This window comes from Vicugna pacos, unplaced genomic scaffold, assembly GCF_048564905.1.
Source record: "Vicugna pacos unplaced genomic scaffold, VicPac4 scaffold_127, whole genome shotgun sequence".
NCBI lineage: Eukaryota > Metazoa > Chordata > Mammalia > Artiodactyla > Camelidae > Vicugna > Vicugna pacos.
The window spans coordinates 297,547-369,635 of NW_027328807.1; the positions used below are offsets into that span (position 1 = coordinate 297,547).

General features: G+C 40.8%; 1 long non-coding RNA gene across 1 annotated transcript; it reads left to right on the plus strand.

Moving 5' to 3' along the window:
* The first annotated feature begins 12,948 nt into the window (after window positions 1-12,948).
* On the plus strand, window positions 12,949-16,324 carry LOC140695044 (uncharacterized). The gene is made up of 4 exons (XR_012070735.1): window positions 12,949-13,074; window positions 14,328-14,386; window positions 15,108-15,302; window positions 16,049-16,324. It is a non-coding gene; the product is annotated as an uncharacterized lncRNA (long non-coding RNA).
* The last annotated feature ends 55,765 nt before the right edge of the window (window positions 16,325-72,089 follow it).

Genomic DNA, 72,089 nt, shown 5'->3' on the forward strand with positions numbered 1-72,089 from the left:
TTTTGCCTTCTGTTCCCACACCCTTGTGGGATCCCCACACCCTCCCCTGGAGGGTGGATCGACTTTGGGACCAGGTTCTGACACATAGACTGACTTGTGAAAATGTATGTGAGTTCCACTCATTACCAGCTCCAGTGTTCTTTCTCTCGGTCTCTGTCTCTCAGTGCCTCTCTGAGTTGTCTCTCTCTCTGTTTCTCTGTCTCCCCGTGCTTCTCTGTGTTTCAGTCTGTCTGTCTCTTTTCCTGTATGTATGTGTGTATATATTTATGTGTATATGTGTGTATTTATGTGTGTGTATTGTACGGGTCCAGGGCAGGTCACTTCTGAAAATCCCTTGATGACATATTGATTATTTTGAATTCATGTTACTGAAGAAACATTATCTTTGAAAATTGTGCAAGCACTTTGGTGGGATCTTCTCTAAGGCTCAGCACTGCTAGGGAAGGGATGCACCTGTGGCACTTTGATGTATCCTACACCTTGTTCTGCTGGAGAGGAGCGTCCATTTGCTCTTCCTTCCAGGGTACCTCCTGGGGCCTCTGCCTGCTCACATTGTCACCAGGGCTGGTTGTCACCGGGCTAAAGACCTGCCAGGGTGATGGTGGCCAATGCTGTCTCTGCAGTCTGTCTGTCTGCCTGTGTCCTCACCTGAGAGGTCGAGCATCTCCAGCACAAACCGGCCACCTGCACTGCCTCTCGTTGGAACTGACTCTGTGTGTTTTGTTTCTTTTCAGAACACTGGGCTTCAAGAGCTTTTTGGACCACAGGGATGTGAAGCTTTTTTCCGACCTTGGGTCATGAGGAAAGGTTTTTCCAGGCTGTGGTTTGTCTTTCCAGCTGTCTTTCTTGGCCTTTGTTTTCTGCTTTTGTTTGGTTTGATTTTGCCACAAGAAGAGCTAAGCATCTCCCTTCTGGCTCTGATTTCACACTTAGAACAGCAGTGCCTACCCCGAGATTATACACAGAGTTACTAAAAGGGCTTCATATGGTACGTCTCATCTTTAATCCATCTGGACTTTCCTCTCAAAATACAAAAATGCTAATTCACGTGAAAAAAAAATAATTCACCCGTCCCTACTTAAGATATGTGGGCAGACAAACCAAAAAAAAGCCACCTTTTATACGATTTCATTGATAGGGAACCTCCAGGATAGGTAAAGACATAGAGAGAGAAAGGGGATTAGGGCTTGTCATGGGCTGGGGGAGGTAAGACGTGGGGTGCTCTTTGTATACAAGCTTTTACTTTGAGGAAGGAAATAGTCTGAAACAAGTGGTGCTGGTCTCACAGCACTGTGAATGCAATTAATGCTCCTTAAAATTGCACAATTTAAAATGGAAAAAGGCTAAACTTTATTCTTATATACTTAAAACAAAAATAGAATATAGTATAATAGAAAAGAAAAAATCTGACTCCATAGAAGATCTGTCCTTTTGGCTTTAACCCTTTGCCCTCTTTTCTAGGCTTAGTTTTACTAGCTCTGCACCTTTGTAAAACAATGTTGCCTTTAGCCTTAAATATACAGGAGAGCCTACTTTCAAGGCTCTGATTTTTAAGGATATTAACACTTTTGCACTTATATAAAGACAACAGGTTGTAGAATAGAAAACTACTTTTGTTTTGTTAGAGGACTTACAGAGGCCTGGTCTACATAAACAGCTGTAAACCAAGATAATGGCGGACTAATATCTTGGAGAACCATCTTCCACATGTCAACTTCAGGCTCTTATTCTGCTAAAAAGTGGAGGGGCTGTGGTTGGTTGTTGCAAACTTGTTGGTGTAGAAATTCCTTGTTCTTGGAATCCTTTGCAGCTGTCCACGTGGGTCAGATCATGGTGTTTCTGCAAAACCTGCAACAAAACTAACTTTTTCTATTCTGCAACTTGTTATCTTTATAGGAGTGCAAAGTGTTAATATCCTTAAAGCTCAGACTTTTGAGAATAGGCTCTCCTGTTTATTTCAGGCTAAAGGCAACCCTGTTTTACAAAAAGTGCAGAGCTAGCAAGTCTAAGCCTAGAAAACACTACAGAGGGTTAAAGAAAAGGAACAGATCCAATATGGAGTCAGATTTGTTCTTCTCTATTACAGTGACTTTTGGTGAGAGCTAAGTGGATGATTCCTGGGTGGGTCCTCCACTGTCCCAGGCTGGATTTCAGGCAGGATCCTTGCCAGATTCACCATGATTTTGGACCTAATCTACCGCAGAGAAACTGACAATTATTGGATTAAAATTACCTTTCAAAATCCCTTCAATTGCCTGTAAACTATACCACAGCAGGGGATGTCTCATTGGCCAGTCAACTGCCAGTCTCCCCTGATGCAAGGGACAAGCGTCGCGGTGAGATCCATGGTGGCCTGGCCAGTGCACCTTCCTACTTTGCTCTAAAGCTTTGGATTCCTCACTTTGACACTTTAAAAACTCCCTTTCCTCTTCCCTCTGGCCTGGTGTGAATGAACAAGGTCCCTGCACCCACCTGTGCTGAGTCCATGCCATGCACACAGCCCCATGCACACAGCCCACCATCTGCTGTGTAACCCTGGGATCAAGTGCAAACTCTGAACTCCCCCACACCAAAGGTCCGCGTGCCCAGTGCCTCCGCCCTAGGGGTCCAGATCACCATCAGTACCATCAACCACCCAAAGCCCAAGGCCAGTGGCTGGCAGCCTGGGATCAACCTGACCCATCGGGTCAGTTGAGGCACAGGCTGCGGGGATCAGGGTGCCAAGGCGGGAATTGGAACCACCTTCAGCCCAGCCTGCCTCACCCTGTAGTCTCAGACATTAACTATGAAGGTGCACACTAGGCTCGATCCCCCACTGGTGGCAGTAGTCATCATTACTGGAGCACGGATTTCCCCACCCCAACCACAGGGTGAGGGGTGAGTGAGTGAGCTCAGAGTAGGGGTGCACTCAGATTGAAGGGGATCCCATGGTGTGGGGGTACAGGTTGAGAGGTGTGGGGCCCGATCAGAGTGGAAATGACCTGGCTGAGAGGTGAGGGGGATAATTTCAGGTTGTTGGGTGTCCTGTGTTGAGGCATGAGGGGTAAGCTTGTGGGTGTAGGGGCCATAGGTTAGGACCTAGCAGGATGGAGTGTCAGGGCAGGGACAATGGTGTGAGGAGAAGGAGCCCTGTCTTCAAGGTCTGGTGGGAGACTGGGCCTGGCCAGTGGTGGGAGGGTAGTAACAGGGAGGGGAAGTTGATCAGGGGAAGTGGGGCTGGGTGGGTGAGGCCTAGCCTAGGGCAGTCGTGGTTCTAGTTCTGTGCCAGGACCCAGTCGGTGGCTGGGTGAAGGCTCTGGGGATGGAGACCCAGCGGGACAAGCAGGAGGGGCCCCACCTGGCTCCTCCCGGCCCCAGCGGCCAGGGCCGGTAAAGCAGGAGACCCACCCGAGCAGTTTGCGCTGCGGGCGGGAGGAGGAGGGGCGCGCACGCGCAGACGGACAGACGCGCGGACGCCGGAACCCACCCAGAACGCGTGGAAGCTGGCGGCAGCCGGTTGCTCCTGGACCAGCTCCTGGAAGAGGAACACGGCCTGGGGCCTGGGCCGCCGCTTGCCCGCGGCTCGGCTGCCGCTGCCGGGCAGTTAAGAGGGCGCTGGTAGGGGCGCGCTTCTCGGGGACCCGGCGGGTGACGCCTGTGCTGTGCAGCTGAGGATGCGCCCAGGGAGGGGTGCGGAGGTGAGGTCCCGGCCGCGCGTCCCGTTAGGACCCAGAGGCGGGTCCCAGCCGCCGCTGTGGTTCGTGGTAACCCCGGTATTAGTAGTTCCTGAACACCGCGTTTTTGCCGCCGCTTCTACCCGGGTTTAGGAGAGCAGGTACAGCCCCGGGAGTTGGGAGGGCGCGTGGACGGTTCCAGAGCATCTCCGACTGGCCCTCAGACGATGGCCTGCTCCTGGCAGGCGGGTGCGGTGCGGTCGCGGGGCCTCGGATGGAATGGGGACTGCCCCATGAGAGCCCCTGGATTTGCTCCCATCTTACCCGCGGCCTGACCTTGGGGGCGGCCTCTAAAGACCCAGGTTAGTGGGACTCAGGTTACAGGTCAGTCTGCTCCTGGGAGATGGGCTCGGTGCGATCAGTGTGCTGGGATGGCTGCAGCAGCAGCGGGAAATTGTTGCAACCCCCGCTCTCACAGGGCAGCCCCAATCCCGCCATAGCAGCCGCCACCTTTCCCTGACAGCACAGCACCCGCCTTCCAGGAGCAGGCTGACCTGTAACCTGAGTTCCACGAACCTGAGGCAGCAGAGGCCAAGCTCAGGCCATGCGCTGGGGAGTTTGAAGCAAATCCAAGGGCTCCCATGGGCAGACCCCATAACCCGCCACTGCCTTTGACCACAACGTGCCCTCCTCCCGAGAGCAGGCTGACCTGCGGACCGTGCCTGGAGCAGCAGAGGCCGAGCCCTTGACAGGCCGTGGGGGAGATGGGGGCAAATCTACCAGCTTGCCAGGTCGCTGCCCATCTCCCTGCCGCTGCCCCATGTTCGTGGACCACTTGTTTTCAAGTCAGTGGTTTCCTGAGAGGCAGGCGTGGTGCAGTCAGGTGGCGGGGGCTGCAGGGAGGGGTGCTGCCCCAAGGGGAGCAGGTGGACTTGCTCCCATCTCCCCTAGGGCCAGACCTGGGGACGGCCTCTGCTGCCCCAGGTTTGCAGGACGCATGTCATGTCCGCCTGTCCCTGGAAGGAAAGCTCAGTGTACTCGGGGCAGCCTCAGTGGCTGACAAGGATTTTAGAAGTCGGCTCTAGCCCAGCATAACTAACTCTCCTTTCTTCTCTTGCTTCCTCAGTTGGTGGCTGTATCGGCTTTTTCATTACAGGTTATTGCTAGATAATGAACATAGGTTTCTGTGCTATATAGAAGAAACTTAACTTAAAATCTCTTTTTATATATAGTGGCTGACATTTGTAAATCTCGAACTCCCAAATTTATCCCTTCCTATCCCCTTTCCCTGGTAACCTTGACTGTTTACTAAGTCTGCAAGTCTGTTTCTGTTCTGTAGATGAGTTCACAGTGTCTTTTTCTCTCTTTTTTTACATTGCACATATGAGTGGTATCATTTGGTATTTTTCTGTTTCTGGCTGCTTTCACTTAGAATGATGATCTCTAGCTCCATCCATGTTGCTGCAAATGGTTTTATTTTGTCCTATTCATGGTAGAGTAGTATTCCAGTGTATAAATATGCCACAACTTCTTTATCCAGTCATCTGTTGCTACATTTAGCTTTCCTCCATGTCTCGGCTATTGTATACAGTGGTGCTGTGAATACTGGTGTGCAGGTATCTTTTCACATTGGAGTTCTTTCCAGTTATATACCCAGATGTGGGATTGCTGGGTCATAGGGTAAGTCTACTTTTAGTTTTTTCAGGGATTTCCATGCTTTCCATAATGACTACACCAAACTAGATTCCCACCAGCAGTGTAAGAGGGTACCCTTCACTCTACAGCCTCTCTAGCATTTATCATTCATGAACTTCTGAGCGATGGCCATTCTGACTGATGGGAGCTGATACTTCATTATAGTTTTGATTTGAATTTCTCAGTTTATTAGTGATATCGAGCATTCTTTCATGTGCCTATTGGCCATTTGTGTCTTCATTGGAGAAATGCTTCTTTAGGTCTTCTGCCTATTTTAAGATTGAGTTGCTTGTTTTTTTGTTATTAAGTTCTATGAGCTGCTTATATATTCTGAAAATTAAGCCTCTGTTAGTCGTATCATTTGCAAATATTTTCTCCCATTCGTAGTTTGTTGTTTCCTTTTGTTTTACTTATGGTTGTCTTTGCTGTGAAGAAATTTATGAGTTTAATTACGTCCCTTTTGTTTATTTTTTTCTCTTATTTCCATTGCCTGGGTAGATTACCCTAGGAGAATGTTGCTAAGATTTATGTCAGATAATGTTTTGCCTATGTTTTCTTTTAGGAGATTTATCATGTCTTGTCCATCTGCATCTTAAGTCTGTACTCAACATCTGTGCTTCAGTTTTGAATTTTGAGCTTCTTAGAGAAAACCTACTCTTAGCTCATACGTCAGATTCAACATGTCTAAAGCTGATTTCATAATCTTTTTTCTTGCAGCGTCTCCACTTATTCAGTGGGATAATCATTCTTCCGGTCTTGAATACACAAAGGCTTGGAGTGGTCTTTGATTTGTCTTTCTCTCACCACCCTCCAAATTTTGTCAGCTTCTTGAACTGTATGTTGTTGGTTTCAAGTGTCTATTCTGATTGCTGATACTCTGATGAAGAGCTTTCATCCCTGATACATGAATTTTTCCTTCTGCTGAATTCTTGGATATTCTCTCCCCCCCTTTCAGTCAACCTAGAGTTTTGGTGCTCCAACATCTACAGTCAAGTCAAAGACTTAACACAACCAGATCTCAGCCAGGGAGTCTCGACCCTTCATCATTTTGGACTTACATTATTTTTTCCAATCATTATGTAACTTAGCCTCCTAGGGTAACCTGTGCCTTATTAAAAACCAGGAGTCACCAGCCTTTTCCTATCCAGTCCTCAGTTAAAACAGATTAGAATTGCCCTGAGAACTAGTTGGAGCCCCATCCCCTTCATAGAGTCTTCCCTATTTATTCCAAATACTTCTAGCTCTTCTTTGTATTCCTGTACTGTTTATGATCAGTAGCCTGTAATCTTGGATTTGAGTACTGACTTGGTACCATTCCTGGGTGATTTCCAATGTGTCTCCTCACTTAGCTGGTAACTGGAGAAGACTCACTTGTTCAGCCTCCTTTATACCCCTCACCCTGCTTAGCATCGGGCAATAACAGGCATCCAGGCAGTGCTTGCCTTCTTTATTTATTCGCAGTGGTGGTGGTGTGGATTATAGCTAATAACTATTAATTCAGTGTTGCAGTTAAAAAAGAAAGCCAAGAAAATCCAAAAAACTTTATCTCCATGTTCAGTTTAGCGCTTTATCTCAATAGTTTTCTTAAGACTGTGTTTACATTCACATAGTGTTCAGTGCTTGTACAGTTCCCTGAGGCAAGCAGGTGAGATGTCATTATGTTTGACTTTCACGTTACATTTCATATTGGATATATTTGTGTAATGACAAAACCTTATTTTATAAGTAAACAGCCGGAAGCCCAGAGAGACTAAGAGCCTAACCCAGGATCACCTGGTTAGTGTTTGGCACAGGCCAGGACCGCAGTGCACATCTTCCAGCTGATCCTCTTCCAGTGCCTTTTCATTCCACTGCTGGGAAATGTAGCCCCATCAGCCAAACGGCCAAGTCACATTGCTGCCCCTTTACCTGCCAGTGATGGCAGTGCTACAAAAAGTGGCAAAGGAAAGGTCAGAAATAGGAGTGATAAAAGACATGGAAGTGCTGGAAATGGATCCTCAACCTCCTCCTCCCTACTTGAGCGCCACACAAGTGTCCCACTCTGAGAGTGCTGTTCATTGTTTATAACATAGCCTTAAAATCAGACTGATCTTTTATAGGACATGCTTTTATCCTGGTCCCTTTCCTGCTAGTAGTCACCGTCATGGGCAGAAAGTGCCTGGCTGTGCTCTGTTTGTCACGTAGGTGGGAGGGAAAGTGGGAGAGGGAGTTGGTTGAACTGAAGCCGAGCTTTTTACAGCTCTGTTGTTCTAGGACCAGAGCAGTTCCACTCTTGCTTTCATCACCTCTCCACCTCCGAGTCCCAGCCACCCATTCCTGCCTGCTTCCCCACATGCCACGTCCTGGGGGAGGACAGAGTGGTGGGCAATGCCCCCTCCGCCCTCTGTTCTGGGAGGTGCAGGAGTCTGCTTTAACTTTTGAGCTGTTTTGGTAATTGGGCTTTTCCAGCTTTTCTAGACATCTCCTTTCCAGCTCTGAGAAATTGGAGATGTAACTTAACCATACATGGACTATACTAAAGTATTCAGTGACATTAGTGTCATGTTGTCTGTAATTGTGTTCTGTGACTGGATAGGAGGTTTTTTATCTCACAGGATGCTTCACATCCAATTCTAAAGGCCTAGAGGCTGCAGGTGTAATCCAAGTCCTTACATGTCTGTAAGGTAGACATGAACATTATTTGATAATATGACCATATGTTCATAGATTGCGGTTAGTCCACCGGCTCTGTATCTAATGAAAGTTTAAATATCAAACGCTTGAAGAAAATTTGCGGGCCATGTCTTTTTGCCTGTAAGTAGTTGCAAAAACTGAAATCACAACTCTACCACAAGCCACAGTGTTTCCCAGTAGAGAAAGCCCTCTAATTTTACAACCTCTAAGTAATGCAGTGGTTCTTTGAGTGAGATGAGGGATGCCAGAGTATTTTTTGGGACACTAGAGTGGGATGACAAGTATTCTGGGACTGGTTACAGTTGAATCTCTACTTCCTATATCCTGGACTGATTACAGAGGCAATGTTAGTGCGGTAACCATCTTGTGGATGCAAGTGTAGCTAGGAAGACAACAGAGAAAATAGAAGGGATATAAAGTAATGGAGGGACTTCATAGCAGTACAAATGGCGACTTTGACACCACCAGCTGCTGATGTGAACTTTGCAAGAATTTGTGAGAAGTGGTGGGTGTCATTGCAAGCAGGAGAGTCCTGCAGCTTTTGGGGTGAACAGGCAAAGGGGAGAGCAGATATGGTGGCTATCCAGGGGCTACTTTTGTCCTGAATGTGAAAATGTCCAGTCCCCTGTTCAATTTTGCAGCCACAACTTCACATGACTCAGGGCGTTATTTCCACCAGAATACCATAAAAATATAAACAACCTGTTTCCCAAAGTGTTTGTTCTCGATCTGAGATGACTGTCCTGTGCTGGTAGGTAAGTGGGCGATGGGGCCTATTACATCACCCCCTTTCACTAGAAGTCTACCTCGCTGCTTTTCAACCTACTCCTAGAGGTGCTGTCATTCTGTTACACCTAGGCCTGTAAGACCGTCTTGCCTGAATCCTCACGTGAAGAGGGATGGTTATGTGCAGTTTTAAAAAATTGCTTGGGTCATGTGGTCCTTTGTTCCTTCCAATGGAAATCACTATTCCAGAGCAAATAGTATGCCTCCATAGAAAGTATATTGTTTGTAAGTTGTCTTCAGAGGTTTTGCAGTTGGTTTAAATATTTGCTTGGTGATGGCATCTTGATTGATTGAAGGAGGCAACCCTCACTAGGGGCATTGTGTGCTTTCTGTCTGAGAGTTCCTTTACTGGCAGCAGAGTGTTCGTAGGCAGAGTTAGAAAGTTACCTGGTCTGAGAAGCCGAATTTGCCCGCAGCTGGGAATTGGCAGAAGAGTCTGTTATGGAAGGAAAGCTTTAGGATTATCTGGTAGCAGAGTTCTGGGATCCAAACCCTGGGAAACCTCAGCTTTTGTAGAGTATGTTCTGTAACAATAGGCTATAGGATAATTTTTACACTTGTTATAGGATGTAGAGTTGGGGAAAGGCTTAAAAGTGAAAGAACCTTAAAAGAGAATCTCCGAATATTTTAAAGAAGACAGTTCTCAGAATGAGAGCTTTTCTGGAAAAGACTAGCTCTTCACTTCACAGGGGAAGCAGGGAGCAGGTGTAACTGCACTTACGGTAACTTCAAAGGTAAACCTTACCCTCCCACTTAGCTGTTTCCTGGTGTAGGTTCATCTCCCACATCTGTAGTTTTAGACCTGATGTGTCATTTTCTGGTACTCCATTCTGCTTCTTAGTGAGAGACTGACCCAAAGTCACATAGCAATTGAAAAATTGCGCAAAGGTCTTTATTGTTAAAAATGTAGACCTGTGGCAGGGTGCTGCATTTGCAATTGACTTTCAGTACAGAGAACACTGAAAAGAATGCAGTGTTATTTCTTGTTTTATTCCTTTAAGCCTTTGAATAGAAGGTTTTCTTTGCAGAGTTTCTGGAGTACATCAGAACAAGCAGGAACTAAAATAGCTTTAAGAAATCTCCAGTATAGACGTTGCTTATAGTGTGGTATCTGTCTTATGTTAATTCTTTAAAGCAGGAAGTTGTAACTCTCAATTTCTTAAGCAAATATAAACATTCTTGACTCTTATTGACATTCTTTGTGGGGTGAAGCTGCTTTTGCTTCCATTCTGAGCATTGAAAGGCCTTCTATGATACTTCTACCAGTCCTCAGTATTTTATTTTCCCTCTGTTGTGAACTTGTTTTTAAATTTGAAGCAGATATAAATATCATTAACTTGCTACATATGTAGATATTCAGTGTTACATAGTCAGAAAGTTTGTGTACATCACACGTATCTACATAATTCCCCCCTTTCCAACTGTGTTCCTGATGAAAGGATGGTGGGAAATGGCATTATGGGCATATGTCTTACAGTACACAGTGTTTCCCCTGTTCCCTCTACCATATCTGGATGTTCTTTCATCTTTCAGCTTCTAGACTTACTTGCTCTTTTTCTTAAGCCAGGTGTATCTCATCCCCCTGCGCACACACACATGTGTACACACACACACATTCTACCGTAGGGAGTAGCGTGCACCATCCAATTCTCCCACTCCAGCTCTGGACCCACCCACTGGAGGCAGTGTCTTGCACGAATTCATTTGTAAGTTGCTTTTTAAAACTCGAGTGGTCAGGAATTAGGACTGATATCCACACCTACTAGGCAGGCCCTCAAGGACAACTTCTATGGTTAATGCCAGGTTATCTTAATGTTTGACTACCTGGGTTTCATGTCTTCCTGTGCCACCTGTGTGACCCATGATTCCCACATTTCTGTCTCCTGCTAGAATTTTTCTCTCCAACTCTGGACTCTTACAATCTTCTACTGATTTGACACCTTCAATTGAAACTCTGATATCTTAAAAGCAACATGTGTAAAAACTGAGCCCTTTGTTCTCCTACCCCCCAAACTGGTTCTTCCTGCAACCTCCCCCATTCAGTTAGTGGAAACTTAATCCATCCAGCTGCTTGGGTTAAAAAGCTTAGAGTTACTCTGACTTTCACTGACATACCACATGAATTCTGTCAATAGATCTGGTTTAACACTGCCTTTAAACCATATCCAGAACCCAGCCACTTCTCACCATGGCTCCTGCCTCGACTGCTGCTTCCCTGCCCTGAGCCACTGTCCTCTCCTCCTGCACAGCCCTTTTCAGAGGCTTCCCACCTTTCATCTCTGACCCGTTTTGACTATTCTCACCCGGCAGTCAAGTGAGCCTCGAAAACCTAAGTTAGATAGTGTCGTCCTTCTGCAGTGCCTCCCCATTTCACTCTGGGTAAAAGCCACAGTCCTTACAACGTCCTCCAAGGCCATGAAGGACCTGCACTGACCCTTCTCCGCAGCTCCAGCCGTGTCCCCATTCTGGAACATGTGAGGTGTGCGCTGCCCTTGGTGATGGTTATTCCGTCCACCTGGGACTTCTTACCTCCAAGTCTTAGTTCTAACCTCAGTCCTCAGTGTGGCCTGCTCTGGTATTTAATACAACATCACCCTCATCCCATACCCTCAACTCTCTTTACCTTGCCCTTTTTTGATTTTTCCATGGTTCCTCTTTCCTAACATGCCACCTCCTCTGCTGCTCTGTTGTGTGAATTGTCATCTCCACCCCCATCCCAGCTAGACTCCAACCAAGCTCCGTGAGGACAGGAATTTTGTTTTGTTTATTGATCTATTCCAAGTGCCTAGACTAGTCCTGGGTACATAGTAGGCAGTCAAAAATTATTTGCTGAATTAATTTAAAGACTATTTTAAAAATGAATCATCCTTTCAGGAACGGGTGAGGATCGGAAGCTGCATGAAGGAAAATGGTGCAGTAAATATTGATATTTGCCTGTTGTTCTTTGTGTGATATATATATGTGTTTTAGTCTTAATTTGGTATCCCAGTTTCTTAATTTAATAGCTGTATTAAGGTGTAATTTACAGGCCATAAAATTCACACATTATAATTGTACAAGTCAGCCATTTTATCTATTTCTAGATTTGTGCAACTTTGTCCTCATAAAGTCCCCTTGTGTCCGTCCATATGCAGTTTGCCCTCCCCTCAGTGGCACCCTGATTTTATTTCTTTTTTTTTTTTGGCAATCACATCTCAAACGGATAATTTACACAGCAGTACTAATATAGCTTTGCACTTTTTGAAATGACACACTTAAATATGAAATTAGCAGTCATTGCTGAATGTAGGTAGCAGTATCCGACATTGGTGAAAAGAATGGACTTGAGTGTCAGACTGGCTGCAGTCTTACCCAGCTCCACCATTTACCAAGTTACCCAAATTATTTTCTGCCTCAAGCTCTTTATCTGTTATATGGGGGTAATAATAGCAGCTTACAGAGTTGTTGTGAGGATTAAGCAAACAGGGAAAAAAAATTTAGTATAGTGGCCTGCTTATGTTATTACCTAAGAAATGGGCTTATGTTATTACCTAAGAAATAGCCTTGCAGGTAAAGGGCAAAATTCAAATCAGTTTCTAAAGTATATGTAAAATATAATCCAGTTCCTGCCTGGTTTGTAAACACGTATGCCTACTGAAGAATTTAAAAGCAGGCTAATTTCCAACAGAAAAGATCATTTCTCAGCATTTCTTTCAAAGATAGCTGCAAAATCACTTTTACTAAATGTTCCATGCCCAACTCTTACAGAAATTTGACACCACGGACGTAATTATCTACATTTTTGTTAAAATGATTCTGACCATCAGGAAGTGTTCTCAATTATATTTTAGCCTTTATGTTGAGAAATACTGTGAGACTTCTTCTAAATTAATGGGTGGGGGCATTCATTGTAGCTCTTGTAGCCTGATAAGCCTGCACTAAATTATCTTTTTTTAACTTTTAATTAAAGTAATAAATTAATTTTTTGCTGGGGGGTGGTAATTAGGTTTTTATTTATTTATTTTATTTTTAGAAGAAGTACTGGGAATTGAACCCAGGCCCTTGGGCATGCTAAGAACATGATCGTCCACTTGAGCTATACCCTCCCCCCTAAATTATCTTAAATAAGGTCTTTTTCTCTGTTTTGTTAATTTATGTACAGATGCGCAAAGCAGGGTCATCAGAAGCCTCTCAATCACGAAGATGATAATAGTGAAAAACATTGCGCAGTGACAGTGAATCCTTGGCATATGAAGAAAGATTGTAAAGTCCTGAATGAATTAAGAAGGTATTGTTACATTAACATACGTGTAAGCATGGCTCTCTTACCTTTATTTTTCACTTTATAATGAAGATAATCCCCAACCGTCACGGTTGCTTTGTTTGATAGAGGCCATATCTAAACCCTTTTCTGCAAGTTTTTTAAATAAGAAAGAGCAGCTAATTTATCAGAAGTGTGAATGGTGTAATCTGGTCTGTCTAGTATGGTAGCCACGAGCCACATGTGGCTATTGTGAATTGAGATGTTCTATAAGTGGAAAATACATAATAGATTTTCAAGACTTCGTACAACAAAAATAATGTAAAATATTATTAATAAGTTTTAAAAGTGTCAATCACACTTTTGAAATGATAGTGTATTGGATATTTTGGGATAAATGTAATTATTACTGGAATTAATTTCACTTATTGCTTTTTATTTTCTAAATGGAATTACTGGAAAATTGTGACTTGCACTATGTTTCTATTGAGAGTGCTGGCTTCTAACTTATTGCAAATAATATGAAAAGAAAACTTTGATTAAAAATTTTGTAATTGAGTCGTTGATTTACATCATATTAGTTTCAGGTGTACAAAATAGAGGCTCAACATTTTCATAGATTATATTCCATTTAAAGTCACCATAAAATAATGGCTATATTTCCCTGTGCTGTATGATACAGCCCTGTAACCTATCCATTTTATATGTAGTACTTTTTACCTCTCAATCCCCTAACCCCTTCCTGCCTCCCCTCTTCTCCTTCTCCCCATTGGTAACCACAAGTCTGTTCTGTGTACCTGTGAGTCTATTTCTGTTTTATTATAGTCATTAATTTGTTTTATTTTTTAGATATACATATAAGTTAATACATAGAATATTTGTTTATCTTTCTCTGACTTATTTCACTTAGCATAATACCCTGTAGGTCCATCCATGTTATTGAAAATGGCATTATTTTATTTTTTAATGGCTGAACAGTATTCCATTTGTGTGTGTGTTCATGGTATGTATATATGTGTGTGTATATATATGTATACATGTATATATACATATATATATATATATAATATACCACAACTTCTTTATCCAGTCATCTGTCAGTGAACATTTGGGTTGTTTCAGTGTCTTGGCTATTTTAAATAGTGCTGCTGTGAATATTGGGGTGCATGTGTCTTTTTGAATTAAATTTTTCTCCAAACATATACCCATGAATGGGATTGCTGGATCACACGGAAGTCTATTTTCATTTTTTTATGGAACCTCTCTTCTGTCCTCCATAGAGGCTGCACCAATTTACATTCCCACCAATCGAGTAGGAGGGTTCCTTTTTCCTTAAAAGGTAAAAAATTCTCTACATTTACCTACCTTCCTTTCAGTTTAGGACACAGTTTGGCAAAAACCAGATAGAATTTAAAAGGAGTAAATACAGTATTTATTTTGAATGTCCATGCATTATGGATAGATATGTTATTGATGAGTTGGTTCCCTATTTTTGTAGGTGCAGATGTTTTTATAGCTTCACAGACATTTCAGTCTTGCAGAGAGGAAAATTTCTTTTTATTTTGCTGAACTTGTCCGGGTGTCTTTATCGGACTTGGTCCAGGCCTGCAGAGGTGAATACACATCCAAACCTGAACCATTTGAATGTCTGCAAGATATTAAGAGTCTAGAATATCAGATCTGGACTGTAACTCTGGTAAATGACATCAGTGACTGGACTCAAGAAAACTCCATTTGAGGACAAAACCTTTCATAAGCCAAAAAGGCTTTGAAATTGTGGCAAAGCCAGAGACTTTTGTGCACCACTTATGGCCACAAACCCATGAGGACAACCACAGGCCTTCTGGAGTGCCAAGGAAATTCCATGTGAGGAGTCCAGCACTCACAGGAATCCAACAAGTCCCTGTCTGCCAGAACACTTTCATTGCTACTGTGCTGTTTTGAGTAAATGTCTTTTCATCAGGTTCAAATTGGTTTGTTGTTATTTTTTTGCATAAAAAAACAACTTCTTGTTCCCTGGTGAAAGTAAAAGCCTAACATTTTCTGATTTCTTTTGACAGAGAAAACATGAGCCTGTGGATCTAACCTCATCTGTGATGGTCTGCAGCTGGGAGCAACCAGATCAGTGTCAGTCCCCTTGCAGCCATTGGCTGGGAGCCTGCATGTTCCTTGGAATGGTATTTGAAACATGTCACACTAGCCGTGCCTTCGCTGTGGGCTGGGAGGCGAGTCACTCAGAATCTGCATTATGGAATGTATGTTTCAGATCTACAGTTAGGAGATCTTTTTTAATAGCCAGAGAATATAGTCATAAATATATCTATTAATGTATTTATGCAAGAAAATTTTTAAAGATTTTTTTATTATAAAAAGTTTCCCCCCAAAATTGAAAATGAAAGAACAATGGAATTAAAAATCATCTGTACCTTAATTATACATAAAGAATCATAAAATCCTTCTAAACTTTTTTTGTTCAAATGAAGATATTTTTCCCTTCCAAAAAGGAAAATTATCATTTCACATTTTTTTACTTTCTCCTTTTATTATATATTCCATATCAATAAATATAAATCTTTTAAATCCCTTTTAATGGCTGTTTAACACTATATTGAACAGATATGTAAATAGTCCTAGGTTTCAGAAATTTAAAAAATTGTCATTACAATACCACTGCAAAGAATATTTTGGTGTTTCTATTTTTAGTTACTAATTTGGACTAAAAATTAACAAGTTTGCTTTTCTTCATCTAAAACATTGGTTATTTTACGAAGGAACTGTAAGGATTTTAAATAACTTTTCAGTAATTTCAACAAAGAAATTATCTTTAAGGCAAAAATGTATGATGGATTGCAAATCTATTTTTATTATATCTTCACTTTTACCAGTGTGACATATGTGTGTGTTTACACAAGTGCTTTAACTACCAGCAACGTAAGAAAAATCTGTGTACTAAAAATGTGAAAATACTTTCCCGGTTTGTGTTTTCATTCTCCCAATGTAGGTTTTGGATGACAAGCTTGTATTTGCAAAAGTACACCCCCTGTGGGAGGTGTTCTGTACATACGCTGAGATACTGCACATAATATTGCCTCTGAAGCCCAATGATCTGAAAACCCGGTCCTCAGCCTTTGATAACTTGAGATGTTTTATGAAAGTCCTCCAAGTGGATGAAAGTATCAACAACCGGAACAAGAGCTTTTCTTTGCCCTATTTGAGAAGAGCTCCGTGAATGACTTTTATATTCAGCATAGAGATACATTCTCCAATCCAACCACCAGAAACCGCATTGTAAGTCTAAACCGAGTTTAGCTGCTGTCTTGGGGGTGATTTAGAACCTGCTGTTGAATTATCAGTGATTTGGTTTGGTTGGTTTGATTTGGTTTTTAAAAGCTGCCCATAAAAAGGAAAAAAGAGAAAGAAAAGAAATATGCCTACAGATTCCTGTTAGGATAGTAAACAGTGGCTGGTTAGTTACCTTGTATAAGCCACAAGCTCTCTTAGAACATTTTTAGGTTTACTTCATCCTTTCTCAGATCAAGTATCAAGTAAGGGACAGTGTTAAAAAAAATTCAGGATTAACAGGTTTGTGAGCTCCAGGATTTGCAAGGCAGCTTTCCCTCCCCATGGTGTAAGTCAAATGGCAGAATTGAAATAAAGCACCTCATGTATCCTCCGGTGTTAACAGGAAAAGGCTAATCTTCTTGACCTTGTTTCTTCCTGGGTAAAATGAAGATAATATATCAGGAGGCGACAAGCTCATTTAAGGCAGGAAGCATGTTGTCTTGTTCACTGCTGAATCTCAGGCACTGGGAAGGCTGAGTTTAACGAGCGAATGAATGAACGAACTGTACTTCCCCCACAGTTACCATGTGGGACAGTGAGGATTAGAAGCTAAGAGCATAGACTCTAGAGGGGAGGGCACAGCTCAAGTGATGGGGCGCATGCTTAGCAAGCATAAGGTCCTGGGTTCAGCCCCCATCACGTCCTCTAAAATAGACATATAACCCTAATTACCTCCCCTCCCCCACCAGAAATACCTTATTATCTCCCCACCACCAAAAAAAAAAAAAAGAGAAGTGGCCAAGAGCGTAGACTCAAGCTGGAACACCTGTGTTGGTTTCTCGCTGTCGACCTTGTAAATGTCATTTACCCTCTGTGTCTATCAAGTTCCTCACCAATAAAATGGGGATAATTGTAGTACCCACCTCGTAGAGATGCTATGGGGATTAATGAATCTGTGTCAGTGATACAACAGCCCTGGCTTATATTAAGTACTATGCATCTGTCAGCTCTTTTCATAATTACTGACAGATGTTATTATCGACAAAAGACGTATTAGTTCTTTGAAAGAGAAATGCATGTTAGACCATTTCATTTATCACTTTCTGTAATTCAGGCTTTTCCCTCTGAAATAACATTTTATGTCTGTGCACTAGAAAGCCACAGGGCTTTCCAAATTTCATCTGTCTGGGTTCTTGTCATGATGGCAATACTGCAGATTGCTGACATTTTTTAGGGACTCCGTCTGAGATGACAGCAACCCCTCAAATTTACGAGCGCTTCTCTAACTGATAACATCTCGCTAGAAATGAAGTTTTTATAATGTAACAGCTTCAGATGCTTAATGATGCCATAAATGCAAGGATGTTATATCTAAGCTCTTTAAATAAATCTTGTCATTGAAATAAAGGAAATACTATATTATAGCCCTCTATGACTTTGTTATCTTTGCTATCTGTTTATCTGACTCTCTAAGACCAAAGAAAGCAAATACTAAGATTGATCATTACTACTGTGTGGTACACGTATTTGTGGATGAAGACAATATTGAAATGCACTGTTTAAGATATTAAAATGGACATTAAACAGCTTCTTGATGCACATGCATGAACAGAACAGGGAGCTGGGTGCAGGGAGCAGACACTGAGCTTCCTGGATTAGAGACCCAGCTTAGCAGTCCAGCCCAGCAGTCCACATGTTTCATATTTATGTCCCAGCAAAATTAGCAGTGAGAGTCTTAAATGAACTTTGGGGACACTTGCAAACAGCTGTCATGATTACTAATGTGGGACACCAGGATTCTACAGTGTTTAGTTGGCATCTGTGCATAACCAGTTCTTTTCCACTAAAGCTTCTTGTAATTGCTGGTCCCACATCCAGGTTGAGGAATCATCTCATGTGGTGTTTGGGAGGGAGGTAAGTGGAGTCAGGACCCATGTTAAGGCTGGGTGGGTAATAATCTGGTGCTAGTACAAGAGAAAGGAAAGTAGGTCAGGTGGGAAGGAGAATGACTGGATTTAAACTTTGTTTCTTGAGTAAGCTAAATATATGACATCATGTCAAGTTACTTTGTTGTTTATATTCCATTTGCTGTCACCAAATAACTACTGAATTGTGGGGACAAAAATGCCTGGGTTTTAGAATTGACCCTGCCCCTAACCTGCCAGAGTCCAGGTTCCTCTGGGTGCCCAAAGAGGGGGCTGGACCATCAGGTGTCCCTCCACTGCAGCAGTTTGGGCACTTGGGTGGCCTAGATTTTTGCTGTGGAAGACTGGCCCGGTTGTAGGACATTAAGCATCTGCAAGGTGGTCCCAGGACTGTGACATCTAAGCGTTCCTTTCCACCCACGTTTGCAAATGACCCTCAAGGGGTTAATATTAATCCTGGGTGAGAATTATGAAAAATTATATGGTACCTCCATCCCTCCTGGCAAGTGAGGGCCCCTTATTTACAAATGACCATGAAGTATTAGCACCAGATTTTATCAACAGAACATGTGAACATTTTGTGACAGTGACACTCACCTGTTTGCTTCTGATTCCCAGTGCCACTTCAACCTCCATCAGAGGACTTCAGCTGCCCCAGCGATCAGGGCCTTCTGTACAGGGAATGGGCTCCTCCTCGAAGCACAGACAAGCAGCAGCCCTTAGGTCTCATCAGGTGAGCTGTTGTGGAGAGCACTCCAGTGGGAAGGGCTCAGGGTTGTCCTCATGGCATCTGAGTGTGACAGTCCTCCAAGAGTGTTAACAACCAGGAAGCTCACAGGAGCTCTGAACTTCGTTGCCCCAAGTTTTTACTGCAGGCTTTATTACAAAGCCATGATTTATTGGGTCACTACCGACATGGCTAACCCAAACCCTAACTGTAAGTCAAACCTTTCCTTAGCCCTAAACTTTGAGCCCCTTCCTCTCCTGGTGGCCACTCACTTGTCACAAAGCTTAAAGCCCCACTCCTCTAACCACATGGTTGGTGTCTCTGGCTGGCCAGTCCCCATCCTGAGTCATCTCATGAACACAAGCCATCCAAGGTTCCACCATGAATAGCATAGACACTCCTATCTTGGGAAATTTGGAAGCTTTAGCGGTTGCTGCCTAGGAACTGGGAAAAAAGACCTACCAAATTCTTCATTAAATAGGAGTAAATGTTATATTTCATTTAAATTATAAAATAAGAGAGAAATTCTCACTGCTTTTCTGTATCTGCTGTTCGACACCATTTCACTACACCACGTGATTGTAATGTCGTGCTCAGCATGTGTCTTCTCAGAGCACCAGTGCCGGCTGCTCCCCGGGAGCTTATGCTGTTTGGGCAAGGCTGCTGGGGGGATACAGGCCAAGGACAACCGAGAAAACAAAAATAATCGGGCAAATAAGGAAACAATGTCAGATTGAAATGAAGAAATAACACAGTGTTGTGATTGGAGTCTTGGGGGGAAGTGAGTTAAGAAAGTTATCTTTGAGTAGGTTACATGTGAGCTGAGATGGTGAAAAGGAGGCTGGAATTTGAAGATCTGGGAAAAGTCACCCATGGAATAGAGGCAGCTTGTCTATTGGCCCTGAGGCACAAATGTGCTCAGCAGGTTTGAGGAGATACTGGAGCCAGCGCTGGTGAGAGTGATGAGACGCGAGGTTTAGAAGGGCATCAGGAGCACGGAAAGGAGTGTAGACTCTAAGCGCAGTGAGAAGCAGTCATGATAGCTTAAGCACTAAAGTAATTTTCTCTCACTCACATTTTGCAAAGATAATGTGGAGAATGTATAGCAGGGACTCAGGAAGCAGGGAGGCCAGGTAGGAAGCTCTTGGATTGGGCCAGATGAGAGATGGTGGGAGCCAATGAGGAATGCGTTTGGGGAGTGGGGCTGACAGGATGCAGTTATGGGCTGGCTGTGGATGGTTAGGAGAAGAGGAGGGTCAAGGTAGCCCCAGGTCGGTCTGGAGCCAGGTGTCTGTTCTTTCTTTTCTCAGTGCCCCATGCAGTTGCCCATCTACTTGGGCAAACCTCTTAACCTTCAAAGTGAGGGTTTTAAAACACTGAAGTCTATTTGTTGTTTCACATTTTATGGAAAGATTCAAACATGTACAGAAATAGAGAGAACAGTACAGCCAGCCTGCCTGTATCAGTCACCCAGCTCCAGAATTATAAACTCAGAGTCACTGTTGTTGCATCTTTCATCTCCATCTCCTCCCCTCCCCCACTATGGGGTCATTTTGAAGACAATCCTACATAGCTTAACCTTTCATTAGTGAAATGACAAGGTCTCTTTCAAATAAAATTGGAATATTCTTTTTTTTAGGGTTACAAAATAATTCCCTGCTTGTCACAAAAATACACTTTTAAGTAGTTTTGGGGTTGAAATCAAGATCCAGACAAGATTCAGACATTGCAGCTAGCATATCTCTCAAGTGTGTTCTAATCTATAATTTTCCTGTTTCTCATTTTCCTTGAAATTGCTGAGGGGTTTCTCTATTTCCTGTTTGGCTGATTTCATTCTCCCCTATGGTGTTAGACTTGTTTCTCCATCCTATGTATTGGCTTTAGCTAAGTGATTTAATCCTCCCCTAAAAGCTTGGTCTGATTGAGGTTCAACTTTGTGCAAAAATATTTTGTATGTGAAGTTTTGTACTCCTGTCATAAGGTACATAATATTACAGTTGACTCTCTTTTTTGTGATGACAGCAGCCAAAAATGATTGTCACCCGGGATCATTATTTCATAAGGAATTTTATTTCATGTGGTCATACTCTAATTTCCTCCCTCAATTATCAGCAGGATCAGTCACGAAGAGGCACTTTCTCCTTAACCCGGGTTATCCTTTAGAACACAGTTTTAAAGGAGGATATTTGTTAATATGTAAATATTTAAAATTGATAATTTTTTTTTCTTTTTAATTTTTTTTTCTAATGGAGGTACTGAAGATTGAATCTAGGACCTTATGCATGCTGAGCACACACTCTGCCACTGAGTGTACCCAATCCCAGTTGAGATTCATATTTATTTGATATCTTCCTTCTGTTATTTTTGTTTTGTGTTATACAGAATTTGAAGGCAGGGCAATGGGTTTGACCGCTTTTTAATCATTCTTTATGGGCTTTTGGGGTTTGTGTGTGTGTGTTTGTGTTTGTAAAGAAAACAATTTTCCCACTATTTTAAGTATGTATTGCTAAGGCAATTATGTTGATCTTTTCCCTGCTCCTGGTCCATGTATTCCCTTGTTACTTCCCACTAGTGGCCCCTTGAGCTCTGTGACAAGACTAGCATGTCGTTAATCCATGTGGAAGGAGATCTGAAGAGATTTATTCAAGGAGATGAAATTTGTAGACAATGTATTGGAAAGTATTGTGAAAGTTGTTCGTTAAGAGAAGGTCTGAGGTTGAATTGTTAAGTGCACAGAAATCTAAGCTATGAACTACCAAGACAATTATTAACTCCAGGAAAACAAAGTAGGGAAGAAAAGGTAAGACTAGCACAAATTGCTACAGCTTTGAATAGTCTGTACAGAGTAATAATAATGTAAAGCAAGGATACTGAGCTGATGAAAATTATAATGTAACTGTATTAAAAGGTTGGAAGAAAGAAGGTTTGGGTATGTAGATGAGATGGGGTTTGAAAGAGATCTGAACCCTCATTTTCCAAAATAGAAAGTTAAATAGGTGATACATAAAGCTGAAAAAGTTATTAGGCTGTGTTACAAGGATATTAGTCAGAGAAAGGGAGTAAGTATTCCAAGAGTCAGCAGTAGGAGCTGAACGTGGTTGTTTCTGGCCAGGAAATGGGGCAGTTGTTGGGAACTGCTCCTTTTTACAATCGGTGTTCGAGAACTGTTTGACTCTTTATTGAATGTATGGCATTAGTTTGATAAAAAGAAATCAAAGCTGAATTTTGAAAAATTTATGTTAAGAATTGGGGTGCTTTTGCAGAGAGAGATAACAATCAGCAAAACTACATTTGAAGGGATCCTCATTATTCCTTGCATTTCAGCAAGGACTAGGAGGCAGACATCTGTTTAAGGTTCAAAAATTCTGTCTGACCTTCCTGCCGACTTGTAACCTTTGGAAGTAATGAACTCCCCGTCACTGTAAATATCCAGGCAGAGGCTGCCTGACCAGCTCTCTAACTGTAGCAGGGTGTGTTTACCATTGGGCAGTTAGAGCAGGCAACTTCTAACATTCTTTCAGTTTTGAATTTGGCATTTTCAGGATGGATAGTTGATAAGAATGTATTACAAAAAGCTTAACAAGAAAGTCCAAGACATCTCAAACCCATTGCCAGGGTTTTCTCTGCCAGACACCATCCTAAGCCTGCCACCAGTGAGGCAGGCCACAAAGCCCAGTCACATAAGAATGAACACACTTTGTCGCTCCTATCTGATTTGGCATCAGTCTCAGCCCTTTTCCCCATGGAATGGTCCACGCCCATGTCTCTGACGATGGAGCTGGTCTCACAGCAGCTCTATGAGCACTGGTCCAGCCCAAGGGATTCCTGCGTGAAGTTTTCCAGGATTCCAGGCTATTCTCAGAGCTGAGTCCCCCTTAGGCTAAGCCCACGGAACTCATCTTAGCTCCAGACTGAGCCGGAAGCCTCAGAGAGAACTCAGAGCTGAGGAAATCCACAGGTTTTACCCAGCACTGCCGAATCATCAGTGAGCCAGTTGAGGGAAGGATCAGCAACAGCAAGACACACCTGAGCTGCCGTCTCATTGTTCCACCTCATCCCTAAACCCTCTGTGTCTGCCTGTCTGTGTCGGTCTCCCTTTTAGGATCAGCCTGGCACCACTTCATGCCCTGCCTCCTTTCTTCTAATCTTGCCTCCCTGGCCTGTTCCATCTACTCCAGATTAACTGAGAAAAGGTTTTAAAACCTAGGAACAACAGACGTGCTAGATACAAAGAATACAGGGCAATGTCTTCCTCAGCCACATCCCTCCTGCCCTCTCCCATTCCCTCAATGTCAATGAGTTTTATAAATATTTTGTCAGACAGACATTGCACTCGCAGTTGTTATCATTATCAGCCATTTCCTTATTATCTGTGGTTTATGATGCATTTGCTCCAGGGACTTTCCCGAGATAAGGCAGGAGCAGATGACTGAGCCACTTGTTGATGTCCACTTGTGTCACGCCTGTTAAGAATGATTTTTGGGGGGATTTGTTGAATGTGCCAGACTGTCCAGTGAGTGGTGATGATCCCCTGCATCTGCTCTCGAGTTGGCCTCATCCCCTCCTTTGCTCTGTTCTCATTTATCTCTCTTCAGCAGGTGAGCCAGTGATCTGTACTTCTATGATACATAAAACACTTCTTATTTCATGGTAGAATTTGGGGGCTGCTATGAAAACGGATATGTTTTAAGAGTGAATTGAGTCGGAGGTTTAAACTTAAAGCCCCCTTGATTTAGAATCAGAAATTAATATGATGGAGGGAGGGTATAGCTCAGTGGTAGAGTGCATGTCTAGCATGCATGAGGTCCTGGGTTCAATCCCCAATGCCTCCATTTAAAAACAAATAAATAAACCTAATTATGCCCCCCAAAAAAGAAAAAATAAATTAACATGAGGATGAAGCTACAGAGTGATTATTTGTGTCTTCTGAAACTTCCTTCTGTCTTTCTGCAGGAAATTCTAAGGAGAGAAGTTCGGAATCTACTTTGCTTGGCTGGGCTATTACACTCAGATGCTCCTCCTGGCAGCAGTCGTGAGGGTGACTTGCTTTCTGTGTGGATATTTTAATCAAAATAACTGTACCTGTGGGTAACTTGTCTTTATTCCTTCTTACCGTGCTTACTTAACTTAGAATGACATTCTCCAGGAGCATCCATGTTGCTGCAAATGGCCCTATATTGTCAGTTTATATGGCTGAGTAGTATTCCATTGTATAAATATACCACTTCTTTAGCCAGTCATCCGCTGATGGACATTTAGGCTATATCCATGTCTTGGCTACTGTAAATAGTGCTGCTATGAACATTGGGATGCAGGTGTCATCCTGAAGTAGGGTTCCTTCAGGATACATGCCCAGGAGCAGGATTCATAGGTCATATGGCAAGTCTACTCCTAGACATTTGAGGGAACTCAATACTCTTTTCCACAGTGGCTGCACCAAACTGCATTCCCACCAGAAGTGTAGGAGGTTCCCCTTTCTCCACAGCCTCTCTAGCATTTGTCATTTGTGGATTTTTGAATGATGGCCATTATGACTGGTTTGAGGTGATACCTCATTGTTGTTTTGATTTGCATTTCTCTGATAATTAGTGACATTGAGCATTTTTTCATGTGCCCATTGATCATTTGTATGTCTTCCTTGGTGAATTGCTTGTTTAGGTCTTCTGCCCATTTTTGGTTTAGGTTATTTGGTTGTTTCTTATTAAGTCATTTGAGCTGCTTATATATTCTGGAGATCAAGCCTTTGTCAGTTTCATTTGCAAAAATTTTCTCCCATTCTGTAGGTTGTCTTTTTTTTACATATGGTGTCCTTTGCTGTGCAGAAGCTTGTAAGTTTCTTTAGGTCCCATTTGTTTATTCTTGCTTTTATTTCTATTGCTTGGGTAGACTGCCCTAAGGGAACATTTCTGAGATGTATGTCAGATATTTTGCCTGTATTTTCTTCTAGGAGGTTTATTGTATCTTGTCTTATGTTTATCTTGCTGAAGAGACTGTCTTTATTCCATTGTATATTCTTCCCTCCTTTGTCGAAGATTAGTTGACCAAAAGTTTGTGGGTTCATTTCTGGGCTCTCTATTCTGTTCCATTGGTCTATATGTATGTTTTTGTACCAATACCATGCTGTCTTGATGACTGTAACTCTATAGTATTGTCTGAAGTCTGGGAGAGTTATTCCTCCAGGCTCTTTCTTTTTTTTCTTCAGTAATACCCTGGAATTTCTATGTCTTTGATGGTTCCATATAAATTTTATTGTGATTTGTTCTAGTTGTATGAAATATGTCTTGAGTAATTTTACAGGGATTGCATTAAATCTGTATATTGCCCTGGGCAGTGTGACCATTTTAACAATATTGATTCTTGCAATCCAAGAGCATGGGATACCTTTCCATTTTTTAAAGTCTTCTTCAATTACCTTCACCAATGGTTTATAGTTTTCTGTGTATAATTCTCTCACCTCTGTGGTTAGATTTATTCCTAGAAATTTTATTACTTTGGGTGCTATTTTAAAGAGTTTTATTTCTTTACTTCCTTTTTCTGTTGATTCATCATTAGTGTAAAGAAATGCAACTGATTTTTGAACATTAATCTTGTAACCTGCTACCTTGCTAAATTCTTCGATCAGCTCTAGTAGTTTTGGTGTAGACCTTTTAGGGTTTTCTATATATAGTGTCGTGTCATCTGCATGTAGTGACACTTTTACCTCTTCTTTTCCAATTTAGACCCCTTTTACTTCTCTTACTTGCCTGATTGCTATGGTCAGGACTTCCAAGCCTATGTTGAATAGGAGTGGTGATAGTGGCATCCTTGTCTTGTCCCAGAATTTAGTGAGAAGCTTTTGAGGTTTTCACCATTTAGTGCTATGCTGGCTGTAGGTTTGTCATATATAGCTTTCATGATGTTGAGTTATGTTCCCTCAATACCCACTTTGGTGAGAATTTTTATCATAAATGGGTGTTGAATTTTATCAAAAGCTTTTATGCATCTATTGAGATGATCATGTGGTTTTAGTCCTTTCTCTTGTTGATGTGAAGTATTACATTGATTGATTTGTATATGTTAAAACACATTTGTGTCCCTGAGATGAACCCCATTTGAGCATGTTGTATAATCTTTTTTATGTGCTGTGGAATTCTATTTGCTAGTATTTTGGTAAGGACTTTTTTGCATCTGTGTTCATCAGTGATATTGGTCTGTAATTCCCTTTATTGGTGGTGTCTTTGCCTGGTTTTGGTATCAGGGTGATTGTGGCTTCATAGAATGAGTTTGGGAATATTCCTTCTTTTCAGTCTTCTGGAAGAGTTTGAGAAGGACTGGTAGGAGTACTTCTTTGTATGTGTGGCAGAATTCCCTGGTGAAGCTGTCCAGTTCTGGATTTTATTTGTAGGGATTCTTTTTTTATTGTTAATTCGATTTCATTCCTAGTGATCGGTTTGTTCAAGTGGTCAGTTTCTTCTTGATTCAGTTTTAGTGGACTGTATGTTTCCAGAAACTTGTCCATCTCCTCTAGGTTATCCCTTTTTTTATGTAGTTTTTCATGATATTCTCATATGATATTCTATATTTCTATGTTATTTGTTGTAATTTCTCCATTTTCCTTTCTTATTTTGCAAATTTGTGCTCTTTTTTCTTCTTTGTGAGTTTGGCCAGAGGTTCTCGATTTTATTTACTCTTTCAAAAAATTGCTTTTGGTTTGATTGATTATTTTCTCTATTACTTTTAATCTCTATTTTATTTATTTCCTCCCAGATCTTAATTATTTCCTTCCTTCTGCTGACTTTTGGGTGTTTTTACTCTTCAGTTTCTAGTTCTTTTAACTGGTGGGTTAGATTTTTTTATGATATTGTTCTTCTTTTTTGAGGAAGGCCTGTATCACTCTAAACTTTCCTCTTAGCACTGCTTTTGCTTTGTCCCATAAGTTTTTTGTGGTTGTTTTCATTTTCATTTGTCTCAAGGTATTCCTTAATTTCAACTTTGATTTCATCATTGACCCATTTTTTTTTTAATACCATGTTGTTTAATCTCTATGCTTTCCTTTTTTTTATGCTTTGTTTCTCTGAAGTTGTTTTCTAGTTTCAATGGCATTGTGGTCAGTAAAGATGCTTGAGATAATTTCTATCTTCTTAAAATTTTTGAGGCTTCTTTTGTGACCAAGTACATGATGAATCCTAGAAAATGTTCCACGCACACTTGAAAAGAATGTATATCCTAATTTGGGGGGTTGTAATGCTCTGAAAATATCCACTAAATCTAATTTTTCTAATGTATCATTTCATTTCTCTGTTGCCTTATTTATTTTTTGTGTGGAAGATCTGTCTAGTGATGTTAAAGTGGTGTTAAAACTTCTGACAATGATTGTATTCCCATCAATTTCCCCATTTATCTCTGTTAGTAGTTGTTTTATGTACTTAGGTGCTCATGTTGGATGCATATATATTAATGATTATAATATCCTCATCTTGTTTTGCTCCTTTAATCATTATAAAATGCCTTTATATATCTTTCTTTATGGCCCTTGTTTTAAAGTCTATTTTGTCTGAAATCAGAACTGCTACACCTGCTTTCTTGGAGTTTCCATTTGCATGGAATATCCTTTTCCGTCCATTCACTCTCAATCTATATGTGTCCTTCTCCCTAAAGTGTGTCTCTTGTATGCAGTTTATTGAAGTTTCTTGCTTTATTATCCAGTCTGCCACTCTGTCTTTTGACTGGAGCATTTAGTCCATTATCATTTAGAGTAATTAATGATAAATGAGTGTTTATTGCTATTTGAACTTATATTTGCAGTTGATTTCATATTTCTTCTTTGTTCCTTTCTTCTTCCTTTTGTGGTATGGTAATTTTCCTTTGTGTTATCTTGGATTGTATTTAGTTTTTGTTACTCACTTGTAAGTTTTTGGCTTGTGGTTACACTTTTTTGTAAGTCTGTTAACCAATTACTGTGACTGTGTGTACTAAACAGATAGTAATGTAATCTCAAACCCATCCTACCGAGAACAAAAAATTTAAGAAAAAAGAAGAAAAAAAAGATACTCTATATTTTCTTGCTTCCCTCTCCTACTCAATGATTTAGATGTCTTCTTTTACAATTTCATATTTATTCTATTTGTAATTCATGGTAGTATCATCTTTCCAGTTATAAGCTCTCATTTCTGTATCATCCTGCTTCTTTTTTATTTAGAGTGTACCTTACAATATTTCTTTTAGCATGGGTTTAGTGTTGCTAAAGTCTTTTAGTTTTTCTTCTCTGTGAAATTCATTACCTCTCCCTCTGTTCTAAAGGATAGCCTTGCTGCAGAAAGTATCCTAGGCTGCATCTGTTTTTTCATTCAGGACTTTGAATACATATTTCCACTCCCTTCTGGCCTGTAGTGTTTCTGTAGAGAAATCAGCTGAGAGCCATCTCTTGTAACTCACTCTTTGTTTTTCTCTTGCTGCCTTTAGGATCATTTCTTTATCCTTCAGTCTGGCCATCTTGATTTTGTTGTCCTGGTGTGAGTCTCTTTAGGCTCTTCCTGTTTGGGAACCTCTGAGCCTCCTGTACTTGGGTGTCTGATTCTTTCTTTATGTTTGGGAATTTTTCAGTTATGATTTCTTTAAATACCTTCTCCATCCCCTTTGTTCTTTCTTCCCCTTCTGGAACTCTTATGATGCATAGATTGGCATGCTTTATATTATCCCATAGGTTCCTTATATTGTTTTCATTGTGTTTTATTTTTTTCTCTCAACTGTTCTGATTGTGTGCTTTCTGTTGTCCTGTCTTCTAGGTCACTTATTCGTTCCTCTGCATTATCTAGCCTGCGTTGTACTGCCTTTAGGTCAGATCTCATTTCAGCCAATGAATTTACCAATTCTACTTGGCTCTTCTTTATAGCTACTATTTTGTTTTTGACATATTTTATGTCTCTAAACACTATCTCTTTTAATTCCTTCAGTAATTCGATCACTTCTTTTTAGAAATCTTGATCTAATAGGCCATTAATATCTATTTCATTGATCGTTCTTTCAGGGGATTTCTCTTTCTCTTTTAATTGGGAATACTTCCTCTGCTTCTTCAACTGCTCATATCTCTCTGGCACTGTGGCTTAAGGAGTATCAGTTATCTATTGTGGCCCTTAAAGGGGTTTATTTCTTTATCTATCTAAGGCCTATGCTGGAATAAAACTGAAAAACAAGAGAGAGAAATAGAATTTTAAAAGAATGGAGGAAAAGAAGGTTTGAAAACAGTGCATAATCAATAATAGAAGAGCAAGTTGAAGAAGAATAGGAATCGAGTTGAGATGTCTTTTTAAAACCTTAATAAAAAGAAGAAAAAACTCAAAACACAATATTTAAAACCTGTGAATAATCAATAACAGATCAAATCCAAGAGAATTAAAAATGAAATGAAAATTGTAAACATATAGAACTGTTTAAAAAGTAAAGATTAAAAAGCTAATAGAAAATAAAACAGGTATAAAAAGATTTTAAAAACAAAGATGTGTTCTCCTAGAGACTGAACGCTCTTAATGGTTTTATTGAGAGGTCTTTGTGTCTTCGCCCTGTTTCATGAACTCAGCTTGCTGTGTTGGCCCCCTCATCTGTGCTGCTCACAGTGTCCATTGGCAAGAAGACTGCACCCCTCCAACACTGGGTCAGGTGCTTCTCTCCTTCGCGGTGGGCGGGTGGGTCACTCCCCGTCCGGATGCCACAGTCAGTGCTGTGTCAGTTGCTCCATAGGTGGGCTCAGCTTCAAGAATAACAGGTTTATGGAGATATAATTCACATACCATAAAATGCAGCCTTTGAAAGTGTGCATTAGGGTTTTATGTACATTTCAGGGTTGTGTAGCCATCACCCCCAAAAGGAACCAGTACCCTTTAGTAAGTCAGTCCCTAAACTTCCTTTCCCTTAGCCCTCAACAGCCACCACTCTACTTTCTGCCTCTATGGGTTTGCCAGTTGTAGGCATTTCATATAAGTAGAACCATACAGTATGCTGCCTTTTTTGATTATCGTCTTTCATTTAGTGTGACGTTGTCAAGGCTCATCCATCGTGTAGCATATATCAATACCCAAATTCCTTTTTGTATTCATATAATATGCCATAGTTATAAATACACCACATTGCTTATCCATCCATCAGTTGATGATGAATAATTCTGCTGTAAATGCTCATGGACAAGTTTTTGTGTGAACACATTTTCACTTCTCTTCAGGATATATCAAAAAATGGAATTGCTGGGATGTATTCTACTTTTAAATTTTTGAGGAATTGCTAATATAGCTTTTAAAGTGACTGAAGCATTGTATATTTCCAGAAATAATGTATGAGGAGTCCAGTTTCTCCACATCCTCAACTACACTTTTTATAACTGGGTTTATAAATTCATATTTATATATCATATATCATATATATTTGTCATCCTAGTTGGTATGAAGTGGTATGTCATTGTGATTTTGATTTCTGTTTCCCTAATGCCTACTGATGTTGAACATCTTTTTATGTGCTTAGTTCCCATTCGTATGTCTGCTTTGGAGAAACACCTATTCAAATTCTTTGCCCATTTTAATTATATTTGTCTTTGTATTGTCATGTTTTAAGTCTTCTTTGTCTATTCTGGATAAAAGTCCCTTATCAGGGAAAATTTTGGAAATATTTTCATCCATCCTGTGTATTGTCTTCTTACTTTCTTCATGAAGTCCTTTGAAGCACAGAAGTTTTTAATTTTACTGAAGTCCAGTTTACTTGATTTTTTCCTTTTGTTGTTTGTGCTTTTGGTGTCATATATTACAAGTATTTGTAATCCAAAATCCTGAAGATTTTCTCATTGTTCATTTTCTAAATGTTTTATAGTTTCAGGTCTGTGATTTATTTTGAGTTAATTTCCATAAATGGTGTTAAGATAAAAGTTCAGTTTTCTTTCTTTTCAGATGTATGTACAGGTGTCCCAGCATCATTTTTGTAAAGATTATTTTTCCCCATTGGATTGTCATGGCACCTTTGTCAAAAATTATATGGCTGTGTGTAAGACTTTGTTTATGGTCTCTTAGTTCTTTTCTCTCAATCTATTTTTCTGTCCTTTCTGCAAGTATCACACTGTATGGATCACAGTTTTGTTAGTGAGTTTTGAATTTGGAAACTTCAAAACTTTGTTCTTTTTCAAGATTGTTTTGACTATTTTGGGTATCTTGCATTTCCATATTAGTTTTAGGATCAGCTTGTTCATTTCTGCCAAAAAGCCAGAGCTGCATTGAATGTATAGGTCATTTTGAGGACAATGGCCATCCTAACAATAATAAGGCTTCTGATCCATGAACACAGAAGAGCTTTCCATTTATTTTAGGTCATTTTTAAATTCTATCACTAGTATTTTAGTTTTCAATATACATGTTTCAGATATTTTTCTCAGTATTCCACATATTTTTCTTAATATTACTAATTATTTTATTCTTTTTGATGCTATTGTAAATGAAAAGGTTTCCTTCATTTTATTTTTAGATTATTCACTGCTGTTGAATAGAAATGTAATTAATTTTTATATATTCATTTGTGTCTTACAATTTTGGTCAGACTGGGTTATTAATTCTAAGAGGATTTTTTTTTCTTTTCTCTCTATTTTTACTTTGTGGATTCCTTGTGATTTCAATATATAATATCATGCCATCTGGAATCAAAACAGTTTTATTTCTTTCTTTCTAATCTAGAGGCTTTATTTTCTTTGTCTGATTGATTTGACTAGAACTTCTAGTACAATGTTGATTTTGGGAGGGAATAATTCAGTGCTTCTGCATTATGTATGATCTTTGCTTCAGGTTTTTCATAGATGTTCTCTGTCAAGTTGAGGAAGTTCTCTTCTATTCCTAGTTTTTATCCATTATTCTATTAATATGGTGTATTACATGAATTGACTTTTGTATGTTGTACTGCCTTTGCATACCTGGATACATCCCACTTAATAGTGGTCTATTTTATATGTTACTGTTTTGGATTTGCTTGTATTCTGTTGAGGATTTTTGCATTTATATTCATAAGAGACAGTCTTTAGTTTTCTTGTGATGCCTTTGTCTGGTTTTCGTATCAGTGTGATACTAGTCTCATTGAATGAATTGGGAAGTGTGCCCACCTCTTTATTTTCAGACGAATTTGTGAAGCATTTTTTGTTTGTTTTTGTTTTAGTTTTTTCTTTAAGTACTTGATGGAATTCACCAGTAAAGCCATACGGGCCTAGCATTTCTTTGTGTGAATGTTTTGGATTGCTATTTCAGTCACTACTTACTGTAGGATTATTTGAGTTTTCTATTTCTCCTTGAATTAGCTTCAGTCATTTATGTCCTTCTAGGAATTTATCCATTTCATCTAGATTATCTCATTTATTGGCTATATAATTATCCATGGTATTCCCTTATATTCCTTGTTATTTTTGTAAGGGCAGTAGTGACATCCTTCCTTTCATTTCTCATTTTAGTAATTTGAATCTTCTCTCTTTTTTTTTCAGTATTAGATAAAATTTGTCAATTTTATTGATCTTTTCAAAGAACCAACTATTCCTTTTGTTGATTATTCTCTGTTGTTCATCTATTGTCTATTCCATTTATTTCTGCCTTTAGTATTTTGATTAGAATGTTTAATTCATTTATATTAATGTAATTTCTTATCAGATTGAAGTTACAACTGCTGTCTACTTTCTATATGTCTTTTTTTCCCATTCCTCTATTACTACACATTTTTGTACATAGTAAGCATTTTCAAGTGTGCCATTTTAATTTGTTTATTTTATCTTTTTCTTCTCCTCCTCCTACTCTTCCTCCTCCTCCTTCTCTTCCATTGCCCTGGAGAGTAAAATTAACATCTTGTTTTAAAGCAATCTAGTTCACATGAATACCAACTTAATTTCAACAGTACACAAAAACTTTGCTTTGGTATCAGTCTTTTCCCTCCCCCTCCTCATGCTGTCATTTTCATACAAATTGCACCTTTATACATTTATAAGCTCATCTACACAGTTTCATAAGTATTGTTTTATGCAGTTGTCCTTTACATCAAATAGAACAAAACATTTACATGTAATGCCCGATTTATACTGTTTTATTTTTTTACTCATGTAGTAGTGCTCTTTATTTTTCAGGCGAGTGTCCTTTCATTTACACCTGCTGGACTATCCTTAGTATTTCTTGTAGGGCAGGCCTGCTAGCAATGGATTCTTTCAGATTTTGTTTTTGTAGGAGTGTCTTAATTTCTCCTTTAATTTTTTTAAAGAATCATTTTGCTGGCTATAAAATACTTGGTGACAGTCTTTTCCTTTTATCTCTTTGATGATACCATCCACTGCCTTCTGGTCTCCATGGTTTTTGATGAGAAATCAACTGTCTTACTGAGGAGCCTTTCTATATGTTGAGCCACTTTTCTCTTTCGGCTGTCAAGATACTTTATTCTTGTCTTTTGACACACTGAATCTGATGTGCCTATTTTAGATGTCTCTAAGTTTATACCACATGGAGTTTGTTGAGCTGCTGGGATGTACAAATTAATATTTTCATCAAATTTGGGAAGTTTTCAGCCATTATTTCTTTATATATTCTTTCTGCCCCTTTTTTTTCTCTCCCTCCTTCTGGCGCTCCCATTATGTGTGTATTGGTATTGTTGATGGTGTCCCACCTATCTCTGACACAGTGTTCATTTTTTTTCATTCATTTTTCTTTCTGTTCCACAGACAGGGAAATCTCAGTAGTTTTAATTTAACTGACTTTTTCTTCAACAAGTTCATATCTACAGAGAAACCACTTATTGAAGTTTTTATTTTAGTCATTATATTTGTATCTCTAGAATTTCTAGTTGGTTTTTATTATAAATTTTATTTATTGTTATTCTCTGTACAATGAGATGAGCACATAATTTAATCCTTTAGGCATGGTTTCTGTTAGTTTTTTGAACATATGTGTAATTGCTTATTTATGTCTTTGTCTAGTAAGTCCAGTGTCTGGGCTACCTCAGGGAGTTTCTGTTGACTACTTTTTCCCCGTCTGTTATGACCAAACTTTTCTGTTTCTTTGTACATCTTGTAATTTTCTGTTGAAAGCTGGACATTTAAAATATTACAATGTGGCAGATCTGAAAGCCTGATTTTCCTCATCTCCAGGGTTTATCGTTGCTTTCATTGTCATTGCTGCTGCTGCTATTTATTTAGTTACTTTCCTGAACAAATTCTGTAAAGTCTGTTTTCTTTATCATGCATGACCATGAGATCAGTGTGTGTGAAGAAAGCCTAGTTGTCATCACTGTAGTAATGATTGGACAGTGATTTCTTTCAATGCCTGGAGACAATCGTTTGAGCTGTTGCCAGGTGGCTGTGTGTCCACGTGCTGAGGGATGCCCTCAGCACCGGCATGCAGTCAGCAGCTCTTCCGTATCCTTTAGTTCTTGCTTATGCAGAACCTCAAGTTCAGCCAGAGTTGAAGGCTTAGGATTTTCTCAGATCTTTCCTTGCCATGTGCCACACATGTATATTACCTTCTACAATTCTCAGAATTTTTTGGAGCTTTTTAACCCTACCTTCACCCCCAGAACGTCTCATTAATCAATTTTGCCTTCTAAGTTTCCTAGTCAGCACGTAGTTAGCCTCTACTGGTCCCACTGCCTCAGGCAGTTGTAATGTTAGATACTCACTGCTGATTGTTTCCCACACACACTCTGGGGACAGGCTGTTTGCACAGCATGAGTTTGTGACAGGTCACATAGTGACAGCTCTCTGGGGGCGGATTTTTTGGGTAACTTTAAATCACTTCTGCCCCTACCTTGATTGTGAGACTATTGCTTATAAAGGCCACCATTTAGGTGAGGATACAGGGATGGGGTAGATCAAGTTACAATGCCTCAAAACTCACTATCTTTATGGAGATTTAGCTGGGTTTTTTTTCTCAAATAAAGAGTCCCCGAATTGCTGGAAGTGTTGGTTTAATTTCCAGAGTTCTACAGAGGTTAATTTTGACAAATTTTACAAAGCCATTGTCATTGCTTCATAGAGGAGTAAGTTTTCCAAGATGTTTACTCAGATAGTCTAGAAGTGTATCCCATTTGCATTTGTGTTTAACTGAGTTACTTGCAAGACTAACTAATTCTACAGCTCCAGCCCCATTCACATAAGGGTCCACCTGCATGGATTCTCCTACAGCAGTGTACAACCTGTTGTCAGATTGTTGTTTTTCTTATTAAAGTGTAGGGGTTTTTAAAAATATGCTCATGAATAGCCTTTTGTCATTGTTACACGTTACAAAACTTCCACTAGTCTGTAGCTATTTTTTCCCCTCACTTATCGTTGCTTTAATGAAGTTCTCACTTTTAAGGATTTTCAGTAAAGCAGTTTGTGGATGCTGATCACACGGGTGAGGCATTTAACTACTGTCTAAACCTCAGTCTTTGCTCTGATTCACTGTCTGGAACATCTGAACACATCTACTGAACCCCATATACCAATGGATGCTGACAGACCTAATTAAAAAAATGCTTTTTAAGTAAAGCAAAAAATATTAACTTTGACACTGGAAACGACAAATCTCAAATTTCCTAGCTGATCTTGCTTTCTGTGATCATGAGCTACATCATGTTTTTAGAGCCGACAGGCATATTGAACTACTGATTTTATTTCATCGGATTTTAGAATGCAGAACACATTTCAGGCCCACTTATAGTACCATATGTGTATCTTAAATGATATGTACATATGATGATGTCTTTATTATAAGTACCTTATTTTATTTTAAGTACCTACTGCTGTGCATCTCATTAAGGAAAGCTTGAAACTGCAGTACTGAAATTTTTCATACCACCATCATCCCATAGCATCTCTTTTCCACTTATATGTTGTGTGGCAGAATATTTTTCTGCTCCCTAGAAATGATCAATGTTGAAGGGGAAAAAAAACCCCTCCTCAAATAAATATACTCCAAATCACACACTTATCTGAACGATGGCCACCATTTTAGTCCATAGTCCACACCAATCCATCTAATCATACTGACTCAGAATACTCAACATAGACAATCCACCCCTGAATTCAGGGTCCTCAACACACGTTCTATCCCCTCCCCATTCCTTGTTGACTCTGACCTACTTTTGTCCAACGTGTCCTGCCAGTCTCTTTGCTACTTGACTGCACTTTTTAATTTTTACCTTTGAGTTCCAGGCTGCGCCTAGTGATTTCCAGAGAAACGCCAGACACTTGGCTCATCAGGAGGGGCGGTGAGGATTTCAGAAAGCTGTTAAACTAACTCACTTTCAGATAGTGAGTGGCTGTTGTGCGCATTCCTTCTAGATCTCTGCCATGCCGGCTGCATCCACCCCAGCAAAATAACGTAGCTCCTCCAACCACCTCTGCCTCCATTCATCTGGGTTTCTGCTTTCAGTGACACTCAGATGCTGCTGATGGGCAATATATATATATATTTTTTAATTGAAGTATAGTCAGTTACAATGTGTCAATTTCTGATGTACAGCGCAATGTTCCAGTCCTTCATATTCACATATATATGTATGAATTCCTTTTCATATTTTTTTACTAAAGTTTATTACAAGATATTAAATATTGTTCCCTGTGCTATACAGAAGAAATTTAGTTTTTTAGCTATTTTTATATATAGTAGTTAATATTTGCAAATCTCAGTCTCTGATGGGCATTTTTAAAGCCACATCTGGAACCCTTGTTGCAGAAGTGTCTGAGAAATATATTTTCGACCTCATAGACTTTTGGTTAGGAAGTTGGAATAAAGGCTGACCTGGCTCACCTAACTTGTCTGCCTTTGTGAGTAAAGAGGTCTGGAGTTTCAAGTCCCAATGAAATGTCCTGGCCCTTCAGTAGCAAACTCTTAAAGCAACCAAAATGCTCCCGTCTACCAGAGCATGACTTGTCCTTAGACACTGCTGGACATAACCACCGATGTTGTCTAAGGCATCGTCTTCATCTGGTGCACACTTTCTTTAGATGTGTAATATCCTGATTAACAGGACAAGCTAGTTTGGATTCCCAAGGCCACAGGCAGCCTTCTGCCTGACTTTGGAGTATATATAGTCCTCTCTCAGATCAGCTAGAGCTGTCTGGTGTGTGCTTTCCCAGAGAATGTGGGTGCAGTGCTCCCCACCAGAGTCCTACCAGTTGTTTTATTGCAGGAAGAGAGAGAGTAAAAGAGACAGAACAGGAAGTTCTTGTCCAGCCTCAAACACAGTCACCCCCGCCGAGGGCTCTTGCTCTGGGACACACAGCAGTGCAGGTCAGCAGCGATGTGGCCCCGGTGTACTCCAAAACATGGTGTGGTTTTACTGGGCTATCTGTGTCTTTCATGGGCCCTGCAAAGTTCTCGGCTTTGTGAAATGGGGAACTAAGGAACTCCCACCCATGGCTGTAACTCCCAGGGTTTGCACCCTTACGGGTTTTGAGGATTTGCTGGCAACTCATTCTTTTTCACTGGGTCATTTCTCGGTTACACCTGCAATCCTGTGACTTCCTTATCAGAACTGCTCCTTACGTTCGGGATTTAGTGAAAGATGCCATTTTAGCCTGTAAGTTCATGTTCAGGGAGGAGGAGGAAGAAGCATAGATCAGAATTGCTGTTTTGTTTTTTTTATTATTGTTTTCATAAGCCGTCTCCTGTTGTCGAATGGACACTGAGCAAATGAATGACTGTTACACTCCCATTTGAAAGATGAGAAAAACGACACTCAGGGAGAGGAGGCAAACTTCCTGAGTTTCCAAAGACCAAAAGGGATGAGCACAGAATAAGATCCCTGCAAATTTCTTGTCTGTCATTCGCCTTTAGGTCAATGACAGAGTGCCGTGTGTAGTAGTAAAGTTGTAACGTGCTTTTAAAAGGGTGCAGATGTTCTTGTTTTGTTTATAAAATCACAGTGTTTTGTCTGAGACTCTGAAAAAGAGAAATGGGTTAGTAAATGTTGGTTTCTCATCCTTGGCCCTTCCTCCCCTTCACAGATATGGACCCTTCCATCTGTAGCAGGAATAAGACAGCCCCAGCCTTGCCGTCTCATGAGATCAGTACTCATTCATTTCATTCCTGCCCACCAGTAGGTGATAAAGCACAGCGAGATTTTCATGTCCTGCTTCACTGATTCTTGTGAAATTAGGTGTTTGAAAAGGGAAGCTGCTTTTTTTTATATAAAGTGCAGTAATTTTCTAGCAGAGAAGGAAATTGAGGATTTTCTTCATTGAAAATCAATAGAGATTTCAAGAGCATCTGTATTTCTGATGCATAGATTAAAATGACAAAATCTAGAGGGATTACCGAAACACAAGGAAGATACCAAAAGTGTCTTTAAAGAGCTTTTCTAAGACTGGGCTTTTAAAGAGACTGTTAGTTGACAGAGACCCTCTTCTCATCCATAGTCCCTCTCCTTAGGTTGGAAAGGGCCAGCGCTTCCCATGTGTGCAGTTCTGGTGCTTCAAGTGAGTTGTAGGGTAGGGCGGTGCACGTGGTGCTCCCTTCAGTTTGTCCATCCTAAGTAACCCCTGGCAGTCAGAGGGCGAGTGTTTTGCAACAACGTGAACCATTCACCATGCTCTCCGTGGTGTGTACTCATCTCAGCTCATCCAGGCTCAGGTGATGGCAGAGCAGAGAGTGGTGGCAAGAGGTCAGCCATGAGTAGCAGGAAGCAACTGGAGTCAGCTGGGGCCCAAGTGGCTAGGAGTTCCAGGTTGAATTCCCAGGACTTCCCACAGCTCATTCATTCAGCTAATACTTTTCCAGCACCTGTCATGTGCTGGTGCTTCATTGTGAACAGAACCAAATCCCTGTCCTCATGAAGATGACGTTCTAGTGGACATAAGAAATGATAAACGCAGAAGCAGATCCAGGTCAGGACACATGAGTGCTGTCTACTTTGGAGTGCACAAGGTGAGATCCTTTGGGAAGGAATGTATGATACAGGAAAATGTGGGGGAGAGGATGGCCGTATCCCAGGTCTTATTTGGGTCCCTGAGATGCACCTCGTGATGTGTGGGTCCTTGGTTTGCACAGGAACGAATCCAAGAGAGAGCCACAATTCAGTAAATGTAGATTTATTCAGAGAGATATATACTCCACAGACAGAGTGGGCTGTTTCAGAAGGCAACAGAAAGGCCATGAGGCGTGAGGGTTGGGTGCTCCAGTTTAAAGGAAAAGTAGATACACACTCCACAGACATAGTGTGGGCTGTCTCCCTCAGCAGAGAGAGCAGCCACGAGGTGTGGTTGTTAGTTTTTATGCACTCAGTATCTTCATATGCTAATAAGTGGGAGGAATATTCCAACCGCTTTGGGGAAGGTGTTGCGATTACCAGAAATTGGGCCACCACTCACCCTTTGACCTTTCATGGTCAGCCTTGAACCTGTCCTGGCACCTGTAGGAGTGCCATTTAGCATCCTGCTGTATTTCAGTGAGTGTGTATTGAAGCTCAAGTTCTACTGGGAGTTGACTTTTCCACCGTCTCGGTGCTAATGGCTGTGCCATTCTTTTAATGGCTGTGCCCTGCCCCCTTCCCTCCTGTCTCATGAAGGAGCTCTGGACTGATTGCACAATTGCAGAGCAGGGGACAGAGTGGAAAGAACTTTATAAGTGGAAGGTGGAAGGCAGTGTTGGTAGTAGAATTCTCAAGTCAATTATAAAGTAAGGGTCTTCTGTTTGCTGGGATTACCTGGTGTCACATTAGGGAGCTGTGAGCCTTGGGGACTTCAGTGAGTGGGTGGCTCACTGTATATACTGTGTTGCTTCTTAGGCGGCTCGAGAACAGTTGGCTTATATGTGACCCATTCACTCAAGCAGGGGTCTTTTTGGGGATTTTCTGCACTTGAGGCTAACATGGGTCACATGGGGGGGCAGGACCAGCCAGTCACAGCTTGGTCCACAGTCACCTAGTGCCCTCGTGGCTTTCATCCCATGGATGTGTCACCTCCCTCTCAATGGGGACAAGGTCAAAAGTGGTGGGGCAGCTTCTCAGTGGCGAAGGCATTGCTCTCCAGACCCAACACTCAACAGCATGGACCCCTGGTTTTGGCTACAGTCTTAGCTAGATGAGGCTGTTGAGTAGCTGAGCTCATGAGACGTGGGTGCCATGCTTCCACTCTCACCAAGAGCTCTACTTTTGAAGATTCTGATCAGACAGCCACAAATACTCCCTAGCCCATAAACAAGGAACAGTCCCTTTCACTCGGGGAAGGACACACAGAAGGAGAACGGATCATCCCGAGAGCAGGAGAGGCCAAATCAGTCCTGCCCTCAGGGGTCTGAGAGACGAGCTAGCTCAGTTCCTCTTACTAGTGGTTTACTTGGAGGATCTGGGGTATTTTGGTGACCTGCAAGTGTCAGGAAATAGTACACGAGGGCTTTGTAGAATTTCTGGTCCAGTGTTAACTCACCCCATTGTAGCTGTTGTGCAAGGAAACAAAACTTGGTGGACAACAGGCCATGGCCTCTGCTCCCTGGTGGAGCCAGGAGATTACAATATTAAGAACGACTGCAGGGGCATCATTTCTATGTTGAGAGGCCAGATGGCCTTACATATCTCTCATGCTGGATGCCTAAGTTGCAAAGGGAAACTGGATTTCATCCAGCTCTCCAGCCAAGGAGGAGACCACAAGTGGCCTCCCCCACCAACTGTGAGCTCTTTGCCTCCACTGACAGCAGCATGTATAGCAAAAAGCTGGGCTGCCACCTGCGTTTCCGTGTAAACATCCGAGTAGCCACAACAATGGCCTCGTGAGCGATGGTGTGCCCAAGGAAGCGCTATGTGGGGCAGAGGGAGGAGTGCCGGGGTCAGACACCGGGAGGGCAGGCAGGCAGTGAGGACATCTGTGCAGCGCAGATGCCATGGAACTGAGCCAAAGGGAGGCTGGTTTTGGAGCAGGGAGCCTGGGCAGTGCCATGTTGTTCGTAAGAAGATCCTGGGCTCTGGATCCAAGAAGTCATTGGCTTGATTCCTGACCTCAACCCTCATCTTGGGCAAATGTTTGAAGCTTTCTGTGCCTCTGTTTCTTGGTGTCCCAGTTGGGGACAATAGTAGCAATTACTTCTGAGAGTCAGGAGCGCCTTTATAGATGTCATTTCATTACGCTCACATCAGCCCACAAGCACGGTGCTTGGTCCCCCGTTTTACACGTGGCAGACGAGTAACTTTTAATCAGTAATCACGCAGCTAATAATGGTCATAATCAGCATTTGAATTTGATCCCTGTGTCCAGATAATTTCTATTCTCACTCAGTATTACTGGAAAACTAGTAAAGTCAGAACAAACACTGCTGGGAAGTGGGTGCTTGAAACATGTTTGTCATCTTTGCCATTGGGGAGTGTTGAGTTCACATTCCTCACAGCACTTCTGAGGCTCCCTGCGTCTCCGGCTGCCGCTGGTGGGGTCTACAGGGCTCTGGGCAGCTTCTCCTTGTTCTCTAACCCCAAGGCTCTCTGCTCTCTGCAGGTTGATTCTCAACCCTGACTGCTCGGTAGAGCTAGTGTCTAAAAACAAAAAAATGTGGGGAGGGTACGGCTCAGTGGTAGAGCACGTGCTTAGCATGCAAGAGGTCCTGGGTTCAATTCCCAGTACCTCCATTAAAATAAATAAAGCTCAATACTCCCCACAAAAAGAAAAGAAGTATTTAAAAAATAATAAAGAGTACAAAGGCCCCACTCCAGGCTGTGGTGCACTATTTTTTAAAGGCTCCCAAATGCATCCCATATGCAGGAGGGTGAGAGCTATCCCTATACACTTCTTGTGAGCTTGTCCACTCACACCCATTAGCCTCTTGAAACAGTAAAACTACTTGGCTCAGCCTAGAACTTTCTCCCGATTTCTAGAGTTTTATTTTCCTACTGCACATCTCTCCTGGAGCCCACAGGAACTCAGCCAGAACTGAATCAGTTGTCTCCTCTCATGACTTGCCCCTCTTCCTGCCCTTCTTTTTTTTTTTAACATTTTTTATTCATTTATAATCATTTTACAATGTTGTGTCAAATTCCAGTGTTCAGCACAATTTTTCAGTCATTCATGGACATATACACACTCATTGGCACAATTTTTCTCTGTGATTTATCATAACATTTTGTGTATATTTCCCTGTGCTATACAGTGTAATGTCGTTTATCTAGTCTACAATTTTGAAATCCCAGTCTATCCCTTTCCACCGTCTAACCCCCTGGTAAACACAAGTCTGTATTCTCTGTCCATGAGTCTATTTCTGTCCTGTATTTATGCTTTGTTTTTGTTTGTTTTTGTTTTTTAGATTCCACATATGAGTGATCTCGTATGGTATTTTTCTTTCTCTTTCTGGCTTACTTCACTTAGAATGACATTCTCCAGGAGCATCCATGTTGCTGCAAATGGCATTATGTTGTTAGTTTTTATGGCTGAGCAGTATTCCATTGTATAAATATACCACGTCTTCTTTATCCAGTCACCTGTTGATGGACATTTAGGCTGTTTCCATGTTTTGGCTATTGTAAACAGTGCTGCTATGAACATTGGGGTGCAGGTGTCATCCTGAAGTAGATTTCCTTCTGGGTACAAGCCCAGGAGTGGGATTCCTGGGTCATATGTTAAGTCTATTCCTAGTCTTTTGAGGAATCTCCACACTGTTTTCCATAGTGGCTGCACCAAACTGCATTCCCACCAGCAGTGTAGGAGGGTTCCCCTTTCTCCACAGTCTCTCCAGCATTTGTCATTTTTGGATTTTTGAATGACGGCCGTTCTGACTGGTGTGAGGTGATACCTCATTGTAGTTTTGATTTGCATTTCTCTGATAATTAGTGATATTGAGCATTTTCTCATGTGCTTTTTGATCATTTGTATGTCTTCCTTGGAGAGTTGCTTGTTTAGGTCTTCTGCTCATTTTTGGATTGGGTTGTTTATTTTTTTCTTATTGAGTCGTATGAGCTGCTTATATATTTTGGAGATCAAGCCTTTGTCGGTTTCACTTGCAAAAATTTTCTCCCATTCCGTAGGTTTTCTTCTTGTTTTATTTCTGGTTTCCTTTGCTCTGCAGAAGCTTGTAAGTTTCATTAGGTCCCATTTGTTTTTTCTTGCTTTTATTTCTTCTAGGAGAAAATTTTTGAAATGTATGTCAGATAATGTTTTGCCTATGTTTTCCTCTAGGAGGTTCCTGCCTTTCTTATTTCAGGGAATGGCATTATAAATTAGACACTGCCAAAGCCAGAAAGCTGGTCGGCATCTTTGTCCCCTTCCTGCCCTTCCATCACACCTGTGGCCAATCCGTCCACCTGTTGAATTGTTTTCTTCTCTCTCCTCCTGGCAGGGCCTCAGCAGGCCTTCACATGAACCTGCCAATAGTCCTCCCTGCCTCTATCTTGTCTCTTTCTAGATCACTTTGCATGTCTCCTCTACCTTGGAGGCACACCGAGCCCTTTGTGATGTGCCCCTGTGATCTCTCCACCTGGTTGCCTCACCTGCCTCCCACACCCTGTGCTCGCTTCTAGACTATTTGCAGTTCCTGGAAGGGACCTGGCTCTCTTTGGCCTCCCTCCTTTGCATGTGCAGCTCCCCAGGGAGAAATGGCCTTAACATTATAAGTTCACCTGATCAATTCTAGGGCATCTCAGAGCTCACCACAGTGGTTCTCTCCTCTGGGAGAGCCTTGGCTACAGTTCCGGCTCCCTGCCCCGAGCACCCTCTGCTGACTGTTATCCAAGCCCTCTTAACACGCCTCCTCAGCCATCATTTCACAATGAGTCCTGTGCACCTAGGAGCTCCCGGAAGCAGGGACTGTGTCTTTTTCCTCTTTATTCTCAGAGCATTGTAGAGACTCAGGTACAATGGTGGAGGACACAGTGGTTATTCTGCAATTTCTCTAGAGTTGGGGCCTAGGGGTAACAGTCTGGTGGGAAGAAGGGCTTAGGGGATTCACCCTGAAGCCACATTTTCAATTAACATTTCATGTTGTTTTTGTCTACTATTTAAAGTTACGAGTCTTAAAACACAATGACGATTTCTAAAAATTACATTACCGATGATTGAGAAAAATGGCAGTTTTCCATATTTAAGAATATTATTTTAAGTTTGTGTGACTGGGGTGGTGGAAAATAGAAATGCAGGGGCTACTAAAGCATTCTCATCCCCTTCCCCACCCTCAGGTCCTTTGGACAGAAGAGACAGAGGGATGTGAGGAGAAGGCTTGGATGGTGAACCGTGCAGTGCTTTTAAATTGTGACAGTTACTTGTGCTTTTTTTTTACTTTTTTTTTAATGGAGGTAATGGGGCTTGAACCCAGGACCTTGTACATGCTTAGCACGTGCTCTATCACTGAGCTATACCCACCCTTCCCCCCGATATTTGTGTTTTTAGTGGGCATAATGTGCTGGTAGCAGGTACTTTAGCATCAGACACAGTCACCTGCCTCTGACCATCACGTTAATACCTTTCCCTTGAGCTAGAGAGCTAGTCTGTTTCCAAACGTTCAATAAATTATCTACATTTTCTTTTTTCTTAAACAAAAGGTATTAACTCATTTTTTTCTTTAGTATCGCCTATAAATAAAATGTGATTTTATTAACCATTTACCAAAGTGTTAAGTGTAATAAATATTAAGTACAGATTTCTGAAGCATCAGGCATCACTGAAGATCCACATTCTGCTGTTCTGTCTCTCTGTTAGTCACCTTACTTTTGGAGTTCTGGAAGCGGTGCCAGGCAGAACTTGAGTACAAATGGGAGACGGTTGAGCAGGAAGAACAAGTCTGGCCAGAATAGGAGGCGAGGTGTCCCCACGTGGAGATAGATGAGATTACCCAGGAAAAGCGGGCGCTGTTTAGATGCACTTTATTCTGTTTACTTCTGGACTTGTCAGCCTTGGCTGCGTGTTGGAATCACCAGGGGACCTTAAAAAATGTTGGTGCCTGGGTTCCATCACTGCAAACTCTGATTGTACTTAGTGGCCTGGGGGCGCATTCTGGCATAGGGAAGTTTTTAAAGCTCCTCTGGTTATTCTAATGTGCAGCCAAGTTGAAGGAGCACTGCCTGGAATGGTGGACACAGAAGAGAAGTGAGGTCCTTCCTTCATAATAACAGTAAAAAGGGGGAAAAGAAAAAGACTGGTATAAGTGTATATGAAAAGAGGCATTGATTTGTATCCTTTCATGACACCAATAAAAAATGCAAAATATAAATTAGCTGCAATGACATAGATGTAGAAGGAAAGACAAATTGGTTTTTATAGTTGACTCCCATTTTTTTAAATGCGCCTTCATTATTGTGGCCTCCTTTTCATCATAGACTAGGTGCCCCTTTGTCTTGAACTAAGTCCCGGTCACTGCTCCCCCTTCCTACTGGGATGTGCACAAAGCAGCATGGCTCTCATCCTAAAGTCAGAGAAAGGGTAGAAGAAGCAGGGAAACATTTGTTGAGGTGCCATCAGTGTTTGAGCAGTGTTTGAGCTAGTCATTTTACATAACTGGAAATGTAAATTTATTGCTGCCACTCCTGCTGCAAAATTAAAAAAATAAAACTGTATATCTTTGTATCAACATTCCAGAGCTATGAAAAGATGATTTTTGAGTCATTTGTATTATTGCTTCTTTCCATCAGCTGAGATAATTTAGAGCTGATGGTGCTTGCAGTCAGCAGCAGCAGGACAGTAGGTTGTGAGAATGAATAACTCTTGGGAAAAAAATGCTTTTACTAGGAGTATCTGAAAATGTCTCCAAATATAGATTTAATAAATTGAATCACAGATCTACAGAATGTTGGCACTGAAAAGATATGGAGGGAGCAGGTCAAACTCCTCTTTTCATAAATGGAAAAAAATGAGGTTCAGCTACCAATAGAAAGTGACATTTGTCTTTTACAATGTAATAAGCTTCTAATAATCCCCATTATGAATAGTTCCCATTGTTTACAACTGAAGATGGGGGTAAAAGCATATGTTGGTGAAAGACTGTACATTCAGAGATGAAAGCTGAATCTTAGACAAAATTAGATGTTCATAATGCTTTTGAGTCCTGAAAAACAAAAACTTATCATATTGGCAGCATACAAAAAATACTGAAGAGAAGTTTTTTGGTCATTTAAACTGCCAAGCTTAAATTTAATTTTGCAAGCTAATAAGTTTAAATTTTCATTGGGACATGCTTGTTGAAAAATTGAAGATGAAGACTCATTTAACTTTATCATTCTTCCTTATTTAAAAAATTGCCTTATTTTTTTTTAGTTTTTTATTTGAAGTATTTTACTTTACTTGAGAAAGCATGCTCCATTGTTTAGAGAGGCCAGCGTTGTGGTAGTGAGATCTTGCGAATGAAGTTGCCTAAATTCATATTTGAACACAGCAGCTTGCTTCCTGAGTGATCTTGGACAACTTAACTTCTCTGTGCCATAGTTTCCTATAAAATAAGAATAAGAGAGTTGCTTCTTCATGACAGTGGTAAGGACGGGTCGAAGTAATGTATAGAATCTACTTGGAAGGCTTCCTGGCACAGAGGAAGGGCCATGTACTTAGTTACAGCTATTATTATACTATATCTGGTTTTATAATCCAGTTAAATCTTGATTCTTGCTGATTTCATCTCTTAAAAAATTCTAAATATAAACTCTAAAATGGAAACTCTTAAACTTCATAGTTGTAGTTAATTAACACATAAATCTCAACCAAGAAACACACAGTGGACACCAGTTAGCTGCAGACAACTGTGATTCTTTCTGTCCTGCACAGACCCTAAGCTGTCACTACCTTCACTTCTGAAATCAAAGGCAAGCTAAGGAATAGAGCTTTAAATCTTGGCCTCATCAGGTGCTCAGACCATGGCAGGGAAACAGTTTACTGTTCACATGTGCATTTTCAAAAAATAGTATTAAAACGAACACTGTACATATTTTGTTGTGTGTTTGACATCGTTAACAGAAAAGAAAAGGAAAAAAAACAGGAAAAAACCCATGCATTTACAAACAAGGAGGCTATGTCTGAAATTTTTTTTTTATATTATGTTTAGGATTTACTGACCAGTTAGGAGAAATATCATTTCATTGGTGTAATCCCTTGATTGACTAAACTTGTTTTTTTAATTAGGAAGAAGAGCGTGTTCCCTTTACCACCTGGGGAAAGTGTATACATATAACCCTTTGTGCAAGTGCTCTTTTTCTGGGTAAGAACCTGCCACAGACTTTTAAAATCTAATGTGAAATGCTGAGAAAACTGAAAGTCAAGCTGGGAACTATGTAGTCTCATAGAGGAAACTTTTTCCAGAGAACATCTGAGCCAATGCAGGGCGCCGCTCTGGAGGTTCCACAGTCTCTTCTGCTCACAGTGCTTCCCCCAATTCTTTTCACCTCATTTGTTCAAATCAGATCAGTGGTTTAGGATTCTCCAGGGTCTGATTAAGAGACCAGATGGAGGCATTAAATTTCTAAAATTTTCCAAGTGTAACAACCTAGGTAAAATGTCTAAGAATAGCCTAACAAAAGGATAGTAGGAACTATCAAAAAATAAAAGTAAAAACTACTGAAAGATATAAAAGGTGCTTTAATCACATGATTCTAGATTAAAAGATCATATCTCCAAAATATCAGAAGTTATAAAATTGATTTGGGTTTATTGTGAATAAAATCATATTAGTAATATAAAAATTAATAAGATAATGAGAGTTTTACTAGTTCAAGAATAGCCAGATTATAAAATAAGGCAGGAAGTCCAGATATGGGCTCTGATATCAATAATAATTTAATATAAGTGATGGAAGGCATTACAAATCAGGGAGATAAATAAAGGTTATTCAGTGAATGAAACACTTGTTAGCTACTTGGGGGAAAAGAAAAGATTGAAATCATACAGTGAACCATATATTGTGATAAATTCCAGAAACATTTAAAAAGTAACACAATTAGAAAAAAAACTACAAATAAATATGGATGAGTATACAACCTCTAGATGGACAGTAAGTATCAGAGGAAATTATACAAAGATTTCCATGCATCAGAGCATCCTAATTTTAAACAAAACACCAGAGAATGTTGTTTGCTTACAAATCCGACAAGGGGCTAATTCCTTCAATACATAGAGAGTTCAGATCACTTCAAAGGTAACATCAAAATATCTCAGAAGCGTAGAAGGCAGAGAAGATGAACACACATTCGCAAAAGAAAAAATAGATGTCACACTTCAATGGTAATTCACTCAGTGCACATCAAAATGAAATAGTTTTCCACTTCTCAAGTGACACAACTCTGTTTATGAGGATGAATTGCCAGTGATCACCAATCCCATGCCTAGGTTACTGGATAATTTTTGTGAAGTATGGTTGATTTACAATGCTGTGTTAATTTCTGGTGTACTCCTCAAGCCTTCTTAGAAAGCAGTCTGGCAGTTGATATCAAGAGTCAAAAATATTCATATGTTTTAATCCACTAATTCAGCTTTGAAAAACTTTTAATCAGGAATTATTTCAAAATGGCAGGGAAAAGTCAGTATGGATGCAAGTCACAGACATACTTTTATATGTGTGTATATATATATAAAATCTCAGCCAAAATATTCTTCCAACTCTTCACAAAGTAGAATAGTATGCAGTCATGAAAAAGTGTGTCCATGAAAATATTTTATGACATGTCAAAGTGTTGCGCTTATGATAGATTGGAGAATTAAATTAATATATAAAATGATTTGTAATATACAAACAATGCACCATTCTGAAGGAATTATGTCTATAGGTTGAAGCATTATTCTTATTTTATTTTTTATTCATTTTCAGAGTTGGAGTCTTTTGATTGTAGGTGACAAAATCAATCTCCAATGTGTTTAAACAAAAACCAAGAAATGGGGATCCATGGGATTTATTGGTTCCTGTAAATGAAAACCTCAGGTCTGAGGTCTGGCTTCAGTCAAGGAGAGATACTCTAGCCCAGATGATGTCAAGGGCTGCTTTTGTCCTGTCTTCATTCTGTGTCCAAAGATGTCTCAGCATGATGCTTCTAGGCACGCAGTATCCCAGATCATCCATCCAAACCAAGACAGGTCTCTTTTGGCAGCTTCCTCTCTTGATAGAAGAAGCTTATGTTTCACATGGGCACCAGCATGTATCTCCTCACATAATAGTGGCTCTTCCTGGGTTATTTGCCAATTCTCCAATCATGTGCAAGGCCAATACAATGAGGGGTATTATTTGTCTTAAACCAACTGAGATCTACTTCTGGTGCTTCAGAAAGAGTGGGTCAATCGAGGTTAAATCACAGGACTAAAAACAAAAGGGAGGTTATTTATCCTAAAGCAAGTTCTGGGTCCTCTTCTAAGACTGGGGACAGATCCAGGACAGCAGTTCTGTCCACTACTGAGTACTTTCAAATTTTCTTTAATGAGCAAATGTTAAATTTATGATCAGAAAAGATGATAAATAAGAAGAAACTTGAGGAAGGAGAACGGAAAGCTTTCCTGTTTCTTAAGAAATAGTGAACCCATTAAGTGCTTGGAAGAAAAATGGAAATGTGTCAAGTTTGTAAAAGTTCTGAAATGAATTAGAATTGATTTTACAGACCATGTAGGAGACAGTGCTATACAGTTAGTGTGTCTTTGGGCTCTTTGAGTATTTCAGTACTTTCACTTAATAGTTGCTTCATTTGGGGCAAATTGCAACATCTCCATGTGGCTCTATTTCCACATCTGTAAAAGAGATATAATATTACCTTCCCCACAGGGTGATTGTGAGGATTTTGAAAAATAGATGTGTGCTGAAGCAATAGTAAGTATTTACGCATTCTTAACTATTATGTTTACTTAATACATAATTAAAAAATTACTATGCAGACTTTTAAAAAATGCATACTATTTAAATGGCCTATATGAGCTGTACAAGAGAGGAAGGCTTAATATACCTTCTATAATACATTTTTCTCAGCCTTAACTAATTTTCACATTTAATCACAAACACACCAAAAAGTTATTCCTTTCACAAGCATGAAGACTTAACTGTGAAGAAAAGGATGATGAAAGAGAGTAGAGGAGAAAATAAAATGCTTTCTCTACAAACTGATGGCTTAAAAACTAAGAAAAAACACCTTTTTAAGACTTTGGTCACCATATTCATAGCTTATACTTAGGTAGAGTTTTTCACATGCCTGCGGTTAATGTTCCAATTGTTTTCACAATTAGTAAATAATTGACTCATCACAATAGTCCTATAAATTGCTATTATTATCTCCCCATTATATGGGTGAGGAGATTGAAGCCCCTAGAGGTTAAGAAATTTGCACAAGGCCCCACAGCTAGCATCAGAGCTGGGATCCAGATGCAGGAGTGTGGCTCCAGGAGGGGCTTGTAAACACTCCCTCTGCTCTCCCATGCAGGTGCAAGCCAGCCGCCTGCTATTACTGTAAATAACATGATGTGGTTCACTTAGTCCTGAAATTCACATTCTTTGTAGCTTTCTCTCTGGGGCACCCATCAGGAGCAGCCAGGGACACTGAGTACATGCTTCTGGACTATGACCAAGAAGGTAGATGGAAGGAAAACTGTTTAAAAATGGGATCTTTAATGTTCATTCTTCAGTGGCCAGAAAAAAAACCTGCCTAGTGAGGAACTGAAACCCTATTAGCCACGTGCAAATTTTGCTTCAGACACCCCCGCTGCCCTTGGGTCCACACAGTCAAAACTACTGTGGATTAGGGACATGAATCTTGTGCAAATGCAGGGAGTAGGAATACCTGCCATTTCAAGATCTCAAGGAGTATGAAAAGCATGTGAAGCTTTCATCAGCAGAGACCTGCTGTCACTCCCACTATTTCCCTCAGGGCATGTCCACAGCTTCACTGGTCCTATTCAGAATGAAGACGACAGCTAGCACCTGCTGACCCCTGAATCAGTGATAGGTTCTCCCTTGAAAGGAAGCATATCCCCTTCATGGGTTACAACTAGTTCATAACCTAAGTAATTCTACAGATGTAGAAGGGCTACTTTCATTTGTTCTGCTATCACAGACTTCCCTCCAAAAGATCATGCCACCAGTTACCCCATTTTCACCCATTAAAATATACTTAACAGGCTTCCTTCTTTAGTGCAGTTTTAGGTTTACAGAAAAATTCACAGAAAGTGGAGTTCCCATATATTCCCTATGCCCTGCACACAGCTGCTCCTGCTGCCAGCGTGTTACATTAGTGGATGCACTCATTCTTTTTGACATCTTTCATTCCTCCTCCCCTAAAATTTAACATGACTGATATTCACGTCTCTTATGGCATTTACGTGCGATTTATATCACTTCTCACGTTTATGTGAAGTTTACAACACATGCATGTTTTCTGTTTAAGCTGAGTTGGGGGCAAGTTTTCTGTGTAAAAATACGATCATTAGTGAGTCTCATGCTGCTGGGTTCTTGGGTTGTCAGGTCCTGTTAACCATTGTTTCAGTTATTGGGATCATTGTCTACGGACTTTCAGTGTTCATTGTATTTCCTGCAAAACTTCCCAAGAACCTGAATGGAACAGACCCAATCCAAAAGTACCTGACTGTGCAGGTGGGCCACGCCCATCACTGCTTCCCATATCAGTTTTATCATCATGGTGACCCTGAACGCCATATATGAGAAAGTGGCAATCATGATGACTGACTCTGGTAAGCTCCTCCTGCAGCTGAGATAATTTCTACACCAGTTTTAGAACCAGGTCAAAACAGAGACTATCTTTTAGGCACTTCAATTGCAGTACATTACAGTCTTTAGTTAACTTCAACTGCAAACCTATTTTCTCTAGCCTATATGAGAAGTGAATTAGCTCCATTTTTGCATTAGTAAAAGGGACAAAGGAAGCTTTAGAATGTCCAAGCTCTGTGTAAATATGTCAGTGCTTAATAATAATTTCAATTACATTAGATAATGTACCCTGTTGTTGAAAGTAAATAGTCTCTGTATTGCAAATAAGTGGAAGAGGGTCGTGGTTCCAGTGGCAGATTTGCTTGCGCGTTACGGAGAGGACAAGTAATCACACTGTTATGTGTCTTCCCCCCATGCTGTTCCTGTTAGTGTAACTCCATTCTCATCAGCTGCAGCTTCTATAATAAATGTTTCTTCTCTCTGGCTTGTATCCCACCCAGCGGCTTAGCGGCCTAAGTTAAGTGCTTCCAACACATTGCATGTGGCTGGGTGGTCCTCCCAGTGGTCTGCTCAGTGGTCATCTTCTGAAAATACTAAGACCAATTCAAATTCTGAACTAGGAGGATGACCCGTTTTATGGTCCCCAAATGCTTCTAGCAAGTTGCCCCGTGTTTCGTTTGTCTTCTTCAATAGTCCTACCTTACTGCCTTTCAGGGAGACAAGAGAATATTATCTAGCAGGATGTTTAGAAGTAGCTTTCTTTCAAATTACACCTAACAGAGGACAGTTCTTGCCCATTGGATACTGTTGTGCTTATAAATTTTAAGGAACAGGTGACTTTTTTTTTTTTTTTTGCCTTGTGGGATATCACTTTCTTAGTGGGAGAAACTCTTAAAACAGTGTGTACAGTTGGAATTAACATAGTGGATATGTTAAGAAATTCAAAACAGCTGGTATGAAAACAGTGTGAATTGTGTGTGTGTATGTGTGTATATATGTATATATATATATATACACACACACACACATATTAAATGTGTTAACTCATGTGTCCGTGGCTTTGATTAGGGTCTCAAAGCCGTTCACAGTTTTACAGACTTACCTTTTCTTTATTCTAGCTGCAGAGCTCCCAAGGACCAGACTGACTATGAGAACAACCCAGCCATGAAGGTGTTCTTGTTCCATTTTGTCAACTACTACTCCACGTGTTTCTACATCACATTCTTTAAGGGCAGATTTGTGACTTATCCATGAGATCTGGTGTATTGGCTGTAAAAATACAGAAATGAAGAGGTGTGAATACAGATATGTGTTCTGACAATCTAACCTGTTTCAGGTTTTCTCTTAGTTGCCCAATGAAGAGTGTCTTTACTCTCTGCTCCTTAGATTTTTTTAGGCATAAAATAATGACTTTATTTCATGTTAGAGCTATCTAAAATTTAAATGAGATTTTCTTTCTAATATTCCAGTGTGACCCATGTGATGTCTCCTTGAACTGATGACACAGCTGACAATAATCATGGGAGGACAGCCCATCTGTAATAACATACAAGAGGTGTTAATTCCATGAGTACTCAGTCATGTGATCTTGGGTGGGTGAGAATGGCCCACCCACCCACATCATTTTCCTGCATGCCCATCTCTAGAACAGTGGAGACTCTCTGCTTATTAAATCTCTCCAGATAAGATGATCCAGCCAAAAGTATAAACGTACCTGATGTTTAATAATTATGTTTAAATACCTTCCTTTTTATGTTTAACATAAATCCCCAAGTGCTATAGTCTCTGCTTATTAGCCCACCACTGGGGACTGACTGATCAGAGCCCATTGAGAGATGGCCCTTTTTGGGGCCATGAACTTAGTTTTCCCACAATTTCCTGCAAATTTCTCCTCCTTTTATATATGCATTTAAAAATCCATAACAGGAATTTGTTGAGTGCCTAGTATGTGCTAGTCACTGTATTAAATGTTGTACATATATGTATGTGTGTGTGTGTGTGTGTGTGTGTGTGTGTACAAGTTAATCACCCAAACAATCCTTATTCTTATCTTCCTTTTGCAAATGAAGATCCTGTGGCTTAAAGAGGGTAACTGATATGCCCAAGCTCTCATTGCCAATAAGAGACCACTGTGGGACTCAGATGTAAGACACTATCTCTCTGAATCCATGTTCTTCTAAGAAGAGACTCTCTTAGGGTCCTAAGGCACAGGGTTACATAAAGTTTTAAGAGACACTTGTCTAAAATAATAACAACAGAGGTTTTGACTTACTGTTCTCTTCCTAAAATGAGAAAAGCAGATGTTAGCAAAGGTCACACTGTCCTTTTGATTTTCACATAAGCCCAATCCCACATCAAAGTGGACAGTCCAGTGTTATCTGCAATTTCTGAACATTTCAAGGAGCTTACTCTATTCACTTTCTGTTGCTGTTGTAACAAGTATCCCCAAACGTCATGGTAGTAGGAAGAGAAAAGAAAAAGTCTCTACTAAACAACGCAAATTTAAACTTGTAGTTTTCTTGAATGCAGAAGCCTGCTGAAGTCAAAGTGTTGGCACGGCTCTTTCTGAAGGCCTCAGGGGAACCTGTATCTGACTTTTCTGGATTCCAGAGACCACCTGCGTCTCTTGGCCTGTGACCTCTTTTCTCATTCTCAAGGTCAGCATGGTTGTGTGCCTCTGACTCTGAACCTGTGGTCAGATCTCCTCTCCTCTCTCCCCTCTTCTGCCTCTTTCTTCCTCCTTTAACGACCCTGGTGATTACACTGGGCCCAAATCTATAATCCAGCTGGTCTCCCTTAGAGTCGACTGGTTAGCAACCTTAACCACATCTGCAACCATAGGCCCCCTTTGCCAGGGAATCTGACCTCTTCCTATGTTCTGGGGATAAGGACATAGACATATTGGGGGGGAACATTTTTCTGCCTACCACACTAACCATTTTAAGATAATTTCTGGCTTTGAGTTTCTGTTTTCATGAAACTGTTGAACTCTCTTCTGTCTTGCCTTCCACACCAGCATTCTGCTCCTGGCCAACCTAACTGCAGAGCTCGCCCCTCTCTGTGGTGTCCCCCAAAACCACTTACACAAGCAGGTCTTACTGTTGTTTGGAGAATGGGGGAGAAATTCAAACAACTTGAATTTTGAAATAAAAAACCTCCATCATTTTAAAATCTTCCATGCCACTATAAAAATATTTATTTTTTTAACTTTGCTTTTTAATTTTTAAACTATTTTAAACTTTGTAACTTTTTTAAACTTTATTTTTTCTTATCATCCTTCATTGTAGGCTCCAGAAACCTGCTCTTCTGCCCACCGCATCCAAGTTCCATTCATTGTTTCTCCTCCCTTCACTAACCTTCCTTCTCTCTAGCTTATTACCAAGTTTCTGTCCATTCTCTTTATAGGGCAGTTAAATTATTTTTTCTTTCTTTCTTTCTTTCTTTCTTTCTTTCTTTCTGTTTTTGCAGAGTGAACACCTTTGCGTGTCAGTGTGTCCTTCCACATTTCTTCATAATGGCTTCATCTTTCAGCTTCAGTATGGATTACTGGGGTCTGTCTCGAAACAAAGGCATTTCCCTTGTCCCCCAGCTCACCACGCCCCTCAAAAAAAGATTCTGATCTTCGCTGTGAAATGAATCTTCTTTTTCCCTACTGTGCAGTAGACAATCCGTACCCTGAGCTCACAGTCAGATATTTCCAGAGAAGTAAAAGTAGGTCATGTGCAAATAATACTACTTTTCTCTGTGAAAAGAAATACAGCAGATAGAGGAAATACTTAACTCAGATTACTCAAAAGCATTTCCTGAAGGAAATAAGTAAATTATTTAACAATAAATTTTGTTGAATCTGGTTATCTGTGAGCTATTTTTACCAATCAAGGAGGATATATTTCCTAAACTCGTACTGAGCAATTCATGTGAAATGAAACTTGCTCACATGAACTAGTTTAAAGTAAAGGATGCATTATAGTATCTGTGGTCTGTTTATACCTTCACTTAAATAAGCACATTGTTCTAGGTTCCAGTGAGCTGAACTTTGCCTCCATGTATTTCTACTATGGGCTAAAATATTTAGGGAATTTATTTTGAATTTTGCTTCCCTTTTTTGAAAACCAGGAATTCTGAATTGTAGCCAAGTTCAAGGGTGGCTTGTTTTTTCCTCACTGCCTCTTCTCTTTGTATAAGTGCAGTTTCCTTCTTAATTTTTCATATAAAATCCTACCATACCAAAGATCTATCAATTACTCTTGCTGCACCAAAACTATACCCATTCTCAAAAATACATAGGAAGGGAAAAGAAAACTTATCAAAATTAGCTACTATTTTCATGCTATTTGAATATGTCTAAAGGAACATAATGAAATGAATTTCACCATATCTCACCTGCCTCCACCCCCCAATCCCATGTGGGGTTCTTGAGTAGGATTCTGGGAGCAAATGAAGGAAAGTGATGCCGTGATCCAGGCTCCCTCTGGGGTCTCCCCAGCACTTGGATTGGCACTGGTATAAAGTAGGTCTCAGTCCGAGCCAGCTGAGTGAGTGAGTGACTCACAGGCATCGAATGTGTAAAATCAGTGAATTAACAGCATTCTTTGTAGGACTCAGAGAATAAGCTGAGTGCCCTGTGGCCTTCCCAGCCTCACATACTATTTTGATGTTGGGGTCATTTCTGGGAATGTTATTCTGTACTGGACAAAAGGCTAGTACAATTCCAGGGTTAAGCAACTTTCCTAGGGAAATTTTATGATAAAATATTAAGAAAAATAGTTAAATGCCCCAAATGACATAGCATTGTCCTTTGGTGTTTAGATAATGTATGGCTGTAATTTTCTTACTTTATATGTTTTCTACATTTTCCACTATGTGTATGCACTACTATATAATAAGAAAAACAAATGTTTAAAAGAGAAAATCTCTCTTCTCCAGATATGATTTGGTTAGAGGATGAGTCAGATACATATAATAAGAGAATCTTATTTACATGTGTCCATAATTCACTCTTTAAATTCAGGAACAGGAAACTCAGGAATGAAATAGATTAAGAGAATCAAAGATACTTGTATTCAAGATTAGCAAGTAGGAGTGTCCTCAACAGAAATGGTGATAATCAATAATGCAGGGATTAAATGTGATAATGAAGGTACAAAGACAACATGAAGTAGAAAATGCCACGTGGCAAGCACAGAGTAAAGGGCAATTTACTATGATTATGCCAATATGTGTGGTCAATTCCCAAGCAAATGATTGTGTAACCCCTGCTAGAGGGAGAAAGCTTCCAGCCTTGGCTGAAGAGGGTGGAGGATCCAGTGTCTGTATTTTCTAAAATGTCTACAGTTGCTTCTCATGTGCAAATTGATATCCCTGCACGAGAACCATAACCCAACAGAAAACCCAAAAGACCGAGGACAATGATGGGTGGACGACAGCCCAAGCTTTTCTGCCACAGATGAGTGGTTCCACTCAGGAAGACTGAGCAAGAGGCTCAGAGTCTTAGCTAAGGACAAGCAAGTCGGGACTTCTAATACGACCTAATGCCATCGACAGGGGAGGGCATTTCAGCACAAGAAGGGAGCGCCAGGTGATTTAACATGGAAGTTTCACCCTGGATCCATACAGTGATGGATTTGGGTCCCGGAGGGTAAAAGCCCTGCTTCCCTGTGGCATGGACCGGATTCCACAAATGCTGAGACAGGAAGTATGAGGCAGAGAAAAATTCCCCCAGGAGAATCCCGAGTCTGGGTGCCAGGGAGGGTGATGGATGAGCGTAGTCCCAGCGCCACCCGCACCGCAGGGCTCCGAGTGGCTGTGGAGCTGCGCGCCCCCGGCCGGACCTCAGACCTGCCTGCAGCGCTCCGGGCTGTGGCCTGGGGAGCGGCTTCAGCAGGAGGCTGGCCCCGTCATTCTCGTAGGTGCTGCAGTGACCCCCACCCCTGTGGCCACGGTGATCCCAAGCCAAGGGTCTAAGTGACTTCAACCCTATTTACAAGTGGCCACAGCCGGATAGCCAGTGCTGCTCAAAAGGAAGATCCCACATGGGGTTTTGCTGTGTCAGGGGGGTTGCTAATACCTGGCCTGCTTTGAATCGTTTCATCGTGACAGCAGTCTGGGCAGTGGAAGTTTCATCTCTCAATTTTATTTCAACTTTTTTTGTTGAAAGTATAGTTGGTTTACAATATTGTGTTAATTCTTGGTGTACAGCATAGTGGCTCATATATATATATATATTCCTTGTCATATACTTTTCCACTAAAGGCTATTAAAAGTTATTGAGTGTAGTTCCCTGTGCTATACAGAAGGATCTTGTTCTTTGAAACAAAAATTACTAAACAAAGTAACAAAGTAAGCAGACTAAACCTAGCCATGTATATGACACAGCTGAGTTTATCTAAGGATTTAAATGTGGTTTTGATCTCCAGGATCTCTTTATCCAAGTATCATATGTACAGTGCCTGTGGAACACTTCTCAGAAAAATGTTTTAAAACCATAAGATTTAGAGAATAAAGAAGGAAGATAATTATACTGAAAAGCAGATATCAAAATATAGAAATGGGCATTTGTGATACAGTAATATCTGAAATATTGGAAGAACGTGTTGAATAAGAGGATCCAGTGGTGAGTCTACTAACCGCAACATTCTGCCATAGCAGTGAGTGTAAATCATCTTCTGAGATCTGCAACAATTGCATTTTGAATGTAAATAAAGTTAAATAACAAATAAGCCATGAAGTGTGGATTCAGATTCAGGGGTATCTCGAGTCCATATCCCCAGCATTTCCCAGGGCTCCCTGCTCTTCCCCTAATGTCATTGAAAGAATTGGGGAACGTTTGTGAAGCGAAGGGCATGTTCCATTGCAAAGAAATCTCGTAGCAAACCTGGGAGCATGGCCAGTGAAAGGTTAATGCTGAAATTAGAGGCCGTGGGAAACCAAGCAGAGGCAGCTCTTTACAAGTCACATCATATGCTCTGTGTGTGTCTACGTGTGTATGCATACAGACGTGTGGGCATGTATGATGTATACACCTGCCTTTCGTGTGAAGCCGCCTCACTGTCCAAATTTGAAATACATCCAAACGTGCAGTGCAGTCAGCCGAAACTCAGCCAGATGCTAAGTTGTCTGTTGTTGCTCTGTCTCTTCTGCTGAACTCCACGAGTAAACCACGCGCCAGCTGTTGCTTTCAGGGACAACAGCTCTGTAGGCTACAGGTCCATGCCTTGTTTCACTGCCAACTCTGATTTCCTTTCAGGATAAATTGCCATTTGAAAAGGGGGAAGCATTCAGTTGGCCCACAAGCCTCTGAGTGAGGAAAAAACATAACTTTAGAGACAGCTCTGTGGGACAGCATCCAGAAGGGGACAGAGCATTGGGCTGGGAGTCGAGGCTGTGTTTCTTTCAAGCTCTGCACTGAATTTGAGGTGGCATGTCACTTCTTTGTCCCTTGATTTGTTCAGCTTGTATTAGGGTCTTGGACCTGTTCTATCCAACATTAGAGTATCACATTTTTGCTCGGTGACCCTCCATGGCTCCGCAATTCCTTCAAAGGGAAAAATGCCCACATCCTCACGGCAGCCTCTAAGGCTCCACCCCCAAAACCACCACTTATTTCCTATTCACTGTGGCCCACACCAGTCTCCATGCTGTCTGTCCAGCGTGAGGGACCTCCAGGCCTGTGATCACTGTTTCCTCTGCCCCTCCTCTGCCCACCTCTTTGCTTCAGTCTTTGCCTTATTCAAAGGTCACTGCCCCATCCCCACTCCTCCCTAGCACACATTCTTCGCTCTCCTTTATTTTCCTCCACAGCACTTATCACCAGCTCACAGAACCTGTATTTCTTTCTTTTACTTATTTTCTCTGACGACTTTCAGACTGGAAAGGCCACGGTGGATAATAGGAGAGAAGTGGGGGTAAAAAAGACAAATGAGGGAAGGCATCTTCTAAAAGCTAAAATGAACACCTGAAAAGGAGGTAGGAGATAAAGTAGTAGTAGTCGTTACAATTTTGGTAAACCCAAGGCACATAGTCAGGACTAGTTTTCACAATATTTGAGGGTAGGGAGGCAGCAATAAAAAGAAATTTATCCTGAAAACAAGAAATTAAATTCTTGGGAAGATGATGTGTTCAGCTTGAGATATCAGTAATACCTTTATGACCTTGGTCTGATAATATCCTGCCTTATAATTTGATCTGTTTGACAGCTGGATCATGAATCTAATGATGCCACAGTTTTGGGAGCAGAACAGACCAACCCACGATGGGAACGGGAAAACCATCTGTATCCCATGGGCAAACTGGGGTTATTTTATGAATACCCTGAAATGAGTAAGTCATCAATGGAGATTTCTGTGCTGTCGGTTATACTAGAGTATGCTTTGGGTCTCAGAAGCATTGGTTACCGAGCCAAACAATGTCCTAGCATACTGAAACGGAGCCCGCTTTTCTCGATTAGATGCAATTATGCAGTCAGGCTTTCAAATAGGGTGCCTGTGTGTATCTTTGTCAATATTTATGTTGCACAAAGCTGAAGATTTACTGCCAAGGAATGAAATGGAATACTCATTCAGATACGTCTCCTCCATTGATTCTCAGATCCTTCTGGTCATGTCGTCTAAGGATGAACTCAGAACTGTTACTAGATGTGACTCAGCTCAGGCTGTAGCCCGTGTGGCACAGCTGTTGGCTGATATCCTTCTAAATAGAGTCATGTGAGCCAGCCAGCCTGTGCAGAATGCCCGCAAGCACATCCTGCCTCATTGCAGCAAGGTTCACAGGGTCACCCCTTCCACATCTCACACCTGCCTTTGATATTGTTCCTATTTCTTCTGGCTGATGGTTTCTGCCTGATTCCTTGAGTGACATCATGTCACATCACTGGCTTGAATTCAGGATGAATTTGCTGATCTGGAGTATCGGTAGAACACAGATCCCCTCCTTCTCCAATGACTTTGTCCATTTCTGTACATTTGCTTGGGCTCTGTTCCTCTTTGGTTGAACTTGGTTTTGAGCTCTCAGTTGCCTTTAAATTGTTGAATCTCAAAATAGATTTCCATAGGAAACGTTATCTTTTCTATTATGCATGGCGCACTTTTATCTACTAGAAGGCTGATGATGTGCACGTTTTGTATCTGAGCCGTTTCAGCTCACCACTGCCTTGAAGTAGTTTTTTTTTAAGCTTAGGAGACAGGAAAGGATTTTTGTCAGTAGGCTTTGCATTTATGCATGCAGGTTCTTGTTGGCAAAGGCACCCCTTTGTGCTTCCTGTTTATAAGTCTACAGATGGAGTTTTCTTTTTCCTAAATTACATTCTATATATAAAATAATTGCTTTTAACAATATACATTATACATAGAAATGCATCTGGTTCCCTCGGTGAATGAAAGGTCATCTTGTGGCATCTTCAGTCAGCTATGCTTTGTGGCCTGGTGTCTGATTTGAGTTTCATCTTTGCTTTTGTTGTGTTTAGTGACCAGGTTCCATTAAGGGTGCAGCTGCTGTCCCTGGTGTAGTAATTATGTTCGTTTATTCTTCTTATTTTCAAAAGGACTTTAAACCAATGACCTGTTATTCCAAAATGAGTCATAATTGTAAATATGTCTTATTGGGGCTATTATCAGTATTAATAATAACAACAACATTCTGGGGGCAGCATATCATTAGGTATTTTAACACACACAAAAAAAGCCTTGGAAAAAAGTTATTCTAATTAAGTCAAATAAATGTCATGAAAGGAAAAGTTGTACGCTTTTGGGAGAAATTGATAAGGCTTTTAGAAATTTATAGTCTCATTAAAATATCAATTAAATAATTCAGCCTAACTCTACCCTACATAACAGGATGGAGTAACAGCTATTCTAGAGAGATTGTTCAGATTTATTCGTTTTCCTATTATCTAAATAATCCCTGATGAATTAGAAAATTCAATCCATTTCTGAGAGTAGGCAGTCTGTTATTCTGTATTCAACGCTGGAGTGAAACTTATTTTGTGTTCTTTTCATTCATGGGAGATAGAATTTCCAAGTGCTTTTTGAATTATTTTTGTTCCTCTAAAATAAATTGCCTTTGGTGGTGATCTCCTGACCTCAATTTCCTCCTCCCAGTTTTCCCCATGATCATTAATGACACCCCACCTGCCTTTTTAGTTATGCCTCTTAGCTGCTGAAGGGGAACAGCTACTGACAGATGACCCTGGAGCCCTCCATCTGTGCTTCGTTAGGCCTTGCACCCAGCCACCAACCTTAGTCTCCTTCGCCTGAATTATATTTCTCTGCTTTTCTGCCTGGAAGGACACTTGCCAAGCCTTGGCAGGGACCCCTCCACTATTTAGAGATTATCTGCTCTCCTGTCTAGGCATGAATTGCACTTGATTCTTGTCTTGATGGTGTGTGATCGTGTCCATGTCCATTGTACTCCCCGACTGGACTGATCCTGTCGGAGGCAGTAGTCAGGCTTTTCATCTTCCCGTCCATGTCTGGAGCACCACAGCCTGGACCCTGGTTCTCCTACTTGTTTAAGTGACTTGAGCTTGGAGTTTCAACACACTCAAATAAAACTGTTAGATGAGGTGGCGGTAACATTGCCCCCAATGCCCCCACAAAGTTCTATATGACATATGGTTTTTTCTGAGTGAAATTTCTCTTTTATTTGTTTTCATGAATTCCCCACTGTCCTTTGAGATTATTAGAGTAACCCTGAGTTGTTAACCACAATATCTCTCCCCCCACCAGCGAATGATCCTGCTGCCTGAGAACTCAGACATGGGACATAAGAGAAATTATCTATCAGTCTTAAAATCTGGAAGCCATAAGATACCGTTTTGTACTTAGAGCACCCACAGCACAAACACCAGTCTCTCAAGAATTTGACACTGCCTTCACAGAGGGCAGGTGCCATAAGTGAAATGCTGTGAGGGATGAAGTGAGAGCTCTTCATCTCTGGTACTGCCTTTTCCACCCTTGCTTTGTTAACTTGATTTCCCCTTCATATATTATGTTCTCCATTTAATTTACTGCATTTAATATCAGTTGTTCTTCAACATCTCCTTGCACCCGCCCCCTCCATTCCCTCTCTCTCCAGTGCTCTCCCACCCACGCCTATCCTGCGCTCTCCAGGACCAGGCCTGTCTCCCCCACGCCCTCACCACTGTTCTGTCTGCCCACCACCTGCACTCACATTTCCTTAACTCCGCAGAATGAACTTCCCAAAATGGCAGCTGAGTAACTGGGGGGGATTGTAGACCTCTCATCTCTTTACTGATTCATTCATTTATCCAACCAACAAGCATTGAGCACTGCTATGCCAAACACTGTATCAACTGCTGGGGAGACCAAAACAGGTAAGACTTGGTGTCTGCATTCCCCAGGCTAGGCGAGGCATGGCGAGTAGTTGATGGATTGCTAAGCAGGTGAACACAAATTGGACTTCCTAGAGCTGGAAATATTTGAACTGAATCTTGAAAAGTGAAAGGACGTTAGCTCTCTATTTTGTGGTAGAGGGAGTGGACACTTCATGCAGAGAGGTGGAGACATATATGTGTACACAGCATGAAGCGGCTTGGCCAGACTGAAGAACAACAAGTAGGGCTAGAACAAAGGATCCATAGGTGGGAATGTCAGGTGCACAAGGCCTCTGTCACGATGGGCCTTGTGTGCTTAGACTTCAATGTATCCTTAAGGAAGCAGGGATATATTGGATTATTTGTAAGTAAGAGAATTGCATAATGTTTATGTTGCAGAATATCTGGTTATTCTGGCAGCAGAATGGAAGATACTATTTTAGGGGGAGAGGCCCATATTTTGGGGGGAAAGGATATTTCGGGGACCAACGCAGGTAACCCAGACAACAAATGGCACACGCCTGCTGAGAGGCCGTGGGCAGAAAGAGAGAGACATGGGCGGCAGAAGTGGTGACTGCTGCAGTGGGGATTGGAGGGCCTGGGCGGCGGGCCGCAGAGCTGCTGAGGTGACTTTCCAGTGACCCATCCGGAGAGCAGATCTGCAGGGGGAGTGTAAGGAGAGGAGCTGGTTTCGAGGAGATGGTTCTGTGTGTGTCATTTTGAGTGCGAAGTGTCTATGGGACATATAAGGAGTGATGTCCGTTGTTAAGCTGGATTCACCAGTCAGGAGCTCAGAGGAGCTGTGGGTGAGGCCGTGGGGGCGATTCAGTCCTGCCAGGTGGAGGACTGAAGACGAGGCCCTGGGGAAAAGGGCCATGTACATGGCAAATGGGAGAAGAGAGGTCCACCAAGAGAAAGAAGAATAGCAGTGCAGTTGAGAGAAAACGATTTGAGGCAACACAGAGAAGGCTGTAACCTGGCTTAAGAGGAATTTGAACACTGACTAAAGGGAGCGAAGTGAGAAAGGGGGGGTGTGTGGGGCATAAAAGCAAGGGCTAAAGCCCACCTTTAATTGTCTAAACTGAGGAAAAGGCGGAGTTGGACTACACTAATGTAGCCTTTAAAAAACAGATCTGTGTGTATCTGTGTGTGTGCATATGTGCACACACACTTTTCTGCCTGGGCTTTTAAAATTTATTTAAGTAAAACAAAAATTAAGGGGGGAAAATGTTCCACTGAAAGGAAAATATTTGTCCACGGCAAAAGCTACCTGGTAATCAAATAAACAGGAGCTGAGAATGCCCACTGGTTTGAAACACGCAGCCACCGGCAGTGCAACTCCTGTATCAGTGCCGTGGTGGGGCTGTGGGGGATGCAGGGCTCTGAGCCCTGGAGGAGTCATCAGCGCAGGCACTTCTCCAAGAAACTGGACTTTAAAGGGAAGAAGAAAGTATAGAAAGTATCAGAGAGCAATACAGGTCCGTGAGAGAGGGTTGGGAGAGGGTCAGCTTTGTTTTACAGGGGGCGTTTCTGGCCTTGCTGAGTTGCTAGGCCTTTGCTCTTGTTGGTCTTTGTTCCAAAAGCTTTTTAGAAAGTTCTTCTCGCTTGAATATCTGAACAGATTAAATCATGTTGGGTTATTTCTAGTGTTTTATTTTTAATTAAAAATTTTCTGGAATTTATTTTAATGTCAAAATTGAGGACAGTGTACCAGGCCTTCTAATGATTTAGCTAATTACACCAGTACCTGAATCCACTGATTTTAAGTGTCAGTTTTATAATATTTCTAAAATCTCTTAAATATCCACGTCTATTCTTGAAATGTGTTCTATTTCATTCATTCTCTCAGTGCACTATTTCTATACTGTTTCCATGACCATAGATTAATATCTCCTACAGTTGGTCCTATTTTATCCTTTTCCAGAATGTCCCTAATATTACAAATTCAAACATCCCTCCTCATTATTTTATTTGTATATTTGTGTATATTTCTGGAAGAAATTTAGGGTCACCTTTCAGAATTTTTTCTTAAATCCATTCAGGATTATTAACTAAATTTGCATTCAGATACTAAATTTATTTTGGAGAAAAAATGTTCAAGTCCCCCAAATTTGAGTCTGCCAACTGAAGAGGATGGTGCATTCTATTGTTCATTCAATCATCATTTTTTTTCTTTTTTAAGTCATTTATCAGAATCATTTTAACATTTTTCATTAATTTATTTCTGAATAGTCTGTGCCTTTGTTGTCATTATAAATGATATCTTTTCTGGGTTTGAAGAGGGATGATTGCTAATGAAGTCTTAATTTCTAGTTTCTCTTGAATAAGAAAGGGATCTGACAGTGTGGGGCCCTCTTTCCAATATGGTGACTGTGAGCAGTGCATTTCATTAAGATGTCCACTTGCCAATTTGCCAGTGGCTGCACCCACTCCACATATTTCTGCTACTTACCTGCCCCCTGTAGGCAGATGTGTTCATGTAGGGTTAGGTGGGTTATGGAAACATATACTGATATCACTGCTGCCACGCTGCTGACCCTGTGGCATCACTAACTCTGGTTCTTTCTCTGTGACCTCCCTGAATATGACAGCTCCTTTTAGGCTGTGGACATGAGGCTTCTTTCCAGCACTGTCGGTTTTTCTGCAACACACCCCTGCCTCTCAGGTCAGAAGCAAATGTCAGCTCCTCCTACCCATCCACCCAATCCACTGTCTTGCCATTCCTGGCCAGAGTGGTCCCTATCCCTTGACTGAGCAGTAACACTGAAGGGACTACAAACTTGCCTCTCATCCACTGTCTTAGTTACATACCTGTGCTAGTTTACTTAAAAGTCTGCCAGTTAGGGTCTAAAAGTCTTTTAGATCTCTGGCCTTATCATTTCTAACTGCTCCCCCACCCCATGGAACAGCTTACCGCAGATCTCTGCTGCCCCATCTGTAGCAATGTCCTGTAAATTACAGACAGAGAGAAAAGAACTTCTAAGCCACCACCATAACTTTGACTTCCTGTGACCACACAGACCATAGAAATATCAAGATAAAAATTCCTGAAGAAGGATATTTTGCTTAGGAAGACACTTTAATTGCATACCTTTCTGTGACTTGTAATAACTTCATAGACTCTCTGAATGTGCTGCACTCACCTTCCCAGACTCAAGGGAGCTTGCTCACTTGCCTATTTTCAGTGCATTTCCTCCAACATTCTCTATGCAGAGCTTTCCCAAAAGTACATTCCTTATTCCTTTTTAAATTCTTATATACAACCACAGTATTCTTTTTCTTAATCCTCAATGACAAATCATCTTCCAAGATTGTATTATCAACACTGAGAGTGAATAATATGCTTCAAGATTCCCAAGTTTATTACCAGCAAATAACTATGATTGGTTGAAGATTTTTAAGTATGTTATTCCTACTAAGGTTATATACGTGAAAGAAACAGTTTGTAATGAGTCTTCTTCCGAGAGATTTTATATTTGCCTTTTGTTTGGATTCTTTCACTGTTGAATAATATTATTATCATGAATGTCTTTTCTCTTTGGGATTTAGTTCACCATTTGCCCCTCTCTCTTTACAGGAGTAGAGGAATTGTTGTTGTCCTTCCATCCATCCACCACTCCATGTTGTGTGTCCATTCCTTTAACAGGTATTCAGTTTGGGTTCACCACCTTATCTGTGGACTCTTTCCAGTGGCCCCTCCGTTGGCTCTGGAGAACAATATATTGCAAATCAGAGTGGGTATGTGGAAACTTGACTATCCAGTATAGACGCATGGTGCCAGAAAAAGCCCAGGACATTGCAGCGTGGCAGCCCACCATGCAAGGAACAGCAATTCTGGCTGTGGTGGACCAATGTGAGTAAAAAGGCTTCATGGGCTGAAGACTTTGAAAAGTCCAAACATGCATTGGCATTGCTTCCTAAGGAATCCAATGTTGGGTATTGTTTAATATGAGAGGGAGATGCTAACACTATCATTGCTATAAACAACATATTTGTTGTAACTGTAATTGTTATTATTTTAATATATTTTCTTTATAATTTTTATTTGTGACTTACAAGAGCTCTTACAGAGGCAGTTGTTAAGAAGCGTGGCCATTATACTGTTGCTGAAGTGTTAATTCAGTAGAAGCATGGTAATAGTATTAATAAGTACTCACTCATTTGATCCTCACATGGCTCTAAAGGTTACCCAGCAGTGCTTGTATAATGGAGATAGAAATCCATCCATTTAAGTGTTTGCAGAAACTAAAATAAGAGCAGTCATTCCACCGTATTTTACCATATATTCCAGACTATCATTTTAAAGTAGGAACTACCTGATGAGGCCATAAAAACCCTTTGTGAATCCCCAATCATTCATTACATTCCTGGACCCTGGGGCAGAGGTTCTTCTAGAAGGTGGTCCCATCTCTCCTCCCCACCCCACTCTTGGGCTTTGCTACCCACTGTTGGTCATTAGCTAAGCATCCTCATGTCCTGCATGTGTCTGAGCTGTGAGGGAACAGACCTCAGCTCTTTACAAACTGTAGTGACTTTGACCAGTCTGAACAGTCTTTCTCCTTCCCTGCCCACTCCCACACAGGGCAACAGGGGGCTCACAACCACAGCGATTCCCATGCCAGCCCATTAGGGAGCCTTCTTCCCTAGAAATGTTCTTACAACCAGGGCTGTTTCCTCCCTTACTTCACTGACAGTTTCACTCCCAGCTTACAGTCCCCAACAAAATTCTATCCCAGTTTGAATTCCTTAATCAAGTCATATTTATGCTAAGTCCATGGCACTTTCCCATGAACACTCATAGAAACAGAACAGGGCCTGGCAGTGGCTGTGGGCCAGGTTCCTGAGTGAGGGGACTTGCTGGGCCCTTCAGGTTCTGTAGTCTGGCCCAAGCTTAGCTCCCGGCATGGCATCTTCCCATCTGCATGATTTCGGGCAAGGTTTCAACACTTTAGAGCTTCATTTTATCTCTGCTTCATATTTTAAGACTGTTATGTACCAAAAAGTGTGCTTAGGGAATTCAGTGAGTCAATGAATGGATGTCACATAAGATGGTCCTCAGGGAAGGTTAGTTATTTTCATTATGCACCATCGATAAAATTGGCTGCACAGACTTGGCCAGGTATCACAGCTACAGGCACAAGAATTTGACAGTGTGTCACTGTGGATCATAGTCACTATTTTACACAGTAAAACAGCTACCTGAGACCACCCAGCTGTCAGCCCACCCGACTCCCCACCCCAAGATCCCTGAATTTATCTGATTTGCTTGCTACCCCTACTTTTTGGAGAAAGTTGGCAAATCACACACAGTCAATGACTGCTAGGTTATGTCCATTCCCATTCACTCAATTTGCCCCATTTTCAGTATCCACTGTGCTGCAAAACATAGACTAATATTCAGAATATGACAGCAAGGCCTTTCCCATTCCACAGTCAGAGAAGCATAAATCTGTCATGTTTAATATGGCATATGACACTAAGCAAGGCAGGAAAACAGGCTCCTGTGCTTTAAGAACATTTTTAATAATGACGTTTGAAACGAAAAGTGTTTTTGTTTGACCTTCAGCAAAGCAGAAAATTCAATTGACTCCTATTACCCATTCCTCAGATGTCCTGATTTGATTGTATTAGGCACTTTTTCCTCATCTCCCCAGCATGACTTTGCTCCATCAGCACAGATGGAGTGTCTCCAAGGCTGCTCCGTGTGCATGGGCGTGTGTGTGCACACATGTGCCCCCACTGGTTGGTGCCACTGATTCATATCCAGGGGTTGTTCTGTCTTATAACTCAGGCATTGCTTTATTATATCCTAGAAAACTGCTTTTAGATCTTTGATTGAACTATAGACCATCCTCTTGCCCACATTAGGAAGTGACGTCTTCCAAGACACAGGTCCTCTGTGCTTGTATTTATGTATAAATAAGAATTAAATATGCATGTCATCCCCTCATTTATTTAATTTGTGCCTTCCCAATTGAATGTGCACAGTAAGGGCTAACTCCATAACAGGAGAACTTTTAGGAAGAAAGAAGAAGGAATTAGCCACAAGGGAGAAGAGAGGACATCAAGCAGGCGTTTGGTATAAAATCATTTACTCTAAAGCTGCTCTGGCTCAATAAATAAGTGGAATTGACATTGTTGTATCATGCCAGAGCATCTGCTGTTGAAGACCGATTTTAATTTACTTTGATATAACTGGAAAATTGTGTTGGAACAACATGGGAAATGAAGCACACTGCATCAATCTGTACTCCTGAAGTGTGTCTCACAGCTACTTAGTTTTGAGGAAAAGTATCTTGTCTGGAGACAATAGAATTATTTTCATTGTTGGAATTTTTCTAGCTTCCAGAAGCACATCTGCAGGTGATTCTGTAAAAGTCTAGATTTGACTTAAATAGCAGGAAATTTTAGCCTATTGAAATCAGGAGAAGTGAAATATTTTTGCCTACCACCACCACCACCACCAGGCAAGCACGTGTACACCCAGAGAGATTTCACATCAGACGGAATGACAAAGCTGGTTCTGTTACCGAGGCCAAACTTTTTCTGCTCGCTACACAACAGTGATACAAAAATAAATCAGGAGACAAGGTTTTGGAGCAAGGTATAGTAACTTTATTCAGAAAGCTGGCAGACCAAGAAGATGGGGGACTAATGTCCTGGAGAATCATCTTGCCCAAGTCAGAATTCAGGCCCCTTTTAAGCTAAAAAGGGGAGGGAGTGTGGTTGGCTGTGCAAACTTCTTGCTGCAGGCATTCTTTGTTCTTGCAGTCATCCATGTGGGTCAGGCTGTGGTGTCCCTTTAAACCTCCAACAAAACAAAGGTTATTCTCTATTTTGCAACTTGCCATCCTTGCATAAGTGCAGAAGTGCTAACATCATTAAAGGTCAGAGCCCCGAGAATAGGCTTTCCTGTAGGTTTTAGGCTAAAGGCAACGTTGTTTTACAAAAGGTGCAGAGCCAGCAAGTTTAAGCCTGGAAAACAGGGCACAGTGCTTCAAACTAAAGGAACAGATCCAATGTGGTGTCAGATTTGTTCTCTATTACAGTTCGATTTAGGGGAAATTTTGCAGTAGAAAGTCCCCTCAGTTTTTTTTCTTGCTTTACCTGACATCTTGTTTGTTGGCTTGTGGTCTCATGGTGTCTAAACCGTATGTTCAGATGAATAATATTAAAATCATATGGTGCAGAAAACATATCTGTTCCGCTTCAAAAAATGACTAAAACATTTAGCTTTGTTTATTCCCATAGAATTTGGATTGAATCAATTCTCGACTTTCTTCTTCCTTCAAACCAGTATTTTATTGGAGGGTTTAAAGCCCAAATTAAAGAATTTTGCAGGGAAATATACACAAAATGTTATGATAACTCACAGAGAAAAAAATGTGATAATGAGTGTGTATATGTCCATGAATGACTGAAAAATTGTGCTGAACACTGGAATTAGACACAACATTGTAAAATGATTATAAATCAATAAAAAATGTTTAACAAAAGAATTTTGGAGAAGACTCATGTAATTCATAACAGCTTTACATCCGAATTTAAGGCTGACCCATATTTATACTTTTAATCAAGGAACACAATAAACTTTCTTAGTGGATCATTTATGGCGTTTTTAACTTTGTCCATGTAATCGTTTGGAAGTTAAGAGGCCTAGACAGCTGATCTAACAAAACAGGAATCATTGCTTGACTCTGTGAATGAAAGAATCCCAGTATAGTTTCCTGCAAGTATATTTTATTAAAAATAACAAGGAATTCTTGCTCTCTAATAAAGCAACAGACAGAAGAACATTCTGAGTGTTTAAAATAAATCAGACTATGGGTTAACTTATCTAAACAAGTCAAGATAGTTTAGGGAAAAAAGTATGAACTTGAAGGAAAATACATATTGTGTAATTAATATCCTATTTTTAAGAAGCAAATGATAAAAAAAACCCAAAATTTAATCATTTATTTAAAAAGTAGTTATATAAAGCCAACTTGTTTTCATAAGTTACATAAATAAGAGGGCTATCAAAATCTACATTATTAAAGATTAAATTATACCAAATAGATCACCAAGGTTGATTGATTTTCATGATAAAAATAATTTTTGAAAATATAACTTACATATAACATATCCAAGCAGCCCTTCAGTTATCCACAGTACCCTAGTCTACAGTTGTTCTTACTCTACTTAAAACAATTAATAGGCAAGGTTCAGGCCCTTTCATTTGAACTGCCGCTGGAATTCTGGATATTCCCTTAGTTTAAAGACCAAAAGCAAAGTAACAATTCTAGTTTAAAGCAGTTGCTAAAAGACTATAAAACATTCACTATCTATATCCAGTTACAGGAAAGAATTAAGTTTTCTGAACCATAAAAAAAGAAATCTGCTGAAAATGAAATTCTGTCATGTATGCTGACCATAACTATACAGGCTCTTAAATAATGCTCCCTTTACTGTTTTAATACCAACATAGGTCATTATAATCGCTTTCAAATTCCACTTATGCTAGATGAATGAACGCCTCTCCACATGCTCAATTCTGACAGCTGAGTGTGTGTGAAAGCCGTCAATCACCTAGCTAGTTGGGAACACACAGTTTCTTTTCAGTGGGAAAACACACGACATAAATATATATGGGGAGGTACTAGCTCCAACTCGGTTTAACAGAGAAAAGTGCATGAACTTGAAACTGACACTAAGAAGCATACTGAGAAATCACATTAAGTGTTTCTATGGCTCCTCAATCCCTTTATGCTACATTAATGACCGCGTCTCCACATGCTCAATTCTGAGAGTTGAATGTGCGTGTAATCAGTCAATGACCTATCTTGTTGTGAACACACAGTTTCTATAGAGTGTGGAACTAAAGTACATATATATATATATGGATAGGTAGTAGCTCCAACATGGTTTTACACTGAAAACTGCATGAACTTTAAACCGGCACTAGAAAACATATGTACAAATCACAGTAAGTGTTTCTAAAGTTACAAAATCCATTTTTGCTACATGAACGAAAGCCTCTACACATGTTCAATTCTGAGAGTTGAATGTGTGTGAAAGCCATCAAACAACTAGCTTGTTGGGAAAACACAGTTTCTTTTCTATTGGAAACTACACAATATCTATATGGTGAGATACTAGCAACAACCTGGTTTTACAGAGGAAATTGCATGAAATTCAAACCAGACTTTGGAAAAATAATGAGAAACCAGACTAAGTGTTTCTACTGCAACCCATTGCCCTCATCCTAGATG